At 50.5% G+C, this 56,945-nt stretch overlaps 3 protein-coding genes across 4 annotated transcripts; 1 reads left to right on the top strand and 2 right to left on the bottom strand.

Moving 5' to 3' along the window:
- The first annotated feature begins 20,779 nt into the window (after positions 1–20,779).
- On the top strand, positions 20,780–36,236 carry CTSB (cathepsin B). Of its 2 annotated transcripts, none has more exons than XM_063153164.1 (10): positions 20,780–20,886; positions 27,246–27,397; positions 28,665–28,750; positions 29,111–29,225; positions 29,820–29,938; positions 30,545–30,630; positions 32,067–32,213; positions 33,181–33,297; positions 34,270–34,398; positions 34,835–36,236. In XM_063153164.1, the coding sequence occupies exons 2-10, from the start codon at positions 27,272–27,274 to the stop codon at positions 34,930–34,932; spliced, it is 1,023 nt and encodes a 340-aa protein (XP_063009234.1). In that variant the 5' UTR covers positions 20,780–20,886; positions 27,246–27,271; the 3' UTR covers positions 34,933–36,236. The 2 variants fall into 2 exon arrangements, with proteins under 2 accessions (XP_063009234.1, XP_063009235.1); XM_063153165.1 differs by lacking the exon at positions 20,780–20,886 and adding an exon at positions 23,863–24,004.
- Positions 36,237–37,207: 971 nt separating this feature from the next.
- On the bottom strand, positions 37,208–51,528 carry FDFT1 (farnesyl-diphosphate farnesyltransferase 1). The gene is made up of 8 exons (XM_063153166.1): positions 51,389–51,528; positions 50,348–50,445; positions 46,438–46,621; positions 43,791–43,919; positions 43,190–43,381; positions 42,446–42,622; positions 42,077–42,229; positions 37,208–38,784 (listed from the first exon to the last, which is right to left on the bottom strand). Exons 1-8 carry the CDS (start codon positions 51,488–51,490, stop codon positions 38,563–38,565), a joined length of 1,257 nt encoding a protein of 418 aa, XP_063009236.1. The 5' UTR covers positions 51,491–51,528; the 3' UTR covers positions 37,208–38,562.
- Positions 51,529–53,379: 1,851 nt separating this feature from the next.
- On the bottom strand, positions 53,380–56,602 carry NEIL2 (nei like DNA glycosylase 2). Its single transcript, XM_063153544.1, is given in 4 exon segments — positions 53,380–53,912; positions 54,260–54,456; positions 55,301–55,632; positions 56,366–56,602. Coding segments are annotated over 4 exon segments (984 nt in total). The 5' UTR covers positions 56,504–56,602; the 3' UTR covers positions 53,380–53,595.
- Positions 56,603–56,945: the final 343 nt, after the last annotated feature.

Below are 56,945 nucleotides of genomic sequence, written 5' to 3' on the forward strand. Positions count from 1 at the left end.
GGTTTTGCCTCCAGAAGTTACTCTTCCTTATTGTAGTTGAGGTGAATACAATACAAAGCAACACACTCCATTTTCAGAAGGCTTCAAACTGATTTTATTATAGCATGCATGCTTTTTATGCATTCTTACAAAACTCATAAGTTTTCATTTTAGTCATTGCTCATGAAAGACAAAGAAAGTGCTCATTGGAACAGGCAGTTGCAGGTTTCTCTTATTTATCCTTCTTTCTTTCTTGGTTTCTATGTCAACGACTTTGGTAGAAAATTCTTTCAGGGGTAAACATGGATTCTCTTATCAAACTTCTCTCAGAAGTCGCTGTAGAACCTCTTCCACTCTTCCTCTCCTACAGCAAGAAGGTGAACCTGGGTGTGTGACTCAGGTTATCCAACCTGATCTCCTTGGAAGATGTCCCTGCTCATTCCAGGTGTGCTGGAATAAATGACCCTTAAAGATTCCTTCCAACCCAAACCATTCCATGATCCTGTGATCCACCTCTGTGAGGAGGTAAAGGTGGGTAAGGCTGAGAAATCCCCGTGAGGAGAACAATTCAAACAATTCACTTGGTCTCACAGGGAGTGTGGTGGGCTCTGCATCTGCCCTGCATGGAGCCATTCCCAGGTGAAATCTTACTTTAATAGTGCAAGTGATTCCATACTCTACCCCAATATCACCCGAGGGGTATCACTGCCTCTCGTCCTGCATAAGCTGATTTACTGAGTAGAATTAAGAGTGGGAATGAGCCAAGGCCAAGTTCACTTCCAGCAGTTCCTCACCAGGGAATGAGAGTTGTTGGCTGTGGACTGTTGTTTACTGAAGGAATTTGTGAATTGCCCACTCTGGTGTGCTCTGGAGCAGGACCCCCAAACAATTCCTCACCTTGGAGGTGGTGAAGTAGAAAGGAGTTGGTGTAGGAGAGCAGAAATAGAGATGAAGGAGGTGTAAGTAGAGAGTTGGCTTGAAATAGTATGAAAATCTCCTCAAGAAAAACACTGGAAAATTTATCTCTGGAAAACACCCAGTGTGGTACTCAGGACATGGAAAAAATGAGGTGGGCAAAATTCCCACCCCCAGCTACACACCTGGCTTCAACCTAAACCCACTCTGCTTTCCATCCCAGAGGCACCAGTCTTTCCCTGGAGGAAACCAGTAAAATCAGTGACCCCACTGGAGACCTGCCCCATCTCTGGCTGGACTGTGAGCAGGGAAAGATCCCCTCACTCCTCCCCACCACGAACTGAGGTAGTGAGGCCTGCTGGGCTCCGTGCTGGGACACCCCATCCTTGCTCCTGTGGCTCTGCAGGCTGCAAACAGGGTGGCAATGCTTTCAGGCAGTCCCCTCTCTTGGATGCTTGTCCTCTCCATTGCTGAGTGACACTCTGGCTCCTCAGGGGCCTCGGGAAGCTCAGCCAGAGGTTAGCAGCCACTGCGGCTCGCGAGAGCCATCAGCCCCATCGAGAGATAAGGCTCCCCTCGATAACAGGACCTGCCAGAACTGAGCCTCCACTTTTTCCACCTTTTTGAAGTCTGGACGGTGAAGTTTTGCAGAACTTTGTCTTTTTGCCAAAGTAACCAACTTCCAGCTCCAGCCTTTGCCTTCCCTCCTTTTCCCCGGCCTCCTCCCCCTTCGCCTTCCCTCTTCCTCCTCACTCCTCCAAGCATGATAGGGATTCTGGGGGGAGGATGGACACGACCAGGGGGTGATGTCATCTGTTTTTGGCCCTTCAGAGGGTTAGACACGTCTGCCTCTACCCAGCCTGGCGCCAGGAGCAACTGGGAGCCTTCCTCTGGCAGCCGCCCCTGCGCCTTATCAGGGGCAGGGTGACATCCCGGGGCTGGGATGCCGGACCTGAGAAGGAAAGGAGGTGGGGAGCCCCTGAATGAGCCCTGCGAGAGGCTGTGTGCACAGGGATGTGTCTGTGTGTGTGTCTGAGCTCGCTGGCAGCAGGGAAATCACTCCCTGCAGGATGGAGCTGGCTATCAGCTGCAGGAGAGGGGGAAAGGAAAGCATCTCTGTGCCAAAGCCCGGCCTAGTCAAGGGTGATGCTGTCACCCAGATTTGCTCCTGGGGTCTCGGGGATTTAGCTGGTTAGAACGACCTTGAGATGCATCAGAAAGTCTCTTTTCCCAGCCCAGCAGTTGAAGAAGGAGTCAGAAGTCCTCAGTTCTCATTCTCAAGGTTGTTTATTTGCTCTTATCTAATACATTTTCTTTCTGACCCGCTGAAATTTGTCCAGCATGTCAGTTCATGGCACACTGACCACCTTGGGTTATCTTTTTATACCAAAAATTACATGTGTATTATTTACAATTACTTCCCAATACCTATCACCTATGTTAGACAGTGAGCTTCTACTCTAAACCAATCCAAAAGTGCCAACATCACAGCAGAAGATGGAGGCCAAGAAGAAGGAGAAAAGCTGGACATGCCCAGATTCATCTATCTTGCCCCCTGAACACCCTTTCTAAAAACCCCAAAAAATCTATTTTTCACCCCGTGACAAACTAGTTATTATTCTACTTAGACTTTCATGGCTTGCAGATCTTCATATAAAATTGGTAACTTTTTCCATGGGTCATTGTCAAAGTCACAGATGCCTTGGGCTCTGTGCCAGGGTCTCTGAGCCCCCTGGCAGGGGTCCGGGCAATCCAGGACAGCCAGAGGGATGTCCTGAATTATGACACTGGGGAGGTTTAACCTCTCATATCCCAGGCAGACAACCTGGAAAATCCATCTAGAAAAGGTTAGAAGATTCCCCTTGCCATCAAAGGAGAAGATCAGAGCAGATGGACGGAGATAAATTAATGTGTCCCATACCCAAAGCTCAGGGTCTGGAGTGCTCTCAAGCAGAGCTGGGTACAAATTTACCATGGAAATGGTGTAGGGACGGACTTTTGCGTCCTTCTCTTGTTTTGGCACCTTTCTCCAAGGTGGAATGCAAAACCTTCATTCTTTTTAAAATGCTAACACCACCCCCTCTTTTCTTGTCTCCCCCAGAAAGATAGCTTGATCAGAAAAGTGTGAAATATTTTTGGCTAAATCCAGGGAAAACTGGGCTTCCTATATTCTACAACACAGCCTTCAGAAGGGAAAAGCCTTGTGGGACATGGGAGCCCAAGGAGAGAGACAGTTCCCCACAGCAATGGTCTTCAAATAAATTCAATTTTGTATTATTTTTTATGTTAGAAAGAATATTTTACCCCCTGTTCTGATGGATCATCATGCTCACTTTGGAGACCAGTGCTCTGGAGGGAAAGGGAAGTTTTGGGGAGAACATCTACAGCCCCTGAGGACTGGGACAGAAATCTAAACAACTGGTGGGTCTCCTTCCAGCTAGAAAATGTATAAAGCTGATTTTCTTTTGCTTGGAATAAATAAAGTTTTCTGCAAAAGTAATTCTCAGTTGTTGTAACCAGAGTGAGAAAATAGATACTGAAAAACTAGGAGTGCTATAAAATCAGAGGGAATGGCCTCAAGCTGTGCCAGGGGAGGTTCAGGTTGGACATCAGGAGGAATTTCTCCACGGAAGAGGTGGTCAGGCTTTGGAAGGGGCTTCCAAACCTCCTTTGGAAGGGAGGTTTGGAGTTTCCATGCCTGGAGATGTCTAAGAAATGCCTGGATGTGGCACTCAGTGCTCTGGGCTGGTGACAAAGTAGGGATTGGTCACAGGTTGGACTCCATGGTCTCAAAGGCCTTTCCAGCCTAAATGCTTGTGTGATTCTGTGTCAAATGAACCTCTGCCGCCAAAACCTGTCACTTTTTTCCAGGAATAAATTGATGCCCTGTTCATACACCCCTTCTTCTTCTGGGAATAAACTCAGCCCCTGGCACTGCCCCTGCTGACCTCCGCTCTCCACATCAGCACAAAAACCTGGCAGTGGCTCAGTGGCCCATCTCAGGGGCTGTGTAATAAAGTACACATTTTTTCTAGGCATAAATAAATGACTTCACCCTCCTGGCGAGCTGCTCTGGGCTCTTTCATCAGCTCCATGTGGAAGAAGGGCAGCGATGGAGCAGCACAGCCCCCTCTCCCCACGGAGGGAGCGCTGCTGATGGGGACGCTCCAAAACAAACATGGTGCTGAGCAGCTGCTGGGCTGCTCCCCAGCACAACAGCAAAGCCACCTGAAGCCAAAATCTCGTGGCTCTCAGTTTGGAGATGCCCCAGAGCAGGGTGGAATTTGGGGAATGTACAAGGGAATAGCTTTGCACCCCAAATGGGGAGGGTGGATGAGCCCTTTCCCCTCTCCAGCCTCCTCCCCAGGATCACAGCTTGCAGGACCCTTCCCCAAATCCCACAGTCATTCAGGTCTTCATCCAGGACTATCCCTCCGTGCCTGGGATGGACACAAAAGCTGTCAGGAGTCTTTATTGTCCAGATCTCTACGCCATTATCAGCGACTCCCACACACTGGAAGTGAGATATGTGTGACAACATTTTTTCCATCAGCGAGCTTATCATGGCTGAGAAGAGTGGAAGGGGGTGGGGAGGGTGATGGGGACGAGGAGGAGGAGGAGGGAGGGGAGGTGCATGGGCATGAACGCCCACCCAGCCCATCCTCCACCCAGCCCATGATCCCACATCTATGGAAGAAGGAGAGGAAAAAGAGAATTTTGTGTTGTCAGAACAGTTGTGCCAGGCCCAAGGCCTCCTGACCCTTTAGAGCCAGTCCTAAATTCCTTGGGTAAGATCTGAAAACACCCTTCCTGCAAAAGAATCTCTTAATTCATATGGGTGTATGTACACATGAGGAGAGCCTCTGCAAGGATGTTGGCTGGGCTAGCAGGACCCCAAGGGGTCTGACCCCTCCTTGGTGTCAGGCAGATCCTTCCCAGGGCAGGGGGAAGCTCCAGCCAGCAGGGAAGACATTAATGTGGAAAATATCTCAGCTGTATCAGACCACAACAGAGCTACTGCATCTGTGGCTGTAAACTGTGTGCTGCATCTCTCTGGGTTTCTGCTGATGCCACTTTTCTCAAGCTCTGGGCCTACAATCCAGGTTTTTAGGGTAGAACCTGAAGCCTGCCTATCCCTGCCTTCATCTGGAGGAGGTGGAGGAAGCAGAATTAGGGGATGAGTTTTTTTTAAGACTGGAAGTTCATCCCCAGTCTGGAGGACCTGATGCCGTGGTCCTGAGGCACCAAGAAACGGCAAAGTTTTTGCTGCAGGAGCTGTGGGGGCAAAACCAAACCTGCAGCTGGGTGATGGGAAGATTTTAGGGAGCTACAAAACTTGGGGATAGAGATGTGGAGCTGGCAGCACTTGCCAGGGCAACACGTCCCAGTGAGGTCTGCAGGACAAGCTAAAAATACAGATGTGATTTCACAGAATCATAGATTGTTTTAGGTTGGAAGGGACTGGAAAGACCATCCCATTCCAGTCCCTTCCATGGGCAGGGACACCTCCCACTATCCCAGGTTGCTCCAAGCTCCATCCAGCCTGGCCTGGAACACTTCCAGGGACAGGGAATCCACAACTCCCCTGGGCAACCTCATCACCCCTATAATAGAGAATTTCTTCCTCATTTCAAAGGCTCTTCCTCATTTCAATTTGCTCTGGAAATCACTACGTTTATTCCAAGTTCATGCCTATCTCGAGTTTGGCATTTGCCCCTTTTCTCCCAAAGGTCTGGGTGTCTTCTTGGCCCATGCCAGCCACTTCAAATGAAACACATTTCATTTGTGTTGGGGTGAAAACCACAGAAATTAAATAATCCCTCCCTCCAGGCTGCTGCTTTCAAGGAAAGCCCAAGAAGATGCTGCCCTGGTTTTATTTCAAGGTGAGGAGTCTGGCAGTGCTGTCTTGAGACCATGGGGAGGTGATGGCCCAAAGAACCAACTCTGGAAGCAAAAGGGAAGCTGAGGTCCCCCTTGCTGGCATGGGAACAGCTTTATCTCCCCAAGGAGGACAGTTATGGATTTGCCTGTTGGGACCTGCACAATGGAACAGTTAAGGATTTGCATTACGGACCCTCCAGGCTGATGTTTCCAAGGATGAGGCTGGATGACAACACAATCCTTCAATTTATGATCCACAACCCAGGGGCAGCCCTGTCTCAGCACCAGACAACTCCTGATGCAGAGCACATGGAGGGGAAACACATGGGAGTGGGGAAAACGTGGATGTTTTTTCTGCCTGGGGCTGTGACTGCTTCTGGTGGCTGGGATGGGGAGGTGGTGGCCGTGCTCCTGTGATTAATGGGAGGTTTCACCATCAGCATGGTGGCTCCCAGGCTGTCTATTCCCTGCTATCTGCTGGGAGATGCTGCTCTGGGAGCTGCTATCTGCTGGGAGAGGCTGCTCCTCAAGCACAGCTCGTTAGCAGGGTCCCCTGGGGGGTGACACACTGTGGTGGGCTCAGCACAGGCTGCAGAAGGGATTTTTGGGTTTTGTGAGCTGACACGGTGGGGGATGATCTGAGCCCCTGCTTCTCAGGTTGCTGTTGATAATTGCTGCCCCAAGATGTGCAGGATGTCTCTGCTTCAGCCTGTGTGGCTGAAGGACGAGTCTGGACTCTTCACTTTTTGGTCTTGAGGTTGTTTATTAATTCTTATCTATAAAATTTTCTTTCTACCCAGCCGAGATCTGCTCAGCAAGGCAGCCACAGGCATTCTGACCGCCCCCGAGGCGGTGTTGTCCTTTTATACTACAAACTAGGTATAACATATTTACACTTAATTCCCAATACCTATCATCTATGTTAGACAGTGCACTTCTACTCCAAAACAAACCCAAAGTGCCAACATCACTGCAGAAAATGGAGAGCAAGAAGAAGAAGAAGAAGAAGAAGAAGAAGAAGAAGGAGAAGAAGAAGAAGAAGAAAAAGAAAGGCTGGACATTCCCAAGTTCCTCCATCTTGTCCCCATAACCCCCATACCAAAAATCCTAAAATCTATATTTTCACCCTGTGATCATTTTATTATTACACTATTCAAACCTGTGTGACTTTCACGTCCTCATACAAAGTTGGCAACTTGCTCCAAGGGTCCAAATCAAATCCCCAGGTGTTCTGGGCAGCATGCCAGGGTCTCTGAGCCCCCCAGCAGGGTCCTTGGCAACTCTGGACACCCAGAGGGATGCACTGAGTTCTGACACTGCTGACTGTAGGCAGAAGCATTCCTGGCTCGAGCTAATCCAGTTATCAGCCCCCACAACAGCCCTGTCACTCATCAGAGTCACATGGTGGAACACTGCAAAAATGCCTTCAGAGACAATGGGAAGTCATCCCACCAGCCATCGTCAGTCACCAGCTGGACAATCCTGAGGTAAAAGTGGATCCCAAAATATGTGCAGGGACCTTCTGTAACTTGGTCATGGGGCAGAGATGAGTGCGTTTTTCATGGATGATCTGCAGCAGTGACTCTCTCATCAGCCTTAGACCAAGAAATTAGGTTTGTGGATGAAAGTGGTGGAATAAAAGATGGGGAGAAGCTTTTTAGCAGAGCCTGCTGTGACAGGACAAGGGGTGGTGGTTTTAAACTAAAGGGGAGTCAATTAAGATTAGATACGAGAAAAAGTTTTTGCAATGCAGGTGGTGAGGCCCTGGAACAAGTTGCTGTGGCTGCCCTGTCTCTGGGAGTGTTCAAAGTCAGGTTCTGTTCAATCCGATTTTTCAGGGCTGAATGGTTTGGGCTGGAAGGGACCTAAAAGCTCATCCAGTTCCACAGCCCTGCCATGGGCAGGGACAACTTCCACTATCCCAGGCTGCTCCAAGCCCCATCCAGCCTGGCCTTGGACACTTCCAGGGATCCAGGAGCAGCCGCAGCTTCTCTGGGCACCCTGTGCCAGGGCCTCACCTCCCTCACATCCAACAATTCCTTCCCAATATCCCATCTATCCCTGCCCTCTGGCAGTGGGAAGCCATTCCCTGTGTCCTGTCCCTCCATCCCTTGTCCCAAGTCCCTCTCCAGCTCTCCTGGAGCCCCTTTAGGCCCTGGAAGGGGCTCTGAGCTCTCCCTGGATCCTTCTCTTCTCCAGCTGAGCACCCCCAGCTCTCCCAGCCTGGCTTCAGAGCAGAGGGGCCCCAGCCCTTGGAGCATCTCTGTGGACTCCTCTGGGCTCACTCCAACAGGTCCATGTCTCTTTGGTGCTGATGACTCCAGAGAGCACATGGATTTAACATATATCTCTCACTTCACTCTTTTTATGTTGGAGAGGGGAAAAGGGGCTGCTTCTCTCTGCATCCCATGCACAAAGAACTCACTGAGCCCTTCTTTTTTTCCCTAATTAGTGGCAGTTTTGTATCACACTTGTCCCAGACACCACTTTCTCATATCCAGGATGTGTCACCAACCACATCCTGGTCAAGTTCCCTGTGTGCTTGTGACTCTGAGGCTGGAATTTCAGTTTCCATCCCCAGCGCTGTCAGTGGTGGCTCCTGGATCAGGTCACTGGGATGATTCTGCTCAGGCTCCTCTGCTCACACCTCTTGTCTGGCAGCAGAGTTGGTGTTTTGCATCCCATCTCATCCCAGGGGATGCTGGCACCATGGAGGTCTCCTCAACCTCTGCTGTGTCTGGAGGATTGACCTCTTCCCTTCTGGGGTTATCATCTATGAGCCCCTCGCTGCTGCCAAGTTACCTTGGCAAGACAGGGATAATCCTTCCCATCCAGGAGGGAATTAAATTTGTCTGCACTTTTAAATTAGCCACTCATTGCTTTTAACACTGACCAGTGAGCACAGAGCTAAACAAGCCCTCGGCGCAGTTTGGCCATCAGGACATTCCCAGCAGGCTCCTGTAGGGAGGAGGTCCCAAAGAAATTATTCTGAAGGAACACCAGGTTGGGTGTGCCTCCTTTGCACCCATCTGTGTTTTGGGGAGGGTTCCTCCATGGGTTATGGCTGATCAGGATGGATGTGGGTTGAGGTTTTATCCATGTAAATGGAGAAGAAAGGCAGTGTCTTGGAGTAATGATGAGATTTCCATGTGCCACAAGTGTGACCTGCTCCAAGGTGATAACATGGAAGTGATCAGCAGAAAGTGGTGGTGACTGCAGAAATCAGCCAGGAAATGCAGTTGTTGTGTTCTGCCACATTGAGATTAAACAGCAGGACACCTGCACAGGGAACATGAGGCAGGACACACCTGGGATATGGGCACAAGCCCCTCTCTCTGGTTTGTTCCAGCCCAGCAGGATCCAAGGGACTGGTTCACACCCAATCACAGAAACAAGGAATCACAGAATCAGACAGTCATGGAATGGGTTGGGTTGGGAGGGACCTTAAAGGCGACCTCGTTCCAAACCCCTGCCATGGGCAGGGACACCTTCCACTAGACCAGGCTGCTCAGAGCCCCATCCTGAACTGTCCCTGTCCCCAGGACTGTCTTTCTTTAGGGACAGCATGCACGAAGTTCAGTCTCACAACAGAATCACAGAATCACAGAATGATGAGGTTGGAAGAGACCTCTAAGATTGAGTCCAACCTATGCCCTAACACCTCAACTAGAGCAAAGCACCAAGTGCCATGTCCAGTCTTTTTCTAAACAAATCCAGAGATGGTGATTCTACCACCTCCCTGGGAAGAGCATTCCAGTACTTTATTATTCTTTCAGTGAAAAATTTCTTCCTAATATCCAACCTATACCTTCGCTGACGTAGCTTGAGAACAATGGGAAACAGGCCACTAACAGATTAATTAGCAGTCTTCGCAACAGGCTAATTACCATTTTCTCACAGGTTTTTGGAGTTTCCCATTCAGGTATGACCTGTGGGTGTGTGACAACCCCTGCACACAGACCTGCTGAGCACCCCTGTGCTGTGAGGCTCAGATCCTTTCCCCATTACAATGAGAAGAATATTTCTGGGCTGCTTTCCTTTCAGCAGCTTCCTCTCGCGGCATGACGTCTGCTGTGATCCTCATTCCCCTCTCTACCCTCCATTATTCCTCAATATTCCTCTTCCAGGTCCTTTTCCTTATCTGCAGCCACTTTCCTGTTTTTCTTCCTCGCTCAGCATCCTCCAGCCTGCCCGGCTCCTGGACCATCAGCTCCTGTCGAAGGGTTTCCTCCTCCCCTGGCTGATGTCCTCCCAGAGATAGCCCTGAGCATCCCAGGGGACCATGGGCATCCCGTGGGGTCCTGTCAGGAGAGGGTGGTGGCGCTGACCCCGAAGGAAACAGCGCCGGGAGGAAACAGCAGCGCTGGGCTCCCAGAATATCTCTGCTCTGGGTTACCCCAGGGATGCAGAGATAAGCAGAAAAAGGGGGAAGGAGGAGGAGGTCAGGGCTGTTTTCTGAGATGTTTGTGTGTCTTCTGGCACAAACAGCAGTCTGGGCTTCCCCAGCAGGCGCCAGTGTTTTGGGGGGCAATTGTTCGTCCAGCCTCGCTCACCTTGGAACGTGCAGCTCAGCACCACGGCCGCCAGGGAGATGCTCAAGGCCACGGGGAGACAATGCTGGGAGAGCCACAGCAATTCCCAGGAGAGGATCCCCTCTTTTTGTGGTGTTTGTTGCCTTGGGTGGGTGCCAGTTCAGGGTTAGGACCTCGCTGTGCTTGATGTTGGACACACTCAGGGCTATCCCTTACCCCTGAGATGGGACAAGAGGCACTTGGTGTCACAGCCCATCCCCTGGGACAGCTGCTGCTGTATGAGGACTTACATGGGAGATGTCCACCCTTAGTGGGGCAGTCCCAGGAGCTCGTGGCCCTTGCAGGGACCAGCAAATAGATTTTGCCAGGTACAAGTCCTTGGAGGGGCTGCAGATACTTGGAAAATGCAGCAATGCCCCTCTTGGAAGACCCCATGGTGTTTACGCAGCCCTCAGACCCTGAGGTCCATCCCAAGGCAGGTGACCTGGGGACTTGGCACAGTGGAGGCTGCAGTCAGGAGTCACAACCTCTATCCCCATGCCAGGAACCTCCTGCAGGCAAGTGATGCCTTGGCAGATAAATAAAAGACCCTGGAAGAAGAGTATTGAGGAATAATGGGGAGTAGGAGGGAAATGAAGATCGCAGCTACTCCTTCAACACAGGCATTTCTGGAGATAGTGTCATTCTATTCTATTCTATTCTATTCTATTCTATTCTATTCTATTCTATTCTATTCTATTCTATTCTATTCTATTCTATTCTATTCTATTCTATTCTATTCTATTCCATTCCATTCCATTCCATTCCATTCCCTTAAATTCATTTAAATGATTCATGGTTCCGTGACTGTGCCATGACCATGGCCGTGTGTTGGGACATCTGCCACCCTGTCCCCCGGAGAGAAAAGTCACCTCAAAACTAAAAAAAGCCCATTCCAACCCAGCTGACTTGTTACCCCATCAGCTGAGAAAAACACCCAGCTGCCAACTTCCCCTCCAAACCCCAAGGCCTCTCCAAAGTCCCAGGACAGCATAACTTCAGGCTTAGGTCTTGGTTTAAGCACATACACGTGACTCTGTTGCAATGACCACAAATCTGTCCCAGAGCCAGTTCCCACTGCCTGTCCCAGGCCAAACCTGCTGCCTTCCTCCTGCTATATTTATCAGAAGGATTTGGCTGGTTGGAAAGCGCCTGGGGAGGCAGCAGGGGTGGAGCCACCTTGGAGATCAGCCATGGGAGAAAACCTGGAGCCGGCTCCAGCCCCATGTGACTGCTTTGAGATGGTCTCACATCCCCCCTCGGGGTAATTCCAGTGTAAGTCTGGGAGGCTGCTCTTCAGTTGGTGAATTCTTCATATTTTACAGATAATTTATAAGTCTTTAGCACCTTTGTGCTTGTCCTTGTGCTGGGGTCTTGCTCCCCTCTGCAACCTTCACAATCCTCATCTCCAAAAGGGAGATCTCCAGGGAGAGGTGCTGCCACTCTTTTTTCTATCCAGGAGATGTTCAATTTTTTGTCACCCTGTCTTTCTGAGCCCACAGGAATTGTCACCCTAGATGGGGAATTCTTACAGATACCAGTGAGATTGGCTCATTTGAGTACCTAAAAAAGCTTTTTCACCCCCACACTCTCCTGTAGCAGTGAGAGCAGAGGAGAACAACACACAGAACCTCTCCCAAACCTCCAGAGTCAGACAGGACAGCGTTTGCTCCGCACTTTTATGCATCCCTGGGAAGATCTGTTCCTAGCTGGAAGCTTTGCCTGTGCCAGCCTGGAGGCACTGCCTCAAATCCCTGCAGCTGCAGATGTTGAGCAAGCAGTGCAGAGATTCCTGCTGCTCACCACAGCACGTGGGCTGCTCTTGGGCAATCAACCAGGATTGCAGCAACACGGGACCAAACCTCTTGGATGTGGAGGTTTTATGGTGCTCAGCTTCCTCTTCACTCCTGGAGCACTCACCCCTGGAATTTCAGGCTCTGAATGTGTTTTGCCTTTCTGTGCTGGGATCCCTCTCTGGGCACCCTGTACCAGGGCCTCACCTCCCTCACAGCCAGGAATTCCTTCCCAATATTGCATCCATCCCTGCCCTCTGGCAGTGGGCAGCCATTCCCTGTGTCATGTCCCTCCATCCCTCATCCCCAGTCCCTCTCCAGCTCTCCTGGAGACCCTTTAGGCCCTGGAAGGGGCTCTGAGCTCTCCCTGGATCCTTCTCCTCTCCAGGTGAGCACCCCCAGCTCTCCCAGCCTGGCTCTACAGCAGAGGGGCTCCAGCCCTCAGAGCTTAAAATGAGATAGGGTGAGACAGCCCAGCTCCCTTGAGGTATTCAGGACGGCAATTCCCAAACAGACATGGGATAGGGTGATGGAAAACATCCTACAAGAATGAGACCTGTTCAAAGTGACAGGGCCGGGGCAGATTTCACGATTCTGCCAGGGAAGTGACAGCAGGAGCTGCTCAAGTCCACAGTTTTCTGCTCAGCCAAGGAAGCATGCTCCGCACATCCCTCTGTAAAACCTTCCCGGACCACGAGATGGCATCAAAAACCAGAGCAGCCTGAAGCAGACAGGTTTTCCCTCTGGTCTGGCCTCCTCCAGCAAACCCAGACTTTCTAAGGTTCATCCTGCTGGGGTGAATGGCACAGCGTGTCTCTTCTTGCAGGAATGTCACTTCTGCCCCAGGAAACTCCCTGTTGGCTCCTTTGCCGTGCACATTTTTTTTCCTAAATAAATGAAATTAAAATTAGAATTTAAATTAGAATTGAAATTAAAATTGAAATTGAAATTAAAATTAAAATTAAATCGATATTAAACCGATATTAAAATTAAAATTAGTCAAATTTTAATTATAATTTAATTAAAAGTAAAGTAAAAATTAAAATAAAATAAAAATTAAATTAAAATAAAAATTAAAATTAAAATTATAATTAAAATTAAAATTACATCCAATGTACTTCCAGTTTCTTCCACAACCCAAACAGGTCCAGGCACCCATCTCACGGATCCCTTGCTGCTGACATCAGAAAACCCTCCTGGCACTCTGCCCTTCCTGCCCCAGCTCCTTAGGAACGACCCCGATTTCCAGTCCCACCAGTTCTCCTCCTATTTCCATTTCCCCCCTGAGGCTCGTGTATAAACAAAGCAGAGAGCAGGGTAAAACAGGGTTGCCAGGAGAAAATGGGTCCCTGGTTGCTGGTGGCATGTGACAGACCCTCCCACGTCACCAGAGCCTGGCACGGAGCCTGCAGAGATAACCTTTCACTGGAGCACCAAAAACGCCCTTTTCTGAAGAATCCTGGGAGGTTTCCCTTCCTGCTGGGAGCCAGCAGCTCCTCTGGCTCTACAGCAGCACAATGAAACTGAAATCATTGCAGCAAGGCTCTCCATGGGCCTCCACTGTGGCTTTCTCCAGCTGGACTCACCATGGGATGGAGCCTTCCTGCCTCAGTTTCCCGTCTGCCAAGAGGAAATCAAAAATCGTGCTGCAGAGAAAATTGTCTCTCCCCAAAGCCAGATTCTGCCTGTATCAGACACAGCCTCTATCCCTGTATCACCTTCCCAAGCCAAAAACAACACAGAACAAATGCTTGGGCCTAAGGAACCCTCCTTCCCACCCCATGGGTGTTTCATGCTGTGAGCAGGAGACATCAAGAGATGAAGTCACAGACACAAATGAGAACATGGGGGTCTCCTGGAACAGACAAGGGCAAACACAGCCCCATTCCTTGGCCAGAAACGGAGGGAAAACACCTTCCCAGCTCTGTGTTGGAAGGCAGACTCAGGTGAGTGTAGGAGGAGCCAAGAGCTCATGTGATCGCCTTGTTCAGGCTCTGATCTGGGCCATGGCAAATCTCTGAGCCTGCAGAGAAAAGCCAAATTGTGAAACACTTCCTCAAAAAGCTGTGCCCAGAGCTCTCCCAGTAAAGTTAGGATGGCAAAGTTGCTGTGGTTGGAAAGGACTGACACACTGGCCATGCAGAAAAAGCAAAGGTCACAGAACAGGGGTTTTGCTTTGCCTCTGTACAACACTCACAGAAAAATACTTTGGATGCAAATTCTCACATGTCACTGTTCCCACTTCTCTCTCACTTCTTCTTTTCAGTGGATTTTCTCCTCTGGAGCCAGCTGGGAGTTTCTTTTTGAAGCATAAGGTCCTCATCCTTAGATGTTCCCATCTTACATCTGTCATCTGGGCAATGGGTGACCCAGAGGGGCACAGAGGGGAAGTCAGGTCCCACTTTCTGTCACAAGCCAGGATGGATGGGCGCAGATTGCAGCTGAGAGGCTCAAAAGCACAACCTCAGCAAGAACTGGAAGGATGAGGTCAGGATCAGGTGACCAGGCAGAGCAGCTGAGTCCTGAGCACTTCCCAGAACTCCTGAATTCCCTGGAGGTTGGCTGGGGCAAGGCAGGAGCAAGAACAAAGTCAGGCATGAGCCATAAAGGGAACAGAGACCACAGTGGCTGCTCCAAAGTGTCTGAGCACCCCTGACCCAGCTGGACATGAGCCAGGAGTGTCCAAAAGGACAAAGGCACCTGGGCTGTCACAGCAGGACCAGGGCAGTGCTGTCCCCTGTGCTGGCACTGCTGGGGCAGTGCTGGGGACAGATCTGGGATCCTCACAAGAGGGACATTGAGGGGCTGGAGCATGTCCAGGGAAGGGAACAGAGCTGGGGAAGGGTCTGGAGCACCCGGAGGAGCTGAGGGAGCTGGGAAAGGGGCTCAGCCTGGAGAAAAGGAGGCTCAGGGGGGACCTTGTGGCTCTGCACAACTCCTGACAGGAGGGGACAGCCAGGGGTGTCAGGTTGTGCTTCCAGGGAACAGGGACGAGACAACAGAAAATGACATCAAGATGTACCTGGAGAGGTTTAGATTGGATATTAGGAATAATTTCAATCAGAAGTGTTCTCTGACCCTGGCACAACTGTCTGGGGCAGTGATGGAGTCCCCACACCTGGATGGATTGAAAAGCCATGAGGATGTGGCACTTGGAGACATGGGTCAGTGGTGGCCTTGGCAGTGCCAGGGGATGGTTGAATTCAATGATCTCAGAGAGCTTTTCCAAACTAAATTATTCTATGGCAACTTGTATGGAAAGCACATGGCAGAAGTGTCCCAGAGTTAAGGTGATTCCAAAAGGAGCATCCTGGACTATCTGGGGCTGGAGCAGCTGCCCCAGCCAGCCCCACATTGATGGGGACACAGCTCTGGGGAGCTGCCCCAGCCCCAAAAGCTGAAAAACAAAATCCCTTGCCAGGGCAGAGAGAGAATACTGAACAAGTTCCCATAGATTCAAAATGTTCTCGTGTCAGATTCATGGAGGAAAATTCAGATCTGATAAAGTTCCACCTTTGACTCCAGGAGAGCTGCAGCCAAAAATTGCTGGGAGAATGGGGAGAGAGGTCTGGCCATGCTGGGCAGGGACATTCACACAGGTCTACAAAACTCTGTCTCAAGCAAGACACAGGACAAGTTTGTTCTCCACCTCTCTGATGTGCCACATATGAAGAAAAACTTTCCTACCTTAGGATGGGAGCAGCTGAGCATGTCCTTGGGCACAGCTGGTGATGTTTGCTTAAAGAATTAGGAGGGGAAACACCCCAGGAAGACAGGATGGAGCATGAGAACCAAGGAGAGATTCTCAATAAAAATACATAAAACTATTAATGTTTAATCTAGACAAGGACTCTGCCTTATGCTGGTGGTGAAGATCAATTAAAAGGGACACAAACTTTGCAGGAATGAACAATATCCCTGTCCCTGGCTCCCCACAACCACCCAGGGCCAGCAAGCTCAGCCCTGGAGGTCTCGATGTGCCCCAGCCAGGGTAGGAAGAAGCTTTTTGCCGATGTCATCTGTTCCCTGTGGTCACAGGGCTCCTCGTGAGCCAGCCCGGCTGAGTGACCGCGCCCGAGGCGTTGTGTAACCGGAGTTCCCTGTTTGCGCTGAATTTTCGGGGAATCGGAGCTCCCTGTTTGCCGAAAGCAGGGGGGAGGATTTTGCAGGATCCTTCAGACTTAGCAGAAACCTTCAGCCTCTTCAGCAGCATCAGCAGCGCAAGGCTAAAGGTGATGTTGATGGGTGTTCAGGGGCTGTGGGACGCCCCTGATGCCCCAAATTATCTCCCATCCACATCAGGAGCACACAGCCCCCACCAGCCAGGACAGCCTCTCTTGCTCAAGGAGGCAGCAAGGCTCATTTCTGTCTGTACAGAAAAAATCTGGTCAACAAACTTCCACCAGACAAGCCTAAATCCCTCAGAATTAGCCAACAGCTCCATGTTCCAGTGAGGTTTCTAAAGCCACATGCTCCAGGTCCTGGAGATGGTCTCATATCCCCCCTTCGGGGTAATTCCAGTGTAAATCTGGGAGGGTGCTCTTCAGTTGGTGAATTCTTCATGCTTTACAGATAATTTATGAGTCTTTAGCATCTGTGGGATGGAGGAAGGCCAGAGGCAGGCTGGAGGAGGGATACAGGTGGGCTGGAGGCAGAATTGAGGAAGGATGCAGTGGCTCTGGCAGACACTGAATGCTTGGGGGGTGAGGGTTGGGCCTCAGGATGTCCCAGCTCCCATGGAGAGCTGAGGATTTCATCAGGCCCCAACCCTTCCAGCAAGGATTTCTCAGGCTTTACAAAATCCTGTTTTAGTTGCCCTGGGTGAGTATTTTACCTTGGCAGCTGATGCAGACATTAATAACCATCATTATTGTCATCAAGGCCTCACAGATGCTCTACTGCTGCCAAGGAGAACGAGTCAGCTGCAAAATCATGTCAGAGAAATCTTAAAATCATAGAAATACTAGGGTTGGAAGGAACTTTAAAGCTCATTTCATTTCATTTCATACCATGGGCAGGGATTCCTTCCATTATTCCACGCTGCTCCAAGCCCTGTCCAACCTGGCCTTGGACACTTCCAGGGATGATGCTCAAAGAGGGACATAAAGCCAGGAATAAAGGAAGTTCAGAGGCAAATATTGTGATGTTGCTTCAGCAGTGAAATTATAGTGTTTAAAAGCATCTGAAAGGGATGAATCAGGAAAAATCAGGGTGGATACTCCCCAAAGGAGATCTGGCAGCTCAGCTGAACAGGCTTTGGGTTCAGGGAGGACCACAATTCACTACTACCCCAAGCAAACCAGATCTAGTTGATTGTTAAATAAACATGCATTTCATGCACTTTTTGTAAGCAATGATGATTTTAAACCCTGAAGATGAAAAAAGCCACACCTGCTAAATTAGGACCATAAAAAATTATGGTAGGAGATGAACTTACATAAAACTTGTTTTTTTCTTCTACAACTCATAGGTGTTGGCCCTGCAGCAGCCTCCCTAAGAGCTGTTTGCTGTTAGTGCTGAATCAGGCACACCATGATTCAATCAGCACTGATTTAATCAGTGATAAGAGAGGTTTGTCCAAGGCCTCCTGACCCATTTCCTTATCTTGTTCCTGTAGTGTTGGATTTTGTTCCAAAGGCCAAAGCCTCAGCAAACACCATTCATTTTTTTCTGATATGCTAAAAAAATACGATGAGAAAAAAGGGGGCTTGTTTCATGCCTGGTTTGGGCACACAAGGGATTTTTGAATGCTCTGTGAAGTCTCAAATGGGGAAACTTTCCTGGCTGCACTCAGCATCAGATATATAAAAACAACTTAGCATTGAACCACAGAATGATTTGGGTTGGAATGACCTTAAAAGTTCATCCCATTCCACCCTCTTCCATGGGCAGGGACATCTTCCACCATCCCAGGTTTCATCCAACCTGGCCTTGGACACTTCCAGGGACACAACAACTCCTCTGGGCATCCTGTGCCAGAGCATCCCCACCCTCACAGGGAACAATTCCTTCCCAATAACCCATCATAGCCATTCCCCCTTGTCCTGTCCCTCCATCCCTTGTCCCCAGTCCCTCTCCAGCTCTCCAGGAGCCCCTTTAGGCCCTGGAAGGGGCTCTGAGCTCTCCCTGGATCCTTCTCCTCTCCAGGTGAGCACCCCCAGCTCTCCCAGCCTGGCTCCAGAGCAGAGGGGCTCCAGCCCTTGGAGCATCTTATCTCAAAAACGATCAGCTTATCTCAAAAACTGACATGTTCTCATGTCCAAACCAGCTGCAATAGGGGCAGCAACTCTGACACTTCCCCAAAGAGGGCAGAAAGTCAGCAGCCTGTGCAAAGTTTTAGTTCATGCTTTCGTTTCTTGAAAAAGACACCAAATATTTGCAGGAGAAACAGGTGGCTGCTCCCTCCTGAGCAACCCACAGAGGACACCAGCAGAGCCTGAAGGATGGGACCCCTGGTGGCACAGAGCAAGGCAAAATAAAAGGTGTTTATGGGACTCCACTGGTTTAAAATCATTGTTCTGTGACTTCTGGGTGAAAAACCTAGCTGGAAATAAGAAGGTGAGAGGAGTTCAGAGGGAACTGACTGAGTTACTGGAATAAATCAGTGTTAAGTGATGTCCTGACTGACTGGAGGCACTGAGGCTTTTGGAGCTGGATTGTGCAAAGGGCAGGACAAAATCCAGGTTATTTCTCTTGTTTATGAGGTTTTATGCCAATAAAACCTCACAGACAACGTGGAAAACTGAAATCAACCTTCACAAGGAGAGCGAAGCAATCCTGTGGAGTCAGAGGGAAGTTAGGCAAATTGCAAGTGATTTTTAAAAAAAATATTTTAATTGTTAAAGCACAAATAAAAACATAGTGAAGGGGTGGTTAAATATTACATGCAAAGGCATGCAGTGGTCCAAGGGCCATTGCACACAGAGCACTGAAGAATAAAAACATTTAAACACATCAAAAACATCTCCAATTTTACTGCCCAAATACTGAGTTGTGCAGTCAAGTGTATTAAATGTTATTCTGATTTTTCTCATCACTTCACTAGGAAATCTTCTCAAACCAAAATCAATCTTTAAAATGTGAGTATGACCAAAGATTGATTGATGTCAAAGGAAATGGGGAAAAAAGGAATATGCTCACTGGTTTTTGATTACTGATTATTTGTGGTTCCAGGCCACATAGTCTTTTCATTTCTGAGAATGGTGGGGAGTATAACTTTTACCTCCTCCTCCTCCTCACAGAGAAGGGTGAGAAAATAATAATTTTAAAAAAATGGTTTTTATCAGTATAGATAAGTTTTAGTGTCACTGTGGTTTAGAACAGGGCTTGAAACTGGTTCCTGAGATGATTTTTCTGTTGTTCCTATTCCTGAAAATTGGCCAAAATGAGGGGAAAAGAGTCAGTCAGCACAGCAACATGGGGAAATATTTTTGCATTTCCAGATGAAAACTTCAAGGGATGCTGGCAGCACAGAGATGGAATGGAGACAGGATAGTGTTGGGGTGCAAGGAGGATGGAGTAGGAAAATTAGATGGGATGGAGGCAGGCTGGAGGAGGGAAGCAGGAGGATCACAGAACCCCAGAATGGTTTGGGTTGGAAGGGACCTTAAAGGTCATCTCATTCCACTCCCTGCCATGGGCAGGGACACCTTCCTCTATCCCAGGTTGTTCCAAGCCCCATCCAGCCTGGCCTTGGACACTTCCAGGGATCCAGGGACAGCCACAGCTTCTCTGGGCAGCCTGTGTGATGCAGATGGAGTGGAAAAGGGATGGGTGTGAGATGCAGGAGGGTTTAGGAAGGATACAGGCAGGTTGGAAAAGGAAAACCAGGTAGGAGAGAGGCCAGGTGGAGGAGAGAAAGGGGAAGGAAAAGGTATAGAGGCAGGATGGAGATGGGATAACAAAGGTGGGATTCAGGAAAAATCCAGACAGGTTGCTGGAGGAAAACTAGATGGGATAGAGAGAGGATGGAGGAAGGAAACAGGAAGGATGTGGATGGCATTAAGCAGGGATAAAGGTGGAATTGAGGAGGAATGCTGGCAGATTAAAAGATGAAAACAAAATGGGATGGAGCATGGCAGGAAGGGAGAAAGGCAGGAGGAAGGATGAAGGATGGGATGGCAGAGGGAGGAACACCTGTGTGATCGAGGAAGGCTGGGGGAGGAATACAGGCGGGCTGGAGGTGGAATTGAGGAAGGATGCAGGCAGGGTGGAGGTATGAAAACCAGGTGGGGTGAAGGAGGAGGGATGGAGGCAGAGCAGGGACGCAGGCAGGATGGTGGAAACTGCAGGAAGAGGGGCAGGGATGGAGGCAGAAGGGGAGCAGGCAGGAGGAAGGAGGGGAGGAAAGAGGGGAAGAAGAAGGGAAGGGGGGAAGCAGGCAGGATGAAGGAGGGGAGGAAAGAAGGGAGGAAAGAGAGGAGCAGCGATGGAGCCGGGCTAGATGGAGGAATGGATGGAAGCAAGGATGGATGGCTGGAAAGAGGGATGGATGGAAGCAGGGATGAATGGATGGAAGCAGGGAGGGATGGCTGGAAGCAGGGATGAATGGATGGAAGCAGGCAGGGATGGATGGAATCAGGAGGGAGGCGGGCTCTCGGGGCGGGCAGGATGCTGTCACGCCGGGGGCGGGCCGGCGGGGATGACTCAGCCTCCGGGAGCTGCCCCGGCCGCGATCACCGAGCGGGGCCGTGAGCGCCGCTGAGAGCCGGGGGAGCCGGGGACGCGCACAAGGGGCGGCAGGAGCGGTAAGGGAGGGGATGCTCAGGGACAGGGGGCACGGAAAGTGGGGCACATCCTTACAGGGCTCCGTGAGGGCCGCGGAACACCCGCAGGGACAGCAGCAGCAGCGTCCCCCGCTTTTTCCAGCGGCGTTTTTGGGGGATTTTTGTCCGGGATGCGCAATGCGGGGTGAGCGAGGGGGTTGCGCTGCGGCGGAGGTTGTGGCAGGGAAAATGAGCGCTCGAAAGGCATCAAAACCTTCAAGGAAGGTCACGGGAGGAGAGAGGAAGCCTTGTTTTCATGGTAGAGACAGGAAAAACAGCGCAGCCCTGGTCGTCAGCTGACGCCGAGCTCGGTTTGGCACGCCGGGAGCATCCCGTGATGCAAACCCAGCCTGGGTTTGGACAGGACCATGGCTTGGGAATGGCGATGGAAAAGCTGCCATGGGCTCCTCCGGCCTGGAATGAATCCCTCATCCCCGTATCCCACTCCCAGGGATGCTGTGAGGGCACGGCGATGTAGCAAAGATCGCTTCCTTCTGGCATTTCCCTCGAAATCTCCTGTCCTGCCGTAGCACGGGGTGTCTGGGGCTTGTGCAAGACTCTGGTTTAGGGATTGGTTTGTAAGAATAACAGGAAGAAAAAAAAAAGAAAAATCAGTGCAGCTTCATTTGGGAGGAATCTTGTGCTTTCTGTGCATGTAAGCTGCAGAGGTGAGTGCTGCAGCTTGTCTCAGGAGGGAATTATTTTGTCAGATACAGAACAGCCCGGTCTAGTAGGGTTGAAATTAGATGACCTTTAGGATCTCTTCCAACCCAAACCTCCCTAGGATTCTGTTACCTGACCTGTGTTAGCGATCTGGCTTTGTTAGAAGGGAATAAACACAGGGAGGAGCACCTCATGTTGTTTTTATTTCTCGATGAAAATACAATTCCAGCTCTGGTAATGCAGAGAGAGCTGTAATGAATGCAGGTTTGGTGCTGCCGAGCTCACCTGGTGACGCAGCAGGCTGAGCTGGATCTGGAGCTGCAGCTGAGCCTTTCTAGGCTGGCTTTGTTGTGGCTTGGAGTCACAAGCCCTGGCAAAGAGAACAAAGGACAGAGCTGGGCCCGGGCTAAGGGCTGGTGCTGAGCAGGACACATGATTTGGGCTGTGCTGAGCATCGCTGGAGGGCTGGGGGGTGTTGTGGAAGGGCGGGTGGGACAGCTTTTACCTTCCCAGAGCCTTGGAGAAGGTGTGGATGGCTCCTTGGAGAAGGAAGGTGTGGATGCCCCCTTGGAGAAGGAAGGTGTGGATGGCTCATTGGAGAAGGTGTGGGTGTCCCCTTGGAGAAGGAAGGTGTGGGTGCCTCCAAGGAGAAGGAAGGTGTGGATGGCTCCTTGGAGAAGGTGAAGGTGTGGATGCCTCCTTGGAGGAGGAAGGTGTGGATGGCTCCTTGGAGAAGGAAGGTGTGGATGCCCCCTTGGAGAAGGAAGGTGTGGATGGCTCCTTGGAGAAGGTGAAGGTGTGGATGGATCCTTGGAGAGGGAAGGTGTGGGTGCCTCCTTGGAGAAGGTGTGGATGCCTCAGTCTGTGCCTGCAGGGGGTTGGCCCAGACACTGCAGCAGGAGCTGGGAGATGCTTCGGGGCTGTGACTTATCTGTGGTCTGACCTGCCTGGGCTGAGTCATGTGAGCTGGGCTCTGAACAGCCGGTTTGGGGGTTGGGTCGGTGCTTTTTTTCCTTGAATAAAGTTAAGTGGGACTTGTGGGCTTTGTTTTGGGGTAGGAGAGCTTTGTGGTGCGAAGGTGAAGGGATTTGCTGCTGTGGGCACTGAATGTGTGTCAGCCTTGGCTGCTGGAGGGTGATGTGGGGTCCTGCTGAGGGCTGGGATATCAGGATCTCTGCTGGTCAGAGTGACTCTTGAGATAGGTACAAGTCTCTTTTTCCCAATGTTGAAGGAGTCAGGATTCTTCTGTTCTCATTCTCAAGGTTGTTTATTGTTTCTTATTTATAACATTCTTTCTCTGGCCTGCTGAGGTCTGTCTGGCAGGTCAGGTTGAGACACACTGCCTGCCCTTGTGTTATCTTTTATACTAAAAACTACATGTACATTATTTACCATAATTTCCCAATACCTAACACCTATGTTAGACAGGAAGTTTCTACCTTAAACCAATCCAAAAGTGCCAACATCACCCAGAACATGGAGGCTGAGAAGAAGAAGAAGGACAGGATGCGCCCAAATTACTCCATCTTGGGACCCCGAGCCCCCATTCTAAAACCCCAAAAATCTATTTTTCACCCCGTGACAAACTAACTATTATTCTACTTAAACTCTCTTGACTTGTAATTCTTCATAGAAAGGTGATAATTTGCTCCATGGGTCAAAGTCAAAGGCACAGGTGTCTGTGCCAGGGTCTCTGAGCCCCCTGGGCAGGGCTCGAGCCATCCAAGACAGCCAGAGAGATATCCTGGGTTTCTGACAGGATTTGATTATCAAAGAGCTCTGTGCAGGAGAGAACAGTTGATACTGTAAAAAAAATAAAGGAATTTAAAAACATATATGATGATGATGATGATAATAATAATAGCAGATGATGACAACTTCACCCTTTCATTACAAAACCAAAAAGGTTAAAAAAATTCTGTTTATTGCAATTGGAATTGTTAACATTTTTAATAATAATAATAATAATAATAATAATAATAATAATAATAATAATAATAATAATAATAATATAGTAGATAATTACAACTTCATCCTTTCATTACAAAACCAAAAAGGTTAAAAAGCTTCTGTTTATTGCAATTGGATTTTTTAACATTTTCAATAATGATGGTGATGTATCAGTTTAGGGGAGCTGCCCTGGCTGCCCGATCTGCTCAGGAGGGATGGGGATGGCTCTGGGCTGGTGTCTCCTCCTCCTCTGCGGCAGCACAGAGGGCTGTGGGTGGATGCTGCAGCACCAGCACAGCCACAGCCCTGGGGCTGCTCTCCTCCTCCCTCGCAGGCTGCAGCTGCTCTGAGCAGCTCCTCTCTGCAGAGCCTTCGGCCTCGCTGCCTCCTCCTCGCTGGGACACTCAGCTGCCCCAAATTTCCTCTTTCTGAGCGACCAGCTGGCTGAATCCTGAGTGTCCTGTCCCACCCAGGGGCAGGTGTGGTGGTGGGTGTTTATTTCTTGTTTATTGCTTGCTCATCCTTCAAGAAGTGGCACGAGCAGATGCTTTGGAGCTCAAAGTATTCCCTGCTCTCAGTCCAAGGGAAGATGGGGGGACATGAGGGGCTCTTTGCGGGCCCCAAACATCCTCCTGCCACCTGGGGAATCCTGCAGGGTGAAGCTGACCCCTTATTTCTGTTTCCAGGCTGCTGGGATGGGAGCTGTGTGAGGATTAACCTCAGCCAGGGTTATCCTGAAGCTGAGGCACCTCTGGAGATGTTGTGGGGTGCAAAGGGAAAGGATCTGCTGGGGTTCCTGGGGAAGCTCCTCTGCCCTGTTTGCTGTGCATGAATTGGGAGGCAGATGTTGGGGTGCAGCAGCTGTGATGCAATTTTGGTTTTTTGGGGCTGCTGTTGTGGGGTTTGAACGGCCCTGAGGTTTGAGTGTGAGGAGGAGATAGCGGTGCTGGGGGAAGCACAGTGTGATAACGCTGCCAGGGGAAGTTTTGCTGCTCAGATCAGCTGGGGCAGAGGGGCTGAGGGAGGAAAGCAGCAGCTTTTTGTCACTGTAGGGTCTCTGGGGTTGTTGTGGTTGTGCTGCATGTGACCCATGGCCGGTGGGAATCCGTCCTGCCAGTCCCGTGCCTGTGCCCTATTTATAGCCCTGCTGTACACAGGATAAAGCCAGGGAGAAGGGGGGTTAGGGAGGAAGAAATCCCACGGGGGTGAAGATTTCCCTTTCCTTTTCCAGACACCTGATCTTGGCTGTCAGCTCCCACCACTCTAAACTTCCCCTTGGAGACCTCGTAGAATAATAGAAAGATTTGGGGTGGAAGGGATGTTTAAAAAATTTAATTCCAACCTCTCTGCTATGGGCAGGGACATCTTTAACTATGTATTTTAACTGTATATCAGGTTGCTCAGAGCCCTGTCCAACCTGACACTGAATGTTTTTTGGGATGGGGCATCCCCCATCTCTTGGGGCAACTTGTTCCCTCACAGGGAAGGATTCCTTCCCAATATCCCATCCATCCCTGCCCTCTGGCAGTGTGAGCCATTCCCTGTGTCCTGTCCCTCCATGCCTTGTCCCCAGTCCCTCTCCAGCTCTCCTGGAGCCCCTTTAGGCCCTTGAAGGGGCTCTGAGCTCTCCCTGGATCCTTCTCCTCTCCAGGCTGAACACCCCCAGCTCTCTCATAACCCACAGGGAGGCTCCATGCCCACAAGAGGAGTTTTTTTGGGTGGTTTTTTTTTTTTTTTTTTGCCTCAAGAGCCATCTGGCTCCCAGCTAGTTGCTTTGCTGGGTTTGCTGGCCCTGGGCCATGTCCATGGTGCAGATGCAAAGCAGCAGAGCTGAAACTCTGCCTCTTCCAGGGGAAACTGCTGGGATCTATTTTCACTTTGGTTTCGGGTTGCCTGGAGAGCGTGGTCTGGTAACCTGAGGCTGGGAGATGTCGTCCCGTCCCTGTCCCTCAAAAGCTGGGTGTGAGCAGCCCATCAGTGCCTGGCAGGGTGGTTTTCAGCCTGTCAGCAGATTTACAAACATCCTGCTGCAAGAAAAAATGTGTAATCATGTGACTTCTGGCCTCAAAAACACCTCCTGCCTCTGCTATGGGAAAATACCGAGTTGACTGCAGGAAGTACAGAGGGTTGTGGGGTTTGATTTTTTTGTATGTGTGCATTTTTTTCAATTATTTTTATGAGATTTTTCATTTAAAAGGTGCTTCAGCTCAGGCTGGTTACCTGCAGGCTTTCTGTGGCCTGTTGTGGGCAAAGAGCACAGTTGTATTGTAGTGTATATTTATTTTCCTGGGTGTAACCTCCTGTGTAAACAGGCGAGCACAGCCAGCAAGTCCCTTGCCTGCAGAAACCTTTAAGCAAGAAAAGACCCATGAAACTCCTGAAAAATATGCATAAAACCCCTTCAAAGAGCTGATATTTAGGAGTGGGAAGACCCAAGTGCTGCTGAAATTCAGCTTTTTTTATGGGTGTCCTGCTGAAAGCACAAAGCAGGGGGAGCAAAATAAATAAATGGTGGAAGGAGGAGTGGGAAAAGAGGAGAAAAAGCCCTTTTATACAGCAAGCTGCAGCCTCCTGGGCTCACTGCTGGCAGAAAGTAGGACACTCCTGCTGGGTTTTCTTCTCTGGAAAGGCTAAACTTGGCTGGGAGTGGGTGGAAGCAGCCAGCAGGGAGGTGTGAGTGTGTGTGGCTCCATCCCCATGCCCTGCTCATCCAGCAGGAGCTGTGTGTCCGGTTTAAAGCCGGGCTTGCAAAGGTGATTACACCTTCAGCTGGCTGAGCTGAGCAGGAATTAAGGCCTGAATGTCTCTGCTGGGGAGGATCTGAGGGCTTGGGGTGCTCACCAGGCTTGGGGTGGATGTGGGGCTGCTGGGAGGGTTTGGGGGAGGAGGAGGAGGGTGCCCTGGTGTGTTTGCAGAGATAAAGGAGCTCGTGTTGTGTCTGAGTCAGGCTTGAGGACGTGGAACAAGTGGCTGCTGGCGCTGGGGGTAAATTTGAAGTTGGGCAATTTGATGTGAGTTAGGTTAAAGGGGAGAGCAGGGAAATCACAGAGCCTTGGGGTGTCTGTGGGCTGCATGGTGCTGGTGCTCCTGCATGGGAGGCTGTGCTCCTTTCTTTTCTGCTTTTCCTCTGTGTCTCTGACCCCCAAAATGGGGCTTTCCTCATTCCCTGCACTTCCCTGGGGAAAAGCCCCAGTGGGAGAGGAGCAGAGGATGGCAGCTCTGGTGCATGCTGACCCCCCTGTAAATGGACAGGGGGTCATACCAGGGGCTGTGACACCCCCAGGGCATGGGGATGGCCAAAATGAGTCTTCTAAAATGTAATTTGGAGTAGTATCTTTAAAGGGAAGAGCAGGGCTTATATCAAATCCCATGCCTGAAGTTTGGTGTGGAGATGGGATGTCGCTTGTTCCTTCTCCTGCTCCTTATTCTCCGTTGTTGTGGAAGTAAACACAGGTTTTAATACCCTCTAAATCCCTTGGATCTGCTTCAAAAGGTATTTTCCTGCTGCTGCTAATCCTGCAGTGGTCAACAAACAAGGTTGCCTTGTCTGATTTCTCCTGAGCTGCAGTGGGGGGGGTTCTTGCTCTGTTCCTGTGTCTCTCTTCTGATCTTTGGGGCAAATGGAGATCTGCAGGGATCTGGTGCAGCCACACATTTTATCCTCCCACGTGTTGCTGCAGCTGAGCTCACCCTGGGGATGTCTCAACACTGCTGCAATGTGTCTGCAGGTGGGGTGTCCTGTTCAGCAGCCAAGATGTGGCCGCCCGTGTCCCTCCTGTGTGTCCTGATGGCCTTCGCCAACGCTCGCAGCATTCCTTACTTCCCTCCCCTCTCTGATGACCTGGTCAACCACATAAACAAGCTCAACACCACCTGGAAGGTGAGTACTGGGCTGATTTGGGGTTGTTTCGGGGGGGAGGCATTGCTGACATACTCTCTGTGGGATTCAGTGGCTGGGATTTGGGAGCATCACCGTGGTGGTGACAGAGATCCAGCCTTGGTCCCAGCTGGATTCTCCAATGAGGTGATGCTCTCAGGGTTCCTGCAGTGGCAGGAACTGTGGAGCTCCTCCTTGGAGCAGGGCAGGATGAATTTGTGGAATAGGAGCTGCTGGTTCTTTGCTTTTTATTTCTTACTGAGGTTGAGATTGAAAGTGCTCGAGATGGTATTTTGTGTTCGGACTCAGATGTTTATTATTTCTTTTCTATGTCACAGTCTCCCAAGCTGTGTGTTCTACAGCATTTCATCAACAAGCTACAAAATGGCCTTGTATCTTTCTCTTTAAGGTCTTTAAAGGAAAAACTATCTAATTAAGAAATGACACTTAAATTATTTTCATTTTTAACTCAGTAACTAATCACTTGTTTCCCACAATGAGGACTTTTCTCTCTAATTACAAAATACTACTCAAACCCATGAAGAGGAAGGTGAAGAAGAAGGATTAGCCTCTGCCTTAAAACCTCTATCTTGCTTCACATATTAATATTATATAATAATAATACTAATAATAATAATAATTATTATTATTATTGTTATTATATTCTAAAACACTAAACTCCCAAGTTTTCCACCGCATGATATTACACACTTGTAATCAAACTACACACTCATAATCAAACTCCACACCCATAATGTCAGTTCTATCATTCCATTTTGGAAGCTTCCTCCACAGCCTCAGGTCAAATGCAGTGTTCTCCTGGGAGGCAGATCTGTCAGCACAGAAACTCTCAGCATGCAAGGTTCCAACATCTCCTCCCCCTCTTGTTTGAACCATGAACACTACTTTGACAGCTTTGTCAAACCTCTGTTGGACACACTGAGAAGTAGAGGAGGAGATGGAATTATGTAAAAGTAGGAAACTGCAGGAGGCTGGAAACAAGCAGGGAATGTCCAGTTATTGGTGACCTGACCCTCCTTGGCCAGTTTGCTGTGTCCAAAGCCCTGAGCTGGACCTTACAGTGCTGATTAACTGATCCTGAGCTGTGTTGTGTGTCTGTAGGTGCTTGGCTCTTGGCCCCTGGGCTTTGCAGCAAGTGTCAGACTCTGGCTGGGGTTCAGGGACCTCTGGAGCACCAAGCTGTGATCCCAGAGATGCTCTTGGTGGCTCTGGAGAGTCCTGTCCCAATTCTGTGTGTGTCTCTCCCCAGGCAGGGCACAACTTCCACAATGCTGACATGAGCTATGTGAAGAAGCTCTGTGGCACCTTCCTGGGTGGGCCCAAGCTCCCTGAGAGGTGAGTGCAGGGAGGGGAAGGTGAAGCTCCAGTAAAAGTTCTGTGCATCCTTCATGAGCAACTGGAGTGGGTGAGGGGCTCTCCTGGTGGGGTGGACACTGTTCATGGGATTAAGCACACATGAGGGGAAAATCCATCCTGTGTCCTGCCAGACTCTTGGCCAGTTGTGCAGTTTGTTCTCCTTGAAAATGAACACTCCAGGGGAGCTGCTGACCTGCTCTGAGGACAGCATAAGTATTTGTGCTCCTTCAGTGAGCAAATAACACAAACATCCTCCAGGCCACCTTCAGGGGAGGCTGGAGAGTGCACCCTGTCATGGTTCACTGGTGTTCCTGAGACAGGGTTTCCCTCTCCTCTCAGGGTGGATTTTGCTGCAGACGTGGAGCTGCCCGATAACTTCGACTCGCGGACGCAGTGGCCCAACTGCCCCACCATCAGTGAGATCAGAGACCAGGGCTCCTGTGGCTCCTGCTGGGTGAGGACAGGGCAAATTTAGTGTTGTGTTCATAAAATTTACTAACCCAGACCTTTGTATTTGCTGCTGAACCCCCTGCCATGGACAGGGACAACTCCCACTATCCCAGGTTGCTCCAAGCCCTGTCCAACCTGGCCTTGACACTTCCAGGGATCCAGGGGCAGCCACAGTTCTCTGGGCAACCTCTGCCAGGGCCTCCTCACCCTCACAGGGAACAATTCCTTCCCAATATCCCATCCATCCCTGCCCTCTGGCACTGGGAGGCCATTTCCTGTGTCCTGTCCCTCCATCCCTTGTCCCCAAGTCCCTCTCCAGCTCTCCTGGAGGCCCTTTAGGCCCTGGAAGGGGCTCTGAGCTCTCCCTGGATCCTTCTCTTCTCCAGGTGAGCTCTCCCAGCCTGGCTCCAGAGCAGAGGGGCTCCAGCCCTTGGAGCATCTTTGTGGCCCTTAGTGAGAGTACACTGAGATCCTGCAATGTCTGAGCTCCTGGGTGCCTTCTCCCAGCCAGGCCATGCTTGCTGCTCTCATTTCCAGGAGGTTTCCTGGTTTCTGTCCCCTGGCTGAGCTCTAATGTATGTTTTGGGGTTGCCCTCAGGCTTTTGGCGCCGTGGAAGCGATTTCAGATCGGATCTGTGTCCACACCAACGCCAAGGTCAGTGTGGAGGTCTCAGCTGAGGACCTGCTGTCGTGCTGTGGCTTCGAGTGCGGCATGGGGTGAGCTGCTCCTGGTCCTTGTGCTCCTGGGAGGTGGTTGGGAGGAGCAGGGGCAGACCCTGGAGGTGCCTTTGTTACCTCCTTTAGGAGCACAGAGCTCCTCCAGAGGTTTGTGCTGTGGATGAGGGAGTTGGGTGGGAACATAAATCACATAAAGGTCATTCTGGGGGCTGGGACACATCCTGCCCCCAGCATAGTGGGTGCTGATGGCTGCAAGCACTTAATGATGCTCTCCAGCACAGAGCTGGCAGCTGCCAAAGCCCAAGGAAGGGTCTTTTCTTAGTGCCAGATCCTTGGTTTTCAGGCACAAGCCTTTTGCCTGTGGCTTTCCCAGTTGTTGAGCACAGGGTAGGGAGTTGGGTCTCCAAGTCCTCCCTGCTGCTACCAGCTCAGGGACCTGGTAATGAGGCACTTTGGGATTTGGATGCTCTTACCTCCTTGCCTGAGGCCTTGGTGTCTCAAGGCAGATCCTGGGGAAGAAAAGAAGAGACTAGAAAAAGGTTTAATATGCCTCAACCTTCCTTTGAACCATCCCAGGCTGGCTCCATTCCCTTGCCTCTCCCAGAATGGGATGGCTGGGGCTGGAGCTGGTGCCTCTCCCCCCAGGTGCAATGGTGGTTATCCCTCTGGTGCTTGGAGGTACTGGACAGAGAGGGGCCTCGTGTCCGGGGGTCTCTATGATTCCCACGTGGGTAAGTCCTGGCTGATTCCCTTGGGGAAGCAGGGAGGAGCAGCTCTGCTTGCTTAAAGTTCATGGGTTTTGGGACCCTTCTCTCCTGGTCTGAATCCTTGTGGCTGCTCCCTCCTTCAATTCAAACACCTCTGCAGTCCCAGCTGGCTGCCCCTGCCCCCATGGCTCCTTCCTTTGGGACAAAGGTCCTTGAGCAGCACCCAGAGGCAGGAGGCCATCTGGGAAGGGAGCCAGGAGCCCTCAACACACCCCCAAGGCTCCTGTTTCCATAGCAGGAATGAATCAGGCTGTGAATTTTGTGCTGTTGCTGGTTTTGAACCAGTTCACTATGCTTTGGATGAGGTCAGGAGTGTTCCTGATGTGTTCCCCCTTCAAAAAATAACTTCCAGACTGGAAGCCTCTGCCTTCTCCTTGCCATGACCATCAACTGGTTCATGTTTCCACCTTTTCCATCACCATTTGGAGAGGGAGGTGGTGGGAAACACGTTTTTCATGGAAGGAACACCTCCTGCACCCCACTAATTTGTGAGGTTCCCGGGGCAGAAAGTCTTTTTCCTTGGGCTTCTGCTGCTTTCTCCAGCATGGCTATTGGGATCTCTGGGGACAACCAGTTGATGTCACCTCTGTCCTGGACAGGCTGCTGGCCCTACTCCATCCCTCAACACACCCCCCAAGGCTCCTGTTTCCATAGCAGGAATGAATCAGTTGCTGGTTTTGTGTTGTTGCTGGTTTTGAACCAGTTCACTATACTTTGGATGAGATCCTGACATGTTCCCCCTTCAAAAAATAACTTCCAGACTGGAACCCTCTGCCTCCCCCTGTCATGACCATCAGCTAGTTCACGTTTCCACCTTTTCCATCACCATTTTGGAGAGGGAGGTGGTGGGAAGCAGCTCTGGTGGGAAACATGTTGCTTATGGACGGAAGACTTCCTGCACTCCACTAATTTGAGAGGTTCCTGGGGCAAAAAGTCTCTTTCCTGGGGCTTCTGCTGCTTTCTCCAGCGTGGCTGTCAGGATCTCTGGGAGCAACCAGTTGATGTCACCTCTGTCCTGGACAGGCTGCTGGCCCTACTCCATCCCTCAACACACCCCCCAAGGCTCCTGTTTCCATAGCAGGAATGAATCAGGCTGTGAATTTTGTGCTGTTGCTGGATTTGAACCAGTTCACTGCACTTTGGATGAGGTCCTGACTTCCAGACTGGAACCTTCTGCCTCCCCCTGTCATGACCATCAGCTGGTTCACGTTTCCACCTTTTCCATCACTATTTAGAGAGGGAGGTGGTGGGAAGCGGGTTTGTTGGGAAACATGTTGCTCATGGAAGGAAGACCTGCACCCCACTGATTTGTGGGGTTCCTGGGGCTTCTGGTCCCTTCTCCAACATGGCTGTCGGGATCTTTGGGGACAACCAGTTGATGTCACCTCTGTCCTGCACAGGCTGCCGGCCCTACTCCATCCCACCGTGCGAGCACCACGTGAACGGCACCCGGCCCCCCTGCACTGGGGAAGGAGGGGGCACCCCCAGGTGCAGCAGGCACTGTGAGCCTGGCTACTCACCCTCATACAAGGAGGACAAGCACTATGGTAAGGGAGGTGGGCTCCAGAGCTGCTCCTCGTGGTACCTGGGAGGGGTGGGCAGGATTGAACCCGTTCCTTCTCACAGACGTGTTTTATGAAAAATCCTTTCCTTGGGATTTTTCCTCCTGAGAAGCTGAGAGGCCTCAGGAGCAAAATGTAAACATTGATTATCTGCTGCTGTGGAATGCAACAGGTGGATCTGTGATTGGTCTCGTGGTTGTTTCTGGCCAATCACAGTCCAGCTGTCCAGACTGTCTGGTCAGTCACAAGCCTTTGTTATCATTCCTTTTCTATTCTTATCCAGCCTTCTGATTAAATCCTTTCCTCTATTCTTTTAGTATAGCTTTAATAAATATCATAAAATAATAACTCAAGCCTTCTGAAACACGGAGTCAACATTCTCATCTCTTCCCTCATCCTAAGACCCCTTTGAACACCACCACAGTTCCTGGTGGGTTTTTCTCCTGTGCCCTGTCCCTGGTGGTCCTGGAGCAAAGCTGAGTGTGGCAGATGCACAATTTGTGTTTGCTGAGGCTCAGCTGGGAAGGGGGAACTGGTGGAACTGGTTGGAGGCCTTGAGGTGCACGTGGATGGCTTGAGGAGCATGGTGTCAAAGCCACCTCCAAGTCTCCTTGGCAGCCCTGCACATTTAGGATAATCCGGCTGTTTCTTGGAGATTTGTCTTCACCTTGAGTGTTTTGGGTTTTGAAAAGGAGAATGTACAAGGGGAAAATGTCCCTTCCCACTAAAGTTGTCTGGAATAGGTCTTTGGGTACAGAATAGGACTCAGATTAAATAATTCCTTCTAGAAGAGGGGTGGCTGGAGCCCACTTTTCATGCTTGGCTGTGTCAGTCCCTCTGGAGCTGCTGGGTTTGCATTTAACCTGAATTTAAGTGCAAGAGGCCTCCTGCAGGGTCACACTGAGCCATCCTGTGTGGCCCATCCTAATGGTGGGAATTCTTTTCCTTATAGGCATCACATCCTACGGAGTCCCTCGCAGTGAGAAGGAAATCATGGCTGAGATCTACAAGAACGGCCCAGTGGAAGGAGCCTTCATTGTCTACGAGGATTTCCTGATGTACAAATCTGGTGAGCAGCACCACTGGGGCTGTGGGGGGAGAGTTTCAACCTGGGGTCCCTCTTTTGTGGCCCTGGTCTGTCTTCTCCAGTCTTGGAGATCTCAACCATACACCTGAGTATCTGCTGTGGCAAAGACATGGGCAGGTGCCACCTCCTGTGCCCATAGCAAGAGGAATCAGTTCTTGGGATTGGATCAGCCCTAATGGGAAGCACCCCAAATTCCAGCTGGCAGCAGCAGCTCAGATTTTAGGACCTCAAAACTCTTGTTGTGAACTGGCTTTGAGCCCCTTGGGGAATGTCTCTGGGTGTCCTGTGTGCTCTGAGCATCAGTCATAGAATCATGGAATGGTTTGGGTGGAAGATAATGATTAAAAAATCTTCTCATTCCAATCCCTGCCATGGGCAGGGACACCTTCCACTATCCCAAGTTGATCCAAGCCCCATCCAGCCTGGCCTTGAAGACTTCCAGGGATCCAGGGGCAGCCACAGCTTCTCTGGGCACCCTGTGCCAGGGCCTCCCCACCCTCACAGGGAAGAATTTCCTCTTAACACCCAACCTAAATCTCCCATCTTTTAGTTTAAAACCTTTCCCTTCTGTCCTGTTGCTATCTCCCCATGCAGAACTCCTTCCTCCTTCCTCCTCTGCACTAAGTTTCAGGTTCACGTTTAACCAAAATTAATAATACTAAATAATTATATAATATTATAATAAATTGTATTAATTATATATTTTATAATATATGTTATTGTTTATAATTTCATAATAATTATATATGTTATAATATATGTTATTGTTTATAATTTTATGATAATGATATAATTTTATAATAAATTTTATTATTTATAATATACTTTTTTTTTAAATTTTGTATATATTATTAATCTCAGCCACTCTGGGCTTTGTGCCACCAGGCTGTGAGCACTCTGTGGTGTGGACAGGCAGTGCCCTGTTGACATTTTGGGGTGTTTTTCCCCTTTCAGGGGTCTACCAGCACGTGTCTGGGGAGCAGGTGGGAGGCCACGCCATCCGAATCCTGGGCTGGGGCGTGGAGAACGACACTCCCTACTGGCTGGTGGCCAATTCCTGGAACACCGACTGGGGGGAGAACGGTGAGAGCCTCAGGGAACCTTCCCTGCCCCATTTCCCCACACCATTCCCCTCCACCCGCAATTCCCACCCCATTTCCCCACCCCATTCCCCTCCACCCGCAATTCCCACCCCATTTCCCCACCCCATTCCCCTCCACCCGCAATTCCCACCCCATTTCCCCACTCCATTCCCCTCCACCCGCAATTCCCACCCCATTTCCCCACTCCATTCCCCTCCACCCGCAATTCCCACCCCATTTCCCCACCCCATTCCCCTCTACTGGCAATTCCCACCCCATTCCCTTCCACCAGCACTTCCCCACCCCATTTGTCCACCCCATTCCCCTCCACCAGCAATTCCAACCCCATTCCCTTCTACCAGCAATTCCCACTCCATTTCCTGCCCCATTCCCCTGGGATGGATGGAGAGGATGATTTTTTTTGTGTGTTCTCCCAGGCTTCTTCAAGATCCTTCGAGGAGAGGACCACTGTGGCATAGAGTCCGAGGTTGTGGCTGGCATCCCCAGGACGGAGCAGTACTGGAAGAGGATGTAACTCCGATCAAACCACAAATAATCCTGAGTCCCTGATGCTTTTAACTGATAGTGGGTTGGGTGCAGAGACCCTCCCTTCTAAAAGAGACTCTAGTTCAGGTTACTTTATTAAAGCTTTTTATCTTTTCTTTTTTTTTTTCCAATTTTTGTTCCTGTTTTGTTTTTTTTTTTTTCCCTTTTTAAAATTTTTGGGTTTTTGTTTTTAAATTTGTATGTTGGGGCTGGAGGTGGAGCTGCTTTCTGCCAAGCTCCTCCTTCTGGTGGGTCACAGCAGGACGCTGGGCATTCCCTGCTCAGAGGACTGCTGGAGAACCAAATTCCTCTTGGAATTTGGTTAGCCTGGACCCCTTCCAGCCCAGTTTGCCGCTGGGAGGGCCGGAAGCAGCAGCTTTGTGCTGGGATTAGGGACTTGGTGGGGCAGCAGAGGTGGATGCTGCAGGAAAGCCATGGCCACGGGGGATTTGTGCACCCCCAGATGGGTTGATCTGACTGTTAGCACCCAAAACAAGCAGGGAAGAATTTCCTGTGAGTGTGTGCCTTGATTTGGCTAATTTTAGACCTATTAATGAGCAAACTACTGATGAACTTGCCGTGGGGGTGGCTCTGGCCAGAGCTGCCTGCACCAAGTCCCTCGTGCATCGCCTGCTCTGCTCCATCCTCCTGGCTTCTCAAACCACTTCTTCCTCAGCTGTTCACTGACTTTTTTATCTGCCGTAGTCTGGGGTTATTGATGCTGGGGAAGGGCCTGGCTGGAGCTCCATGAGCCTCTGATCAAATATCCTGCAAGCATCTGGGAGGGAGCTGGGAAAGAGCAAAGCCCTTCTCCTGCATGGCCGAGCAGCTTGGTGTGTGCAGGTCATGCCTGGGCAAGGGTGCAGTGCCCAAATTTGGGGTGCTTTGGGGCTGCAGGTGCTGGATGCTGAGCTGAGGGATGGTTCCCAAGTCTGCTGCAGGGAGCTCAAGCAGATGCTTGGTGGTCTCAGTAAATTTGACACAACTAAAGCATTTTTTTCTTGACATTAGGGAAGGTAAAAACCCTTATTTTTGTTACTGAGGGGAGGTAATAGGTTGTGTACAGGAGGAATCATGTGATTTGCCAATACACTAATATAGCAAAGAGCTTTTTTTTTTAATTTTAAAGCACAAAATCTATTAGTGACCTGAGGCTATGGGTCAGAGACGTGTGAAGCAGGCTCTCCATGCACTGTAAAATAGCCCCTTACCTCTGCTTGCTCAGGCACCAGTGAGGCAGAGCTGTGCTGTATTTGGCTGGAACACCTGTGCCAATAAATGATTTCTCCAGTGTCCTGGCTCCTGGCTCTTGGTTGCATCTGCCACCTCAGATTGGTTGGGGTGGAAGCCAAGTGAGGCCCTTCTGTCTTCAGAGAATGGTTTGGGTTGGGAGGGACCTTAAAGATCATCCAGTGCTACCCCCTGCCATGGGCAGGGACACCTTCCACTGTCCCAGGTTGATCCAAGCCCTGTCCAGCCTGGACTTGGACACTTGCAGGGATCCAGGGACAGCCACAACTTCTGTGGGCACCCTGTGCCAGGGCCTCACCACCCCCAAAGGGAAGGATTTCCTCCTAATAACCCACCTTATCCCTGCCTCTGGCAGTGTGCAGCCATTCCCTGTGTCCTGTCCCTCCATCCCTTTTCCCCAGTCCCTCTCCAGCTCTCCTGGAGCCCCTTTAGGCCCTGGAAGGGGCTCTGAGCTCTCCCTGGATCCTTCTCCAGGGGAACACCCCCAGTTCCTCCAGCCTGGCTCCAGAGCAGAGGGGCTCCAGCCCTTGGAGCATCTCTGTGGCCTCCTCTGGGCTCTCTGAGCAGCTCCACATCCTCCTGATAGTGGAGGCAGCTCTGCCGGTGGGGTCTCACCTGAGAGGGACAGAATCCCCTCCCTTGTGCAGGTGTGGTCACTGCCAGCCCTGTCCTGTGGCCCTGCTGGTGACAGCTGCCCTTGGGATGGGGAAGCTGCTTCCACCCTGAGCAGAGAGCAGCCAGGACGTGTCCCCAGCATCCCTGAGGATGCACCAGGGCCCTGGAACACGGGCCTGCAGCCCAGGGCTGTGCCACCACTCCCTTCAAGGTGAATTTATAGACTCTCAGCTGTCCCTCTGGTTAATATTCTTCTGTCACACTGGGCTGTACTTTGATACTCAGTTGTCACCAAGGGAGCACTGGAGTTTTATGAGCTGAGGGCTTGTAACTTGTGGGGAAATTGCTGCTGGAAAAGAAATGACAGCTGAGAAAAAAAAGAAAAAGAGGACCCAGCATTTGTTTTCCAAAGAAAACTTTTAATTTCTACAAGACTGGAAGCTGCACAAAGAGAGCTACCACGAGTTTCTTTAGAACAACAGCTTAAATCTACACCAGGAACTGTGGAGTAGGGGCTCTCCTTCTGAGTAACAGCCTGACTAGGGCTTGGCCTTGCAAAGCCACCACCCTGCACCTGGCAGCTCTGTCCTAGACCAGGATTTCAGCTCTCCTTCCCTTCAGGACAGCAAAGCAGCATTTGAAGGGGGTGGGTAGGGACCTTGCAAACAAAAATCCACCCCAGGAGAATAGGACTTGCCTTCAGAGTGCCGTTTCCTCTTGTGAGGCCAGCCTGACCTGTTTGAAGACAGCAGTGGGAGCCTCCTGCAGCTCACACATCACTCTGACCCAGAGCCAGAGCCAAGTGGGTCAGGGAAACCTGCCCTGGTCACCCCCTGGTGGCTCCAGCCTTCCCAGCTCCTGGCAGGGATCACTCCTGGCTTCCAGGGTGAGCAAAGCCACCCTAAAAAAGCATCCCGTGAGGGACAGCAGGGTGCAAACCCTCCCTCCCCTGCCCTGCTCTGCCACCCATGCCCTGGGCTGGGTCAGTGCAGAGCCCAGAGCCTGCTGTGGGGCCAGGCCTGGGGTTATGAGCTCAGGGCTGTGCTGGCAGCTCCCTTCTCATTTTAACCATTTCCCCACTGCTGAAACAAGATCTGTGTCACTGCAGGGGCCATCTGTCCCAGCTGCACAGCTGCCTTTCAGCTGGGGGCACATTCAGGTGGACTGAGTACCTCACCTCTCATATATTTAACATTAAAAGGGCTCATTTCAGCATCCTTCAGCACAACAGAAATGTGGCTACAATCTGCCTGCTTCCAGGCTGCAGGATGTCAATCACTGAGGGCCAGAAAGTGGCCAGAGCTTTTTCCTTGGATAAGGAAGCACATTCCTCTCCCGGCTGAAGCAGCATCTTTCCAGCATGGAGCAGGCACCAGAGGTGAGGGAGAAGAGGCTGCTTAAGAAAGGGAGGCAAAACCTTCAGGGTTTTGCTCAGCTGTGAGCTGGAAAGATGCCTCAAATCTCAAGGAATAATAAAAATAAAAAACAAAAATAAAATCACCAGAAATATTCAGTTAAACAGGAAAGAATGGGGGAAAAAAACCACTCAACTCCAAACACTGAGACTCCAGTCAGCATTTGCAGACAGCAAGGGCAGTGAGGATGGAATCCAGCAGTGCCACACTGTCACCCCAGGGGCTGCAGCTCCCCAGTGTCCCATCCTTGTCACCATCCCAGTGGTGGGCCACCTCCACAACCGAGTGACCTCCTGCCACCCATCTGCCACCATCATCCCCCCACCCTGCGGTGCCCTTCAGTTGTCCCCTGCCTGCACGTACTCCTCGGTGGCCTTGGAGAGGGTGCTGAGGTACTGCCAGCTGAGGGCAGCCAGCAGCATGGCACAGGACAGGTAGATGGGCGAGTAGTGGTGGCGGGAGGCCATGGGGCCGGCGGGCAGGCTGGCGGCGCGGACGGCGGCGATCGCCTGCTGCGTCCTGCGGCACGAGGGGTCCGTGCTCGGCATCTTCTGGTAGATCTGCAGCAGGAGCAGGGAGGGAGGAGGAGTTAGGGCTCCTATTTATGTAAATAAATACCCTGTGTAGGGCTCTGTCATGGTTTTGACGCTGGCGCCAATGCCAGTGTCCCCCATGAAAATACATTCTCCCTGGTGTCTGCTGTGAGATGTGACCAGGAAAGCAGGCCCCCACTTAGAAATAAAGAAAAGAAAACTTTATGAATTAAACTACAACTGTATGTGAAAAGAAACACACTGAAAGAATGAAAACCTTCCAAAAACATTTCCTCCTCCCCTGTCATGGTTTGATGCTGGCGCCAATGCCAGTGCCCCCATGAAAATACATTCTCCCTGCTGCCTGCTGTGAGATGTGACCAGGAGTAGAGCAAAGCAGGCCCCCACTTAGAAATAAAGAAGAGAAAACTTTAGAAAACTATACATAGAGAAAACTTTACATATAGAAAACTGTATGTAGAAAGAAACACACTGAAAGAATGAAAACCTTCCAAAAACATTTCCTCCTCCCCTGTCATGGCTTGACGCTGGCGCCAATGCCAGTGCCCCCATGAAAATACATTCTCCCTGCTGCCTGCTGTGAGATGTGACCAGGAGTAGAGCAAAGCAGGCCCCCACTTAGAAATAAAGAAGAGAAAACTTTAGAAAACTATACATAGAGAAAACTTTACATATAGAAAACTGTATGTAGAAAGAAACACACTGAAAGAATGAAAACCTTCCAAAAACATTTCCTCCTCCCCTGTCATGGCTTGACGCTGGCGCCAATGCCAGTGCCCCCCATGAAAATACATTCTCCCTGGTGTCTGCTGTGAGATGTGACCAGGAATAGAGCAAAGCAGGCCCCCACTTAGAAATAAAGAAGAGAAAACTTTATTAACTAAGCTACAACTATATGTAAAAAGAAATACACAGGAAAAATGAAAACCTTCCAAAAACATTTCTTCCTCCTCCCCCCACCAAATTTCCAATACATCCATCCATCCCTCAGATCACCAACTCTCGGTCCATCACCACCCTTTAGATAATCAATTCTCAGTTCATCAAGGAGTGAGGAGTCCCCCTTGTGCCATAGGCTTCCCCTCCAAACACAGTTGAGACCTCTTGTGTTTCCTGTCACACATGGCACTGCCCAGAGATCATTGCATTCCTGACATCTTCCTTCCATGCCGAGTGCTCTCACCACTGTGCATGGACCAGAGCTGCTTCTAGGGTTCCCCTTTTAAGGATGCTTTGCCCAGTTCCAAAAAAGAGCACAGTCTCTCACTTTTGGGACACCTGTCCCCACCCAAATTTCACCCCCTGGGGCCAAGGGGTCTCAAGAACAGAGATCTTCTCCTCCACTGAAGATCAGGGCACCAACCACCACCCTCCTCATGTGTTGTCTCTGTTCATGCACTCCCATAATATCACTGCACTCTCAGCTCCAAGCCACTCCTTCCCCACCTAGATGCAGTCCCTGTATCATAGGAAACATGGTTCCGTCCATGGCTATACAAGAAAAGTCCAGCCAAAGGCCACTCCATCACCTCCTCCCACCTAAGATTCTTCTCCACTCTTCCGACATCCTTCACCTGCACGAACTTTCATCACATTTGCCCATTTCCTCCTCCATTTCATCTCTATCTCTCTTCTCATTCAGATCCAGGAGGATCACTACTTGTAAGGTTTCCATTATTCAAGAAAAGGGTTAAAATCTCAGTCTGCTCTCCCACGACTTCTCACCGTGCCCCCCCTGCACTCCCTCTTCCTCCTTCTCGGCTGGGCTGTGCTGCCAGCACATGCTATCAAATTTCAAGGTGGCACAGGGAGTTTAAGGGAGGAAAATGGGAGAGGGTTGAAGTTTTGAGGGCCAAGAGTGATGTTGGCAGTGGAGCGACATGAAGCAAGGGACAGCTGTTTGGGGTCAGGGCCTGTCACAGACATCCTTTATGAAAAATCCTTTCCTTAGGATTTTTCCTCCTGAGAAGCTGAGAGGCCTCAGGAACAAAATGTAAACATTGATTATCTGCTGCTGTGGAATGCAACAAGTGGATCTGTGATTGGTCTCATGTGGTTGTTTCTAATTAATGGCCAATCACAGTCAGCTGGCTTGGACTCTCTGTCCGAGCCACAAGCCTTTGTTATTCATTCATTCTTTTTCCATTCTTAGCTAGCCTACTGATGAAATCCTTTCTTCTATTCTTTTAGTATAGTTTTAATATAATATATATCATAACATAATAAATCAAGCCTTCTGAAACATGGAGTCAGATCCTCATCTCTTCCCACCGAACACAATCACAGGGGCCCATCCCTTTTCTACTTCTCTTGGGACGTGCACTAAGCCAAGCTGCCTCTTGAGGGCACCCCATGATGGGACATGGACCACATGGCTTTGGACACAATCCCTCAAGCCCCAGTGGTGTTACTGGGATCAGGGGTTCTCACCCTGCAATCCTCATTCACTGTCTGGAGGACGGCCGACCAGCCCACCTGAAACCAGTGGGAACATTCCTGCCTGGAACAGCCTCATCATCACCTGATTCTGTGGCATTTGGGGGTTTCTTCTCATGGCTTTCTGAGATACTCCTCTGCAGGAGTCTGAGCAAGGTGGGCTCAAGCAGAGACCCTCTCCTGGGTTAAAGCCCTGCAGTGTCACTGTCCCTTGCCATGGGATCAGCCAGTACACAAGGGCAGCTCTAATAACGCATGGTTTGGGGTCTCCCTGCTGCAGAAGTGTTTTTATTTAATAGCCTTCACTGGAATTGGGTTTTGGGAAAGGGAGTTGTTTTTTTCCCATTAAAGCACCCACCAGTTGACTTTCCATGTGAACTTTTAATCTCCACAGGACCCTGTGGAGTCAGGAGGAAGTCATAAGGTCCCCCTTGAGACACCTTTTCTCCAGGCTGAGCCCTTCCCCAGCTCCTTCAGCCCCACCTGGTGCTCCATTCCCTTCTCTGGACAGGCTCCAGCCCCTCAATGTCCTTTGTGTTATGAGAGACCCAGAACTGACCCCAGAATTAGCTCAAGGGGATGGGCACTGCCCTGGCCCTGCTGCTGGACACACTATTGCTGGTCCAGGCCAGGATGCCCCTGGCCCCAGTCCCTACTTCCCAATAGACACCCAGACCCAGGGAACATTCAAAGGAACACATCAAGCACAGTTTGGTTCAGACCAAAACCACATCAGGGTCATCACTCCCCACCACCACTGAGCCAAGGATAAAATTAACAGATTCCCACGTACTCCCAACTCCACTCCAAAAGCAGGGACAGGAACAGCCAGAAATGACTGAAACCAAACTGCTGAGCCTACCTCTTCCACATACTGGTACATGATGGCTTTGACAGCTTGGATGTTGGTGGCATCCATCATGAGGGTGACAGCCTGGCCCTTGCGGATCTTCACCACCCCCCTGAACACCTGCTGGTTGTTGTAGCAGGCAGCCAGCGTGGCAATGGCCATCACCTGAGGAGAGACAGCAACTTGCACTGCAAGGAACTTGCCAAAGAGCCACCCTGTCCAGAGTTACATCCTTGGAGTGGAGGCACAACCTCAACAACAGCAGAAACGGCAGGAGCCAAGAAAAAAGCAAAAAAAACAACAACACAGAACCTCCTCCACCTCCAGCTCCTCACCAGCTGGGCTGCAGAGGGTGAGGAACCACTTGGAAGCTCAGCTCACCTGGGGGATAGCGCAGAAGTTGAAGACACTTTGGTTTTTGAGGCGGGACAGGTAGGTGAGGACGTCGGGGACGTGGTGGAGGGCGTTGGTGATGAGCTCATTGAGGCACTGCACGGCCACGTCGATGTTCTCTGGCTTGGCAAGGTCTGAGAGCTTCTTGGCATATCTGCTCCAAACCTAAACACCAAGATAAGTGTTCCTGAGCTGGAGGGTGCATTGATGTCATCAGAGAGACAGCAGGTCTGGGAGAGCAACAAGAAGCACCAAAAACCCCCACACAACAGCCTTGGGGTAAAGAAAAGCAGGAAGGGCAGGCTGTGGGGATGTGACAGTGGCCTTGGTGCACACAAAGAGATGGTAAAGGAGGAGGATGAAACTCATCTCCACATCTTCCCTAGGGAGGGCAAGGAAAAGGTGAGTCACACATCAAGAAATGCCCTGTGAGACAGCTGAGCCACATGGAAAAGGGGGAGAAAAATTTTTGGATGTCATGTCAGGCACAGGCAAAGCTGATCCTGCTTTTTGGGAGCTTTTGGGTATCTCTGCCAGTCTTATCCTCCCTCATTCCTACAGAAAACCTAGCAGAGAGGAGAAACAGCTGCCTAAGTAGCTCTTGCAGTGTGTGGTGGCAACACCTTGTGCCCACATCTGTACCTAGAGAGCTGCAGACAGATGTCAGCCAGAACTGCCACTACCAAGAAGATGTACAGCCAACAGCAGCAATTTTATGAGGTTTTTCCTCACCTCTCTGGGCCAGAACTCCCTTCCCTCCATCTGGTCCTCCAGGTAGTCACGGATGATGTTGGTTTTCTGCAGGAAGAGGCCCATGGAGTTTGCCAGCTCTGTGTCCTGCCCCACGATGGAATCTTCCAGCTCTGATGCAGAGAAGAGACGGGAGAGGCCAATCCCCACCAGCCCAGCAACGTAGTGACAATACTGCCAACGAGGTGCCAAGTTGGGAAAGGAGGGAAAAAAAAAAAAAAAAAAAAAAAAAACAAGATAAAAGGAGCAGTTACAAAGAGCTGCCTGTTTGCCACAGTGAGTTTTACAAAAAGCAATTGAGAGTTCATTTGATGCAAGGTCTCCCTGGGATGTCTCAGCTTTCCAATGAAAACACTTTTTCCCAACAGGGATGGTCTGTCTACTCCTTTCATATAGACAAGGTGGGCCCTACCTGGAAGTGTTCAAAAAAACCTGTGGATGTGGCACTTGGGGACACAGTTCTGTGGTGGCCTTGGCAGTGCCGGTGGAATGGTTGGGCTTGGTGATCTCAGAGGGCTTTTCCAAACCTTAACTTCATGACCCTGCTCAAGCTCAGTCCATTCCTCAGTCTGGGCTCACTCACCTTGTCCCACTCATGCTGAGAATCCACCTTTTTCTCCAAGAACTCTGCCATCCCAACACCCATCTTATGACAAATATCTGAAATCACATCCTGGTAGACCTTGGACAGTTTTCTGAACTCCATGGAGATCTGTAGCGTGGTAAAAGCAGAAAGAGAGTGTTCAGGAAGGAAAAAAAAAAAAAACAAGCAGCACAGTTCAACATTTATTAACAAATCAGAAAAATACTGTTCAACAAATCAGAAAAATACTGTTTACCAGGCTCTAATCCTGGCCTGGCTGGAGATCTGGGACAACTCCCTCAACCTGAGCTGTTTCAAGGTCCTTGGAGCTCAGGCTTAGCCTGTTCCCAGTCTAAACAGGATGGTCTCTGGCAGGAGATCAGACACAGCAGAATCTCTGGGAAGGCTCTGTGGCCTTGGACTGGTATCATCTGGGAGCTGCAGGACAAAACCGGCTGCACTTGGTACACAGAGCTGTTTTCCTCTGTAATTTGAGAGCATTCCATCACACCAGCCATGGAAAAGACCTGTGGGAGGTTTCTGGTGCTCTGCTCTCCCCAGCCCTCTCCAGCTCTAGCTTCACACATTTGGCACAACTGGAAAGGCATCAAGTAGTGAGGGAAGTGAGAAATCCTTCTATTGCATGTCCAGTTAAGTGATGATGGAATTACAGAGTGGGTTGAGTTGGAAATGACCTTGAAGATCTTCTAGTTCCAACGCCCCTGCTATGGGCAGGGACACCTGCAGTGTCTCCATCACTCTCACACTGAAAAAAAATATTAAAAACTGCATCTTCCTTTTCCCAAAAATGTGGAGCATCATGTTTTACTGCGCTAAGCTTTATTCTCCATCACTGGGGGGCTGCAGCCAGCCCAGGGGTTTTGTGCAATAAGGGTTTGTCTGTAAAATAAATGTATTCACTCTGCTTCTGCCTCTGTGGCTTCAGTCCCCTTCCAAGGGGAGCACAGCCTGCAAATGCACCTCTAGGAAATATTATTAGAAGTTTTTCACTGTAAGGGTGGTGAGGCACTGGCAGAGCATGCCCAGAGAAGCTGTGAATGCCCCCCCAAAAAATTCAGGGATAGGGCTTGGAGTAGCCTGGTCTAGTGGAAGGTATCCCTGCCTTGGCAGGGGATGGGATGGGATGAGCTTTATGGTCCCACCACACCCAACAATTCCATAGTTCTACAATTTTATGATTACTAAAATTATTAAAATAGTACCTGAGCACTGGTTTATTTATTTTTTTAAATCTATTTTTATTTATTTATTTAAACATTTATTAAGACATTAAAAATTTATTTTAAATATTAAAACAATAGATATCAAAATATTAAGTTAAATTATATTTATTAGGATAATTATTAAAATATTCGTTTAAAATGTTAAAAAATTTAAAATCATACCTAAGCATGGATTGCCTCAAATAAATAACACATACACCAAGAGAGAACAGCAAAGTGCCACAAACACCTTCTCAAAAGCTCCTCTAAAGCCAAGCCACTGACTTACCTACTTTACCCACATTGTTGTTGCCAAGAATCCCAATACAGACATCTCCTATAGCACTCCACACTCCAAACCTGAGCATCAGAACTCCCAACACACCCCAGTTCCTCAAAGAACCACCCCATTCCCACTGCTAGGGAAAGCCTGAAAAGGGCAGAATAAATTAAAAATGGTAAAAACTTGAACAAAACAGAACATCCTCTGAAAATGAGATGCTCCTCACCAGAACTATTACATGTTTTTTCTTAAACAGAGCAAAGAAAAAAACCACTAAAAATCAGCTCAATAATAAAAAAAATCAACACAATCTTGTTACTAGTAACAGTGAGGGTGCTTTTTGTCTTGTATCACAGAGTTATGGAATGGTTTGGGTGGGAAGGGACCTTAAAGCTCATCTCATTCCACCCTCTGCCCTACCTGAGGGCAGGGACACCTCCCACTGTGCACACAGGTGTTACATTTACATTTTTTGAAAAATCTCTTTGTCTAAGATTTTTCTCTTGAGAAGCTGAAAAGCCTCAGAGAAAAAAAACCGCAGTAATTATCTTATTAACTTTTCTTTTGTTTTGCTTATATGAAATGTGTTTAAAGATTGTTTATTTACAAGTAATTGTTTTATTGGTTTCTGGTGCGAGTTGTTTTGACTCATTGGCCAATCAGTACTAAGCTGTGTTGAGACTGAAAGGAATCACGAGTTTTCATTATTATTGTTTTAGCATTCTATAAATATCCTTTCTGTATTCTATAGTATAATATAATATAATATAATGTAATATAATATAATCATAAATTAACCTTCTAAAAACATCAAGCCAAATTCATCATTCCTCCCTTCACCGGAACACGCCACAAATACAATTCACTGTGCTGGGTAACGACCCCAAATCTCTCTCCACAAGACAATGGTCATCTGCTCTTCCAGCAGAGGAGGCAAGAAGACACTTTCCAAGGGCTGGAACTTTTCCACAGCCAGATCCCCTCTGCCCCACATCATTGCACAATGTTGGAATTTCTCACCCCAGTTTGGCTCCCAGCCCCACAGGCAGGTGGTGGAGCCCTTGGGAAGCTCTGCAGGCACCACAAGGAGACAACCAGGCACCCAGAGGTGCCACCAGGAGCAAGGAGGAGGCTGCCTTACCGTTGGGAAGTCTTCCAGCACCTGCCTGTCCTTCTCCTTGCTCTCTGTGTACTTCCAGTCTGGCTGGTAGAGATGGGAGTGGAACTCGTGCAGCATCGGGACCTTGACATCCAAAGGGATGCTCATGTCATCCTCTACAGTGTCCAGGGCACGGAGAACCAGGTAGAATATACACACTGCATGGCTGGAAAGGGAGAAAAACCAGTAAACTTTTACTTGGGAGTGCCTGGGAGGCAGGACAACCAGCTGGGATTAACCACAGAGCCTTCAGCAGAGGCACTTTGAGCTCAGCGTGTCACACGGTGGCACTGCCAGGTGCCTTTGGAAGATACCAGCCAGGTTAGGAAATCCAGGATTTTCTCTCATGAGGAGAACTACAGCATGATTTTGGGGTTCCTAAGATGTATATCAGGGAACTACAGCATGATTTTGGGGTTTCTAAGATGTGTTTTTAGATGTGTACTTTCAGTCTGGCTGGTAGATTTGGGAGTGCAACTTGTGCAGCATCGGGACCATGACATCTAACGGGATGCTCATGTCATCCATAGGAATTCCAGGATTTTCCCTCGTGAGGAGAACTACAGCATGATTTTGGGGTTTCTAGGATGTGTATCAGAGAGGTACAGCATGATCTGGGGGTTTCTAAGATGTGCATCAGGGAAGGGTCAGGCCTGTGAGCTCCCTAAGCAGGGAAGATCCAACGCTGCAAGCAAGGCCAGCGCTCACCTGGACCCAGAGGACAGAGCCCAAAGTCAGCTTATTTGGAAAAGCAAATGTCAAATAGTGAAGGGGGGAAAAAACCAGGTGTGTTTTCCCCATCATTCCCTCTTCTCTGCACACTTTTTACCCTGTTGGGGTAAAATATTCCTGTCCTTTGTTGGGGGGGAATAAAGGGGTCACACTGTGCAACAGGAACATTAGGACTGGCAGAAGGAGCCAAAATCAGCCTGTATTTTGTATCTCCAGGAGCAAGACACTGGAGGCAGCCTATGTATCCCAATATCCCAGCAGGAAGCTGCTGGAGAGCCACCTCCCCTCCTGCTCCCACCACTCCTGCCTTCCCTATCCCTGCTTCCTTCCCCCTCCCTGCCTCCACATTTCTACAGCTGAAGAAAAAAAACCAAACAAACAAAACCAAGTCCTGATGGCAAGAAACGCTGTTTGCAACAGGATTTATATTAAATAATCCCCAAATCTCCATGAGCACAGGGATATATGCCAAGGAGAGGAGGCATGTATTAATTGTTTAACAAATGGAAAGTCGCTTGGTCTGCTTAAATGCTAATTACCAGGTGACAGTGTTGTACTCCTGTGCAAGCAGTGATTAATCATCCAGGGAAAACTGACTTGCTCTTAGAGCCAATACTGTCAAATTTGGCTTTTTTTCCTTGACTAGAACGGTATTCAACACCTCTGTCACACCACATGAGCAGCTCTCGTGCTCCTGTTCCTCTGCATGACTGAGTTTTTCCATTCCAGCCAGACTGTAAATGTTCATCCAACAGGATGCAAGTGCCCAAGGCTCCAATCTACTTCCAGGAGCCGCCAAGAAAGGCAGAGCAGAACCTGGAAATGCCATCCCAGAGGCACCTCTCACATGGGCATCATGCCCAGGGAAGAGCCAGCAGTAATTCCAGAACCCAGCACAGTTAAAACACTTATTTAACCCAAATTCTGCATCCAGACCTTGTCTGCCTCCCTAACTTCCATCACATACTGAATTTAGACCCATGGCACAAATGGAAGCAAAGAACAAGTCTGGATTTTCCAGAGCTCAAGCTCCCTCCTGCCCAGGTGAGGAGGTCTCCTCTCTCCTTGCCAGGACATAGAACCTGTGCTGGACCCTCAAGAACAGATCCTGAAGAGTTCCAGAGCCAGGCAGGAGCATGGAACTGGCAGCAGAGAGGCAGGAGCATCCCTCTTCTCCTCTCCATCACCAGCAGAGGAGCTATGAGCTTGGATCAGAATCTTTTCCTCCACCAGCAGTTATGATGCTGTTGGCTCAGCCATGGATGATATTGCAGTTTTGAGCCTCCCACCTTCCCAGAAACGCCCCAGCCATGGAGCAATGAGCTGGGAAGGGCTTTGGCCAGCAAAACAAGTGGTTTATGGGGCCAAAAAAAAAGGCCAGGAAAGAGGAACCAAACATTTCAGCTCAGCTACCAACACCCTGTCTGGCCAGGGAAGCACTGCCCCAAGCACTCCTCCAGAAGTTTCCCATTTTCCAGCAGCCCTTCTGGGATGCCTGTCTGTAACCACAGGGGCCCAGCTGAATTCCCTGATGGGGTCAACAACAATTCAAGCACTTTTTTTAATCCAGCAAAATTATTTCCTTCTGTAAGGCTGTGGCTCTGCCTATTTCTCTATCCTCCCTATTTTGTATTTCCCTTGTTTGTCCCTAAATCTTCTGGTGGAAATCCTTTGAAAATGAACCTCTCCTGATCCACTACTGAGCCAGCTGTAATCCAACCACCATCCCTGCCCAAGCTGGGTTACAAAGATCAGGCAAGAGCATTTTTAGGATGCCAGGCAGAAATTCTGTGCCCTGAAGGGCGATCCTCCTACAGGACTGCAGGGCAAGGATTAAATGACAATAAGCACCAAGAAAACTGCATAAGTTTGAGGCAAGTGCAGGGCAGACACATTGCTAACAGGTTTCACAGTGTTTTCTTAATTTTTTTTCTTAATTCCTGCACAGAAGAAGCATGGAAAATAAAAAACTTAATTCTTGGCCCTATTTGTACTTTTCCATGCAATTTCAGCCAAACCACTGAACTTCTCTGCCTTTCCTGTCTACCAGGCTGCAAACATCATTTCATAAACACTGGACACAGTTATGTGGCACCATCCAAAATGCCAAACCAGGGCTCAGAAACCCCACAGACCACACAGTGTTTGGGGTAGTGCCTGCAACTGCTCAGATCAGAGCCACCAGATGTGTCTGGAACAACTTCCAGAACCCCTAAATTTGATCATCAACCCATCTTGGGATTAACTGGGGATTTAAAAACTGAAATCAGTAATTGTCAAATGAATATAGGGAATTATATATGGAAAATAATTACATGGCATGAGGCTCCCTGGCCAGCTGAGCTTTATTTACATCCTCTGTTACTATTCCTGTCTGAAGCTTTTCTGCACAGGGCAGCAAAATCTGCACAGCAAAAAACGGGTGTGCAACAAACCCCCTGTGATAAATGCACAGGTTTTGAGGCAACTGCTTCCAAAAGCACCTCCCAGGCAAGATCCAGACCCTTGGTCAGCTCCAGGTTTTTCCTCACCTCCTCCCTCCAGCCTTTGTCCAGCTCAGCAGTGCCAGGACACATTCCCAGGGTGTCACACAGGGCACAGTGCCAGGCCCTGTGTTTAACAGCCTGCTGGCCAGGAGGCTCAGCCCAGAGACACAGTTTGGGGAGGGATGTGATGCAGAGGGGGGATGTGGCACAGCCAGATGGGACGTGAAAATCCCCACGTCCTGCTGCACGGGGTGGGGCTGGGCTGAGTGAGCCCAGTCAGCTCCTGATGGGAGAGGGAGCGTGTCCCAGCATCTCCACCAGAGAAAAATGCAATTTGGGGGTAGGTACTGCATGGGCTCAGCTCTGGTATTGGGGGGCATCACACCCACCAGCTCCTAGAGAGACCTGAAACTGGGAAGCCACTAAGTTCCCTGGGATGCCCAGTGTTGGGGTGGCATTGTACCACTCAGGGAGGAGATTTATCCCCACCACCACCTCCATCACCACCTCTCAGGGAGGAGATTTACCCCCACCATCACCAAGGGGTTCGAGGGGAAAGTTGCACCCACCCCCTCCCGAAGATCCCCAGCATTGGGATGTCACCCCACACACCAGCCCCCAAAAACCCGCCTTGCCGGCGGTCACCGCACCCCTCCCCGGTGTCCCCCGCTCACCGCAGCTCTCCATCCAGAGCCTGGATGACGGCGGCGAAGCTGCGGCTGGTCTGGTTGAGGTACCGGTAGCAGGTTCGGAGGCCACATCCCAGCGAGTCCTGAGGGCAGAGCGGGCCGGGGGCCGCGGGTTGGAACCGGGGGGCGGCAGCGGGCGGCGGGGCCGGGGGGGCTCCGCACCGCTGCTGCTGTCCCCGCCGCTGTCCCGCTGCCCGCGGGGGTTTCCGCGGCGGGGACAGCGTCAGTGTCCGCCGGAGCACGGACACGGCCCGGGAGCCGGCCGCCATGGGGGCGGCAGCATTGGGGGGCTGCGGCCGCTCCGCTCCGCCCCAGGCCCGAAACCCGCCCCTTAACCCGCCCCGTGCCGCGGCCGGACACGCTGCCATGTACGGACAGCGCCGGGGCCGTGCGATGAACGGAGAGCCGGGGATGCGCGCAGGGCACCGGCAGCGAGCAGTGCAAGGGACGATCGGAGATAGGGGGATGAATGCGGGTATGGGCAATGAGAAATGTATGGGAAGCCTGAGATGCTCGGAGTCAGTGGGATGCTGGCAGGATACCGGCACTGAGCAATGCAAGGGATGGCTGGAGCTGCGGGATGCTCCGGTAGCACCGGGGCTCTGCGATGTCCGGCACCGAACAATGCAAGGGATGCTCGGAGCCAGTGGGAAGCTCGCAGGGTACCGGCACCGGGCAAAGCAGGGATGCTTGGAGCTGGTGGGATGCACCAATGCACAGGGTGCCCGGAACCGGTGGAATGCCCGGAACCGGTAGGATGCACACACGGTAGGAGCAATGCAATAGGATGCCCGGAGCCGGTACAACCGGGAAGCACCGAGGCGCACACAAGGCGCATAAAGCCGGGCAAAGTCCTATACAAGCTGGATATGGGATGGTCACCCATGGCAACACCGTATCCGCGCCCGGACATGACAGTGCCTCCCACCTCCTCCTCCTCCTCCCGCGCCCCGCTCCCCACCGGGAGCACCGCGCACCGGCGACAGCGAAGCGCTTCCCGCCGTCCGCGCATCCCTGGCCGCTCACCGTGTCCATCCGCGGCATGACGGCGCGGTAGCCGCCCATCTTGAAGCGGAGCAGGTTGTAGATGTCCTCGGGGTGGCCCAGCCATTTCCGTAGCAGCTCCATGGGGGCCGCGCTCAGACCCCGCCGCCGCCGCCGCGCGCTCCCGCCGCCCCCCCCACCCGCCGCTTAACCGGGCACGGGCGGGGCCGCTCCAGCCCCGCCCCGCAGCCAATCACAGCGCTCGGCACATCGCTCGGTGGGGCGGGCACGGCGCCGATTGGCGAAGGCGCGCTCGCACCAGGGCAGCGCCAGCCAATAGGGAAGCGTCGGGACTGGTGTGACGGCCGGCGGCGGGCGCTGATTGGCTGAGGCGCGTGTCGGCACAGGCGGAGCGGGAAGGAGTCGGCGGCCCCGAACCCCCTCGTATGAGCGTGAGGGGAGCGGAGCCGCTATGGAGGTGCGGGAGGGTTGGCGTGGGAAGGGGGCGTGAAAAACCTTCCAGTTCCAACCCCCTGTCATGGCAGGGACCCCTTCCACTATCCCAGGTTGCTCTAAGCCCCGTCCAGCCTGGCCTCGGACACTTCCAGGGGTTCCATCCCAGCTCCCACCTCCTCCTCACAGGGAGGAATTCCTTCCCCGTATCCCATCTAACACCGTGCTTTGGCAGTAGGAAGCCATCCCCCCTTGTCCAAAGTCCTTTTCCAGCCCTCCTGAGCCCCTTTAGGCACTGAAAGGGGCTCTGAGATCTCCCTGGAGCCTTCTCCCAGCTGGGCACCCCCAGCTCTGAGCCTGCCTCCATCACAGAGGGGCTCCAGCCATTAGAGCACCTCCATGGCCTCCTCTGGACTCGCTTCCAGAGTCCACACCCTGTGCTGAGAACCCAACACATACCCAGCTCCATCCTCATATCCTTCAAAGTGCAGGATTCAGCTTCTGGGGTTCTTTTTTGTTAGTGGTTTTCTTCCAGAACTTGGGCTTTGATTATCATTGTAGGTCCCTTCCAATTCAGGTTATTCTATGATTCTTTGTTTTGGACAGGCACTTGGCCAACACTCTGCAGAAGGGACATTAACCACCTTCCTTGGTTCCATAACCCCATTAATTCGTTTATTCAGCAATCCCATAACCTGCAACCACTCTCGAAGGTGTTGCAGTTCCCAGGGGAGAGGCTGTGCAAGCAGCCTTGCCTAGGAAGCAGCTGCCTACAGCAGAGGTGTTTACCTCCAGCATTCCCAGCTGATTTGCAATCTATCTTTAAATCCAGTTCCCATTAATGAGACCACTTACACAGCTAAGGAAAATCACTGGTACCATCCTCAACAGGCTGCTGTTAACCAATTTCAGGCAGCTGGAATTTCCATGTACACCCCAGTTTTTAACCAAGAAACGGCCAGAAAGGACACACTTGAGATGAACATCACTGATTCTAATTACAGCTTTTATTGTTTTGCTCAAGTCAGCAACTTATTATTAAAATAAACTCAAATCCAGGGAGAGAGGACAGCAGCAGTTCCCACCTGGTGTACAGAGACAGCTCTATTTCCAAACCTTTCTGCTTTCAGGTTTCCTTGGAGATCCTGAGTTTTATGCAACACTGCCACACACTGTAATTTTTTTTTTTTTTAATTTTTACAGCAAGATCTGGAATTGGCAGTTTGCCACAAAGCTGAAACCTGCAGGTGCAGAGATGAGCTCCACCAAGCACTGCTGATGTATATTTTGTACAAGCTGATGTGGAAGGAGGAGGGAGCTGTTCCTGCCAGATTACGTGGGAGCAGCTCCTCATGTTTAACCACACCCAGTCACAGCCCAGCACACAGGTATTCAGCTCCAAACAGAGGCTGGATTATTTAATTCCTAATTAATCAAGCTGCTTAGGCAGAGGGATATCCTCTGTTTTGCTGACTCCTCCAGGGTCAAGGGACAGGGTCACCAGACCACAGCAATCCCCTGCTCTACCCTTTACACTTCCCATCCACTCCCACCTGAATGGGGTGACCAATGCACCTCAGACCTGGTCAAACTCTTTACACTATGACAAAAAAAAAAAACCATGGACAGCCACTTTTTCCTTTCTGCAGCCACTCAGAGGACCTGGGACCTCCACTGAGCACTTAACTCTGCCAACTCCCTAAGGACCAAACTCAACAGCCTAAAAGAAACCACAGAGACCTTCTAGGACAACGAGGAGCATGGATCAGAAACCACCCAGCACCCTGCAGGACAGATCACCCAGTGACTGGGGAAGGGTCCCCATCCCCTGGCAGCAGCTCAGGCTGGCACTGAGGGCACCACCACGTCAGTCTCTTGAAGCCATCCAAGGGTCCAAAAGTGCCCTTCATCAGGGGATGTCCCAGGGGACACTGCTCCTTCTGGTACACCTGGGGGTGCAGCCCTTGGCCACACAGTTTGTTGTGCAGCCACTCAGAGCTGAACTGAAGGGCGCAGTCCAGGAGATACTCCAGATCTGAGAGAGCCAAGAGGGAGCCTGGTGTTAAAGGGTGGATCCTGGCCAGGTACAGGATCTCGTTCTTGATGATGTTCCCTGGGAGGGGTCAGAAACAAGGAGACAGTAAGGATATTTCCAATCAAGGTAATGCAGGCTGCTGGCTCTAACTTGTGATTTCTGCCTCAAGGAGCACAGCCAGCAACACCACTCCCTGTACCAGCAGTGGCATCCAAAAGGTAGACTTAGAGCTGAGATTCAACTGGAAGAGGTTCGCTTCCCTCTACTGTTGTTACAGACCTTGAAGATGACCACATGCCCTCAGCTGGATCAACCAGAAACTCTTAAACTAAAGAGAAAACCACCTAGACATGCACTTCTGCATCTGTGGACATCCCACCCACCTTCCTCCATTTCTCCTTCTGCCCCCATTCCCTGGAACTCACCCAGCCCTGAAAAATATCTTTGGTCTAGGAGGGTGTAGCAGACAGGATTGGGTGCACGGAGGGCACGCAGCGCCTGGCCTCGGTGGAATTCCACAGACAAGATGTCAGAAGCAGGATCAGCCCTGGGAGAGGAGCACTAGAGCATCCGGCAGTTGTAGAAAACAAGGAAGCCTCCACTCTCAAAGTGCAGAACCAGCCTGGGAGAAGCAGAGAAGTTGGATTTTCTCATCAGAAACATCTCTGAACTACTTGTTATACTCTGCAGCTGGCCACTGTCTCAAGGCAAGGCGGCATCTTTAACTACTGCAGCCACGAAGCTTGGTGGTGAACCCACACAGCTGGTGGGAAGTTTTTCCTGCTGCTGCCCTGTGACCCTGGTTGACAAAGCCTTCAGCAGGCCAGTCCATGAATCAGAGAAATGGATGTTTAAATGATCACAAAAAAATGTGTCTAAAAATACTTGCATAGAAATAAAGTCATCCTTCAAAAAAATCACAGAATCATAGAATGTTTCGGGTTGGAAGAGAACTCAAAGATCATCTTGAGCCACCCTCTGCCATGGGCAGGGACACCTTCCCCCACCCCAGGTTGCTCCAAGCCTGCCCTTGGAAACTTCCAGAGCAGCCACAGCTTCTCTGGGAAGCTGTTCCCCCTTGCTCTGTACAATTCCAGTGGGATACAGGACACAAACCACAGCCATGGTTTCAATTCACTGCTGCCCTTTACAGCATCACTCCAGCCTGTGATTGCAGGTGTATGAGATGTTTGTTATTTATCTAAGACTTTTTAAAAAACACCTAACTGGGAGAAACCGGCATTTTTAGGGCATGATTCAGCCTGGCATCCTAAAAATTCTCTCTTCAAGATAAAAATCTTAGCAGAGCTGGTACTAAAATCCCCAGACAACTGCATCCTACAATTCCACTGTGGATTCTCTGGTTCAACACACCCCACATTCACTCATGCCTTAAAAATTATCAGAGAAAATCAAGGCTGAGAGCATTCCCACATAGATTTGCTTTGGGAGACTAGAGGAAATACCTGGGCACAGGATCCTTCCAGTCCCCCCTTTTGTTGGCTCTGCTTGCCCTCGAGAACTCGTTTGCGCGGACGCTGCCGAACATGCCAAAGTGGATGCGCAGCCAATTGCCCCGACCCTCTGCTGCCTCTGGGGCTTCAGATCTTGAGTTCTGGGCTTCCTGCAGCTCATCATCCTGGGAATGGGGATGTGGAACACCAGCCTGTCCCTGCTGTCCCTGAGCAGGACAGTGTGCCCCACAAGCAGCCTCTCTTTGCAGCGCTGTCTCTTCTGCAGTTGGCCCAATGGGACCTTCAGCTGCCACAAATGCCAGGTACAAGTTCTTCCCATGAACCTGAGAAAAGAGCTGGGATGTGCTGATGATCCATAAAGGATCATAACATTCTAGAAAGACTGGGTTCAAATGGACCTTAAAGCTCATCTCATTCTAAGCCCCCACCCATGGGCAAGAACAACCTCCACCAGACCAGGTTGCTCAGCCCTCATCCAACCTGATTTTGAACACTTCCAGGGATAAAACCTCTGACTGTTTCCATACAAGTGACTTATTTTCTACAACCTCTATTAGAGGGCACATCAGCCCACTCAGAACATGGGATGCATCATCATCCAAGCCATTCCCATCAGAGCTGGGGTCATCCTTGCAGATTCCTTTCTTTGCCTGCCTGAAGCACAAGGTGTTTGGATGCCACTCAATTCTGAATCCCTCACAGGGATTCCCATCAGGGGTTTGAAATTGGTCATCATCACTTCTGATTCCTCTTCCCACTTTGTGCTGGGCACATTTTGTGTTTTAATTTTGCTCCACACCTTTAATCAGAGGTGAGGCTGCACCAGGGTTTGGCCAGTCGGGTCCAAATCATCATCTGGAGGTGTGAGGCCAGTGAAGCCCCAGCAGGACTGACCCAGTGTGACTTCTGACAAGTAGCCACAGCACAGACATCTCAACTTAGCCAGGTGAAACCCTCAGGGAAACATTCACAGGTTCTGCACCTTCTGTCACCCAGGTGTGGGACAATGGTGATTTCTGCCCTCAGACTTGTCATGGATCTGTAAATTCAACTCACCTGGGAGTCCTGGAGCCTCAGGGCATTCAGGTCATTGACACTGAGCTTCCTGCTGCTTCCCCCCACCTTGGCCACCACTTGTCCCACAAAAGGGGAGGTCAGCAGCTGGAACTTCCTCACTGAAGGGCCCTCTGGCATCTCCAGCAGCTGCAGGGGGATTAGCAGGTCCTTGTCACACTCTGCCCTAGACTTGAAGGGAAGCTGCAACTGAGAAATACACAAAACATTCTCCTCATTTTCCTCCTTAAGTTCCTGTGGTAAAATCTATGAAGATAAATGGGACCAAGGAGGAGGATGAGTTCTCATCCTAGTGGATATATATAATTTAATCTAACACAGCCCTGTATAACATACTCCAATGGCAGATTTCATGCTGCAAGTAGGAATTTGGCCTGGGGAATCTTTCAAAGTCCTTTTTTTCCTGGGGCAGTGGGAGGTTTCCCTGCCCACATCACTGGGAATGGAAGTAGATGATCTTTAAGTTCCCTTCAACCCATTCCATTCTGTAATTTTGTGATTAGTGACCCGGAACCAGCACAGGCCAGTGACCCATCTTTTTCCCCATACACCACAGGAAGTG

Source organism: Melospiza melodia, chromosome 3 (genome assembly GCF_035770615.1).
Source record: "Melospiza melodia melodia isolate bMelMel2 chromosome 3, bMelMel2.pri, whole genome shotgun sequence".
NCBI lineage: Eukaryota > Metazoa > Chordata > Aves > Passeriformes > Passerellidae > Melospiza > Melospiza melodia.

Excerpts from the sequence above, each read along its gene's own strand:
- CTSB (XM_063153164.1), top strand. The coding sequence starts at position 27,272 with ATGTGGCCGCCCGTGTCCCTCCTGTGTGTCCTGATGGCCTTCGCCAAC. Across the intron at positions 30,631-32,066 it reads TCTCTATGATTCCCACGTGG|GCTGCCGGCCCTACTCCATC; the intron begins GTAAGTCCTGGC and ends TGTCCTGCACAG. Across the intron at positions 33,298-34,269 it reads TTTCCTGATGTACAAATCTG|GGGTCTACCAGCACGTGTCT; the intron begins GTGAGCAGCACC and ends TTCCCCTTTCAG.
- FDFT1 (XM_063153166.1), bottom strand. The coding sequence starts at position 51,490 with ATGGAGCTGCTACGGAAATGGCTGGGCCACCCCGAGGACATCTACAAC. Across the intron at positions 50,446-51,388 it reads TCATGCCGCGGATGGACACG|GACTCGCTGGGATGTGGCCT; the intron begins GTGAGCGGCCAG and ends CTCTGCCCTCAG. Across the intron at positions 43,920-46,437 it reads TGCTGGAAGACTTCCCAACG|ATCTCCATGGAGTTCAGAAA; the intron begins GTAAGGCAGCCT and ends ACCACGCTACAG.